Source organism: Lynx canadensis, chromosome B4, assembly GCF_007474595.2.
Source record: "Lynx canadensis isolate LIC74 chromosome B4, mLynCan4.pri.v2, whole genome shotgun sequence".
Taxonomy (NCBI): domain Eukaryota; kingdom Metazoa; phylum Chordata; class Mammalia; order Carnivora; family Felidae; genus Lynx; species Lynx canadensis.
In genome coordinates this window covers 131864172-131933815 of record NC_044309.1, presented here as the reverse complement: position 1 = coordinate 131933815, position 69644 = coordinate 131864172, and the positions used below count along the sequence as shown (strand labels likewise).

Genomic DNA, 69644 nt, shown 5'->3' with positions numbered 1-69644 from the left:
GGCAGCCGAGCGGCTGCTATCACAGCGCCTTGGCTGCTGCTTTCAGACGCCGGCTCCGGGGCCCCGGGGCAGACCTGCTGCGGCCAAGCGCACAGGCAGGGAGGGAGGGCCCCACACGAGGTGCGTCTCCCCAGCACCCCTGGAGATGGCAGACAGCTGCCGCCCCGAGGAGGGCTGGCGGTGGAACAGCTGCTGGGACTCGCCGGTTTTGCTGAGCTTAGATGGAGAGACCGCCCCGGGTCACACAGCCCGCAGCGGGAAGGGGGCACGCTCCCGGCCCCCGCATTCTCTCTCCTGCCCACATGGCCTCTGCAGTGGGGGCTAGCTATAGAAAGTGGGATGGAATGAAATGAAAAGGTGGAATGAAAATGGCTTTGAAGCTGTTGCTGGAGTCTCTGTTGCGATGTCTCGCTTGTGTCCCGTGTGACTTTGTACACATCCTTGGGTTGTGTGTGTGTTTGTGCAGGTGGGTTGTGGGGAGGGCACCCAGCAGAGAACCTGGCATCCACCAGGGACTCCGAACAGGCGAGCTTTCCTCCGTTTCCCCAACCAAATGATACAGTGAGGGCCTGTCCTCTCCACCAGGTTCATGCAGATCCCAAATGGGGGGACATCTGGGCAGGGCTTTGCTTACAGAAGGACCGTGCCCGTGCTCATCAGCCCCCCTGGGACGTCTGAGGCAAATTTGATTGGCAGGTTTCTATACAACTCTCCTGAGGGTGGAAACTGTTTTGTTTTGGAGGGTGTTCCCAGTGGCGTGCAGAGCGGGGCTCTGGCGTGACCTTGGAGCCCGGTAAAGACACGCCTGCTTTTGGAGATGTCGCCCGCGTCCCTCCTCAGCATTAGGACCGGTGGCTGTGCCCTCCCCTTTTGTCAGAGGGGAAGACCGAGGCCCTGGGATATGAACATGGGACCCCACTGTTACGGTCTAACGAGGGCAATGGGGAGGAGTCCCTCCTCCGGGGTCGGGGGGTGGCCTGTGGTGGGTGCCCCCTTTCCCCATAGACAGTGGAGGGCTGAGCGGAGCGGATGCTTTCCTTTCCCTTAAATGTCACCAGTGTTTGCTTTTCTTCTGCCATCTGCTTTGCACCCCAGGGAGGAGAGAGACCGAGCGTCGGGGTATAGGAAGAGAGGTCCGAAACCCAAGCGGCTTCTGCTGCAGGTAACGCCACCAGCCTTGGTGCCCACCCACAGGCCCCCCCTTGCTCCTCCTACCAGCCTCCCCCACCCCATGCATTTGCACCAGCCAGTGGAGCCGAACCACTTAACCTCTTTGCTCTGCCCAGGGCACGGGGGGGTGGGGACTTAGTGGGTCCGTCTCCACGGGGGGAGGTGGGGAAGGAAAACAGCCTGGGCGGGAGGTGCTGTGGGTACGGGGGAAGATGGGTCTATGGCCGGTGGGAGCCTAGACTTTTGAAAGCTTAGAATCTTGTAAATTAGCCTTCATCACGCTCAAAGTCACCAGAACACAAGATTGTAACATTGGAGAACCTCAGACACATACACGTTAGAACTGAGGAAACGTGGGAGCCTGGGATTTTAGAATCCAAGAAAAGGACACTCAGAATTCTGAGACAGTAGTCTTGAAATGCCCTAGAAATGTGTCGTTTTTGAGTGAGAAGAAACCTATGGGGCCCCCTTTTCCAATCCTCTGCCACAGGCAGGGGGGTTGTGTCTAGACTCTGGGACACCCCAAGTTATCCAGGTCTTGGGGCCACTTTGCTGACATCACTGGTCTGCTTGGAACGCAGGTGAAGTTTGAAGTGATGTGGCTGTGTGATTTGAGGCAGGTCTCTCTGCCTCTCTGAGCTCGAGCGTTCTCTGTACAATTGGGGTGATCAGCGTACCTGCTCTCCTTAAGTGAATAAGGTTCACCCGGGTATTTGAAGCCAAAAATAAGGCTTCTTGGTCCCCACGCAGGGTGAGGAGACATGTCCAGTCTCCTGCCCACCCTTGATTAGAGATCACCTGGGACTTTTGCCAGATAAGGTGGGATTCCCTTCATGCGATGGGTATTTTCACAGGGTTTGGTGTGAATTGGGTCCCAGGAAGGAAAGTAGCAAACTAGCCCCGAACTTAGCAACTTAGAGCAATAAACACTTAGTACCTCACCCAGTCCCGGTGGGTCAGGAAGTCAGGGGTCCTGTGGCTGGTTCCTTAGTGATTTCTAGTTCAGGTTACGGTCACGATGTCAGCCAGGGCGCACTCATCTGGAGGTTTGACCGGGGCTGGACCGTCGGCCGGCTGCTCGCGTGCCAGCAGGTCAGCACGGGATGTTGACAAGAGGCCTGGTACTTTCCAAGGGCCCCCGGGTGGCCTTGCAGCGTGGCCACTAGCTTCCCCCAGAGTGGATGATGTGAGAGAGAGAGAGAGAGAGAGCACGAGGAAGGTGGGAGCACAGGGTCTTTACTGACTTAGCCTTGGAGGTCCCAACCCACAGTGCCCAGGGTTCCAGGGGACTGCCCATGGCTGTGAACTCCCCGAGGCGGGCATCGTTGGGGCGGTCTCAGAGGCTGGCCACTCTTTTCTTCGTCGTCTCACTGACGAAGAAACCGAGGCTCAGGGAGGCCGGTAGTTTACCCAGAGCTGGATTCAAACCCAGGTCTGGCCCTGGGTGCTCCTGGACGGCTGTGCGCAGCCGCAGGTTCTCGCTCTGTGGGCAGCAGGAGGGAGGAGCTTACTGGGCTCGTGATGGTCTGTGAGCCGGGCCGAAGGAGCAGGTTTTGGTAAAGCTGCCATCGGATAAGCCCTCCCGGCATGGCAGTGTTGTCCCGATCTCCGCCTGGTCGGCCCTCCTCCTGTCCCATAACCACCCATGCCCCATGTTGTGTGACGGGCATTAGTGGGCAGCACTGGCGAATGGAGCCTGCGCATGTGGGCTTTGCTCCCAACTGGGAGATGTTTGACCGGCAGGCCCCATCTGAGGGCCTCGCTCTCCGTGGAGACTCTTGGCCCCTGGTGACAGGTAGCAGCAGAAGGTACCTTCCCAGCGTGATCCACGCCTTCCCGACGCCTCAGCACCAGGGATCTCTCGTGGATTTGTCTAAATTTCTGCCAAAGTCAATTAGTCAAATCCCCGGAGTACAAAAATCCAGCCCTTGCGTGGCGGGAGAACGTGCCCTCCGGCCCCATTTTCACGAGAGTGAGACGGGGCATCGGCAGGAGGCTGGGCCCGCGCCGCTCAGGGGGAGGAGCACCTGGAGCGCCTGTAGGCTGCTGGCAGAGCACTGTCCCCGTGGCCGCGTGACCGTGCGCCCAGTGCCGCGTGCGCCCCTGGTTACTTGCCCCGGGAGCCTTAGGGCCTCCATCTCACACCGTCTCCTCAAAGGCCTGGCTGTTTCGGCTTTGGGGGTCCTTTAGTAAGCAGAAGTGCCTTTCCTGTGATGAAGAAGAACTCCTTCATTTGTCTCCTTCACGAACCGAGATTTGGTTTTTCTTGGTCGATGTTCAGTCTGTACCTCTTGTACGCTCCTCTGCTGCGCACCAGAGTAATCTTCCCTGCAGCCCCCATCCCGGCGCCACCTACAACCCCCTGGGGAGATGAGGCTGCCCCGTGGGGCCAGGATGAGTGGCTGTACCCGGCCAGGGCTGGGGCTGGGCTGCTCGGGGCTGGCTTTCTGGGCCGGGGTGGGGGTCGGGGTGATGGCCGGCTCCGGGCCACGGAACGCAGGGAAGGGCACTCCAGGCGGGGGGGGGGGGGGGGGAACGGCATGAGCAAAGGCGCGGCAGTGGCGGGGAGGGCAGGGCTGACCCGCCGTGCCCTGGCTTGCCCCCGCAGCGGCTGTACAGCATGGACCTGCGGAGCTCCCACAAGGCCAAGGGCAAGGAGAAGCTGTGCTTCTCCCTGACGCGCCCACTCGGCAGCGGGAGCCCTGAGGGGGTGGTCAAGGCAGGGGCGCCCGAGCTGGTGGACAAGGGCCCCTTGGTGCCCACCCTGCCCTTCCCGCTCCGCAAGCCGCGCAAGGCCCACAAGTACCTGCGGCTCTCACGCAAGAAGTTCCCGCCCCGCGGGCCCGACCTGGAGAGTCACAGCCATCCACGGGAGCTCTTCCTGCAGGAGCCAGCAGCCCCGGACGTCCTGCAGGCGGCCAGCGAGTGGGAGCCTGCTGAGCAGCCCCCCGAGGAGGAGGGTAAGGTGGCCAGGCCCCGAGGCCCAGTCCCAGAGCCCCTTAGAGCTGGAAAGTCCCCGCGAGTCATCAGGTTCAGCTGCCGTAAGGCCCGGAGAGGGCCCGGCTCAGCCTGGTCCCCCTCCTCCCGTGGTCCCACTGTGGGTGAACTGGTCCAGGCAGGGAAGATAAATGTAGTGGCATCCTCCCGTGTGTCCAGCCTTGAGCTAGGCCCCGACCTGGCCGCGGACGTGGAGGGGGACCCGGTGCTGGGCTGGTGGGGGTCTGCATGCCTCCTCCCGCTCCCACCTTTCCTACGCTGTCGTCAACGCTGTCCCCCATCTCTCTGCCTTTCTCTCCCGTGGCTGCCGCAGATGCAGACCTGGCCGAGGGGCCCCCTCCTTGGACTCCCGTGCTCCCCCCGAGCGAAGTGACAGTGACCGATATCACCGCCAATTCCGTCACCGTCACCTTCCGCGAGGCCCAGGCGGCTGAAGGTTTCTTCCGGGACCGCGGCGGGAAGTTCTGAGTCACCGTTTTTACTCTTCGTAAACTGTTTGCTTTTGGGCTTGGGGTGGGGACTTCCAGAGATGGGGAGGGGTTGGGGGCGGGGTAATTATTTTATTTAAAAATATATGGAACAGGAGAAGGGGGGGAAGATCCTGACACTTTCCCGCCACCTCGCCCCTTTCTCTGCGTGTGATGTTTACAGAAAGGCTCGGTGGTCTGTCTGGGGGGCTGGGGAGGCCCGGCATCGCTCTGTCGGTCAGGGTGCCATCTCTGGGCCCCCCACCCCCGGATGCCTCCACCACCAGTGTTCTCTAGAGACGCAGCAGCTGGTCCCAGGAACCAAAGGAGAACGGGAAGGCCCAAACCCTCTCCCTTGAGCCACCCCCTCCCGCCTTTTTGGTTGGTTTCCCTTTTCCGTTTTGGGGGCAGCGGGTGGGGGTGGGTCGCTGTGTGTCACTTTCCACCCCAGCTTTGTGGTGGGATACGGAGGCTGGCTTTGGCCAAAAAGGACTGGGTCAGAATGAGGGGGCAGGAGGAAGGCTTTGAGGTTGCTGGGGTGCGTTCCAGACCCTTCAGAGAGGTCTTCCCCTGGGGGTGGCTGCCCGCCGAGCCCCTTCTCCAGGGAGCTCCCCCACCCGCATCGCCTGACCCGTGAGGTGGGCGCACCCGGCCCTGTGCCCTCGCGACCGCGCGCGCTGCCTGTAGGCGTGGGCCGTGGGCCTTGCAAATCTCCTGTTCAGAAACCCTGACCTGGGGAATGCGGGGCGATTCGCAGCACCTGAGAACTTGTCGGGGGCACCCCACCCTTAACTACCCTTGTACAGCACATCGTGTGACGGGCTCTGTCCCAACTCCGTTTGCTCACAGCTGTCAGCAGAGGGCAGGATGGCCTCCGATGCTCCCAGCACGCAGTGGGGTTTTGTGGCTTCACCTGGCCGGCCACAGGTGTGCACGTGTCTGTGCAGGTGCGCCGTGGGTCAGCACTGGCTCTGAGGCACTTGGGCCCTGTCCTTCTTCCCCGAGGGGCTCTTGTTTTCTCTGACTCAGGTGACTTTTCAACCCTACCCACTCCTCTCTTTTTCTGCCCTCCCAGAGAGGGAGGGAGCGTCCCGTCACCTTCTCAGGGCAGCCTTCTACTCCCGAAACTCTCCCTCCTCCCATTCCGTGTCCCCTTCCCATTCGTCTGAAATGCCACAGCCGGGAGCGACCTAGTTTTCCTTTTGGGGGGACCTCTGCCATGTCTCTCTGCCGTCTGGCTGCGGTGGACGGTGGGTCAGGCTGTGAGTAAGCCCCGGGCCCACCCGGCAAGGGGCTGTGGCTGCCAGGAGGAGGGGCCCTCGGTTCCTGGTTTGTGCAAATGTGCCCCGAGGGCAAGTGGCTTCCCAGGCAGGGCAAGTGGCTTCCCAGGCGATGAGGAGCGTCCTCTCCCCCTCTCCCCTGCCCCAGCCCTGTAAGGGAGAAAAAGCCAGATGGCAGGGGCGGGGGGGGGGGCGCCAGGGGAACAAAAGTAAAAGGCTGGCTCCCTCTCCCTTTCCCCCATCATCAGAGTGGGGGCGCTTGGGGGGGGCCTGCCCGCCCTCTCCCAGGGCTCTCTCCCCACTCTGCTTTGTCCTGAGGAAGTCAGCAGAACCCTGCTGAGGCAAGGATAGGGCGGTTCTTCCCCCAGACCCCTTCTCCCCAAGTTCCCAAACCAAAGACAGCCTGTACCCCATTTTTGTTTGGGGTGCCCTGCTGGCAAGATTCCTAAATCCCTGAGTCTCTCTCTCCCCTCCCTCCTTAATCCTTCGTTGTCCAGGGTCAATTCAGTGCTTCCATTGGGGGGTGGTCCCCTCTGGTGGTTCCTCCCAGCCTGGGAAGTTGACTCTAGAGGAGTATGTGGGGGTGGACCAGGGAAGGAGGGGCAGCTGGACACCTCCACCCTGCCCAGCTGGGAGACCCTGGGTCGGGGAAGGGCAGTTTGGAATTGGGGGGGGGTGTCTCCCAGGACAGGGGCTCCCAACAGATGTGAGGGTGGCGGGGAGGGTGGCCGGGGGTGGGGGTCCATCTGATTGAATGCCGTCGCCCGTGGCTTCGGGACCCGGCTGGCGGCTTGCAATAGAAGGAACCCCCCCTCCCCCAGGGGACATGGGACCTCCTCCTGCCTCATGGGCACTTTGAAAGAGCTGTTTGTGCAATTAGCAGGCCTGGAGATTTGGGGGGCTCTTTGTGGAGTGAGACGGCTGATGTTCTGTCTGCTGCAGCAAAATGCTTCTTGCCCCTTCCTCAGCATCCCGCGTCTCAGGGAGGGCAGAACCCTGGGAGCCGGGCCTCCCCGCGGCTCCCTGGGATGGAGACCTCTATGAGGGGCTGGGTGCGGCCTGGCAGGCCTCTTCCCAGCCCTGAGCGTCCCAGTGGGGCCTGGGACACTGAGCTCCCACCCCACCCCTCCCCAGAAGGCCAGTACTTGCAGGGGTGGGGGTTCCTAGAAAGAGACGGACCCCCTGTCTTCCCCCCCTCCAGCCCCCACCCATTTTGAATGTAGAGAGCCCGGTCGGTACTTTCCTCTTGCTGTGGGATGGGGCGAGGAGAGGATTCCTCCACCCCCACACGGCCACTTGTGATGCCCAGCCGAGCCCTGTCATCCCTCCGGGGTGATGATCCCCTTGCTGACTCCCCTCCTGCGGGGGCCGCTATGCCCGTGTAAGGTGGCTTAGCTTTGCTTTGTAAGTGGCCAGCCCGGCCTCCACGTCTCAGCACAGGAACGCTGCCTTTGCGCGGAATGAGCGTCGAGCTTTGTTCAGACAACGTGAATGTATTTGGGAGGGTTGGGGGTGTGAGTTGATTCCAAGCACATGCCTTTTCCGAGTGAGTGTGTGCTGGGAGGGCTAGAGCGGACGCAGAGCGCGGTTTATTTTTGTACTGATATTGGTAAGAGACTGTATAGCATCTATTTATTTAGATGATTTATCTGGTAAATGAGGCAAAAAAAATTATTAAAAATACATTAAAGATGATTTTGAAAAAAAAAAAAAAAAAAGCTCTTGCATTCGAGCCTTCGTTTTCGGCGGAGTCACAGCTGGGCCGAGGAAGGAGCTCCAGCCCCCAGGGATTTAGGTCCCAGGTCTGCCGTTTGCTGACCGTGATCTTGGACATTTTCTGAGCCCTCCAGATGCACAGCAGGATTACTTTGGGTGGGGGTGGGAAAGTGGTTGGGGACTGGAGGCTGGAGCATAGATGGGCAGGCGCCCACCATTAGGGTCCCTCCAGGGTGTCATCAGAGGCTGGGATCCCTTCACCTTTTCTCTGCTTCCTGCCAAGAGTGTTCTTTTCTAGAACCCAGGGGTGGTTCTGGAACCCTGGACTCTCATGGGCTGATGCTCACCTACCGTTCAGCTAAGCTCGGCACACCTGTCTGGGCCCACAAAGTGGCGGTCAGAGCAAACATGAGTGGGGGCTGGGAGGGTCCGCTACCCTCCTCTGCATTTAGGCTCATGCTGGGCTCAGGGTAGAGACCGAACAGGAGCGTGCCGGACTGGTAACAGAGAACAGGTAAGAGTCAACTTGTGTCCCAACCCTCCCAGTGGCCGCCCAGGTGGGGAGTGGTGGTGCCCACAGCCACGGATGAGTCAGGGAAAGAGGGAGAACGGATCGGCTGGCGATAGACTTAGGTGGTAGAATTACCAAGACTTGGGAAACGATTTGGCGTGAGGGCGAGGGAGGCGTCACGATGATGCCCCGGTTTCTGGTTTGGACAACTGGGTAGATGGTGGTTCTTCGTGTGGGTGGAGGCTAGAGGAGGAGAAGCAGGTTTGGAGGTGCCTTGGTCACCCCCAGAAGCAGAGCCCAAGACAGGGGTTTTATTTGGGAAGTGATCCAAGGAGTAGGGGTGAGGGGGGTAGAGTGGGTCAGGGAAGGAGGAGAAGCCGCAATGAGGTGGGCTATTGAGGTCACCATTATGGCAACTACCATGTCATTCCACCTGAGGTCACCCCAGAAGGACACATGTGTCGCCCAGAGTCGCCCATTCCCGAAAGATGAGGGCCGGGAACATTATTCCCTGAGCGCTGGCCAAGGGTTGCCCCAGGGTTTGTGAACCCAGCCCCCAATTTCCAAGATTTGCACATGTCGGCGGCCACCGTCCATTACCCCATCTGTCTTACTGGAAGAGCCTGGGGCAGAAAGTGGAGACGCGCTGCCAGTCTAATTGCACACGGAACCGTCCCCTTCCACAGCTGACCCAGAGCTGAGGCCAAGTGTGCCCGGGGGGCCACTAAAGGCGTCTGACACGGCCCACGCCTCACACCGCTCCTCTGTGCGTTCGCCACACAAATTCACTCTCGTGGAGTCTTCCAGGCGATGGCCAGTTACACTCTCTAAACAAAGACTTAGCAGCGAGAGTCCTCGGTGCCATAGCCAACCCCAAGCCTGTGTCTGACCCTCACCATCTCCCTCACTCAGCCCGAGTTCCCATTGGTCCAGGCTGTCTGCCCGGTGGGGTGACCCAGCCTCTTGTCCATGAAGAGTCTGAGTCCTTGTCGACTCGTCTTTGTCAGATCAGCTGAGTTTGCCGCGAGTGCCCGTTTAAAGTCGCCACCGGGCACCGAGAGATGCCTCAGTGACCTCTCTACCCGCAGCATGTGGCGGTGACCCTGGCATCTCGGGTAAGCAAGGTCAGTTCGCCACATCAGTTAAGTAACCACGCTTTTCGCCAAAGTGACCGGCTGGTGCTTGTAGCTTCCGAGGGATTCCTTACCCTGTGCCGGAAACCAGGTCGACCTCTGATTGACCAGGGTCTACACTGCTGCGGTGGGGAGGACCAGTGTAGCGTCTGCCCCTCGGCTCTCCCTGGACACAGCACTGTTGGTGTCTACACTAGGTCCTGGCGGGCAATGGCCCAGCTCTGCAGGGCGATGGTGGCGGTGATGGGATGGATGGGTGGTGTGGGCAGAGAAGGCAAACCCTCATCGCGCGTTGGTGTCCGATCTGCTAAGCGCGAACTGCCGACTTCTCCAGGAGGGAAGGAAGCCAGTGTAATCGAAGGGTCATCGACCCTTGCCACGAAGGGTCCGGCCGATCTCCTTGAAGGATGATGCCATATCGAGGGCGAACCCTCGGCACCTGCCTCTGACAGGTTGGCCATTCATCAGCGATGGGAACTAACCTCGGGACAACTTTGTGAAAGGAAGCCCGGGCGGCCAGGCCACGCACACCCTCCGTGTCACACCCACTATGGTCATTCCACTGGCGGGTTTACTGTGCAGGCACCGGCTGTCAAGGGCAGAGGCTGGCTGTCGTCCCCTGTCAGATGGATAGATGGCTCACCCTGTCCTCCTTGTGAGATCCTCTCTGGTGAGTGCTCTCCAATGGGCACAAATCCAGCGGCGCACGAGAGAAGAACGAGGCACGAACAAGTCAGGGGCAAGAGAAAGGGAGCAGGGGTCGACAGTTGGAAGGACAGTCGCCCCGCACGGCTCCTCATTCCCATATTTATCGGGAAAGTGCGAACCATCAACAAAAAGACTTCAAGATTCACTAGAGCGTTCAAAGAGCCTTCTCGGGAGAAGGACGGAACTCGCTTAAGCGCGTGGCGGGAATCATCTAGGGTCGAGCGAGCACAAAGACCCCGATCGGATCCGTGGCAGGTGGTCGTGGTCTCTGAGGAAGCGGAGAAGTACAGACCAAAGAGGCAGGCGGCGGGTCCACCTTGAGCGGGTCTCCCAGCTGCTCGGCTTCGCGACGTACATCAGCTGCCTCTCCAGAGAGACCTTCCAATATACATTTTCTCAAGGCTCTATTATTTCTGGCATAGCTCTGCGTGGTGTTTTTCTCCAACCATCGCGTTGTGGTGACGGGCCGTCACCGTGTGCCCCCTTCAGGGGAGAGCAGGGTCAGATGTCAGAAATCCATCCCCAAATTTCCACCAACCTGAGCCTTCCGACCCCTCCCTGGCAACTATGCCCAGGCGGGTTTTAGCACCTGTTGCGGTCACCTGTAGAGGCAAATGAGCCCCACCCACCCCCCCCTCCCAAATTTGGTTCAGATGTTGAGATTCATGCCACACACACACACACCAGAAGGGTGTGGTACCGATTACATGCATAATTGAGATCTCTGGGGAGAGTGGGGGCGGGGTGTCTCTCAGGCGGGCCCAGAATGACCTGAGAGGAGAGTGGCCCGGGTTTTCTCGCTGTTGGGACGGCGGGCCGGGGCCAAGCTCCCCGGTGCCGGCCGGGTTTGAATCTTTTGCCCAGATGTAGGCTTAAAAGCTGGCAGCAGTTGAACACCAAGATGGGGATTCAGGTCCCTCCCGACAGCATCTCCATCCCACAGTAGGCCGTCAGGGCCAGGCTTCGCGGGGCCACCTTGGCCGTGCCCCGGCGCTGTCACCAGGTGTCCTTGTTGGCTGGGGAGATCCTGCGGCCTGGGAACACTCTCACGCCGACATCTTCTGTACGGTTTATTCGCGCCACTAAGTCTCAAACCCTCCAGTCCAGCCCCGCGTTGCGCACTGCGCATTCCTGCTCCGCTGTGTCTGCGGCTGCCCCGGCTCCTGGGAGCGAGTTGACAATTTCCTCCTGGGGAGGGAGCGTGTTTCCCTGGTTGGTCCACGCTGGGATAAGGAAAGGAGGCGGAGGGGAACCTTGAGAAGGAAGAGTGTAATCTGGAGGGGTATCTGCCTCAGGTGAGGCCTTCACGCGGTCACCAAGCGAGGGGTCTGCCCTTCCCCAGTCAGGGTGACGGGCTTCCGATGCCAGCCCGAGGGGTCAGGAGACTCTGGCGGTCAAGTTTCTCAGACACCTTATCCCAAATGTTTCCATCCCGGGGCTTAGGGTTCTGTTCCTTCCCTGTCAGGGTCCCCAGTAAGAGGCCTGCCGAGGCAATGTGCCAGCCTTGTCTGCATCTCCTGTAGCTAAATATCGGGCCTGATGGTCAGCAAGACGTACCCCAGGGCTTTGGGAGATCAGGGGTCTTTAAACGCTGTCATAAATATGAATATATGTCATAAAACATGAAAAAATATGATATATATATAGACATATATATAGACACATATATATAGACATATATATAGACACATATATATATAGACATATATATATAGACATATATATAGACATATATATATAGACATATATATAGACATATAGACCGTTTATATATATATATGCTATATATATATGTCTATATATATATGTCTATATATATATCATATTTTTATATGACATATATATATATATATAAATGAAAAATAACTATTTTCCCAAACAAAAAACTTACAAGAGCTTTCACAGCATAACCAGAGTTGACGGTGGCTGGTCTGAGGCCGCCATTTTCTTTCTCCAACGCCACCCTTCAAAGACTAGAGCCCTCGCTATCCCAGCACCCTCACCTGTTACGGGTTCACTTGTGTCCCCGCCTCCCCCTGCCTCCCTAAATTCACGTATTAGAGCCCTAACCTCAGGTACTTCAGGATACGACTTAATTTGGAGACAGGTTCTTTACAGAGATAGTTAAGTGAAAATGAGGCCACAGGATGGGCCCTAGTCTGATGTGACTGATGCCCTTAGGCAAAGGGGGAATGTGGGGCCCAGAGACAGAGATAGAGGGAAGACGATGTGAAGGACACGCTGAGGGGAAGGCTGTCTACAAGCCGATGACAGAGACCTGGCACAGACCCTTCCCTCACAGCCTCAGGGAACCAACCTTGCCAAACACGTTGGCCTCAGACTTCAGCCTCCAGAACGTTGAGCAAATAAATTTCTGGTGTTTGAGCCGCCTGGTCTCCCTTTGTTACGGAGGCCCCAGGGAACCACTACCGCGTCCGTGAGAACGGAGTCTGAGACGAGGCTAGTGTGCAGGCACCGTATTTGGGAGGTGGTCCTAGGAAGCAAGAGTGAGGACGGGGGGTCATTGAGGTTGATGCTGTAGGAAACGAGGGCTTGATTCCGCCTGAACTTTCTGAGAAGCCTCCAGATGTCCCTCCAGTTCTCCTCCAGAAGGACCCACACAGGCCTGCTCACTCACAGGCCTCTATCCCTCAATGTCAAGGGGCGTCGACTCCTTTGTACTTCCGAGCTGTGCAGAGGGCAAGGGAGTTCCCACCCAGGGTCAGAGGAGCCCCCCAGTCAGGGGGTGAAGGTGGGGGGCGTCGACCCAGCCGGAGTTAAAATCAGAAATGCGGGCGAGAGGACCGAGTTGAGCCCAGAAACGTGTGCAGTAGAAGAGAGAGGCATGTTTTTCATTCTGAGTTGAAGGTGTCTGTGTGTAGAGAGGTCCCCAAAGCAGTCCACATGCCACGCTGAAGCTTGGGGAGAGAAACATGTTTGAAGGAGCCTCTTAGTTTTAAAACTTTTAAAAAAAATGATTACGTATTTATTGAGAGAGAGAGAAAGATAGAGCGAATCCCAAGCAGGCTCCTTGCTGTCGGCACAGAGCCCGATGCGGGGCTCGAACTCACAAACTCAGGTGAGATCATGACCTGAGCCGAAATCAAGAGTCAGACGCTTAACTGACTGAGCCACCCAGGCGCCCCACGTTTAAAACTTTTAAGGTGAAAAAGCTCCAACCTATCCCAAAGCAGAGGCCACAGTGTAAAAAGCGCCCACGGGCCGCCTCAGCCAGACTTGATCTCAAGCAATATTAGGAAAACCTCTGCACCTTGCAGATCCCTGAGAGGGTCCCTGGGCCACACTTGAGAGCCGCCGCTTTTCTCCTTGTGACTCTGGGACGGAGGCTGGCGGGGCTCTGGGTCTGATGCCCTCCGCCCTCCTAGAAGGCCCTTGCCAGCTTCTCCCGGGTGTGGCCTTGAGAGAGCTCCCTGCCATCTGTCAAGTCCCCGCCACCGCCACCTGCTTCGCTGAAGGCTGAGGAAGAAGTTTGAAGGGAGGGAGGAGGGAGAAAGAGGTGGGAGAGAAAAGCGAGGCAAGAGAGGGAGGATTTAAGGCCAGTGGGAGGAAAGGGGGGGGCAGTGGAGCTGGGGGGTAGAAGGGGGCGGAGGCTGGACCCTGGTCTGGAGGAAGGGAGGGTCCGGCCCAGGGGAGGCTTCAGGGAGGGCCAGCTACGGTCAAGGAGAGGCAGGCTGATGGTGGGGGAAAGGAGAGGGAGGCCGCCCTGGCTTTGCAAAGGCTCCCAACTTTGGAAAGGGGAAGAGACAGCCAGGTCCCTGGGCTGGGGGCTGCAAGCCCCACCTCCCCGCCCCCTCCCCACACCGCACGCCAGGGCCTTCCGTCTTCTCCTGGGCCCCCCTGCTTAGGTGGCATCGGAGGGTGTCTGAGCCTGGTGTGATCCTAACAGCCCTGAGCTCTGAAGCACTTTCCTGGAAGTCTGATCTCTCCTGCCCTCTCCTTCCTTCTGTGCGTGTCTGTGCCCTAATCTCCTCCTCTTATAAGGACACCAGTCATACTGGATTAGGGTTCACCCATATGACATCACTGAATCTCTTTATTTTATTTTTTTAAAGTTTATTTATTTATTTTGAGAGAGAGAGAGAGAGAGAGGAAGAGGGTGCGGGCGGGGGAGGGGCAGGGAAAGAGGGAGAGAGAGAGAGAGAGAGAGAGAGAGAGAGTTCCAAACAGACGCCTCGCTGTCAACGTGGAGCCTGACGTGGGTTCGATCGCACGAACCGTGAGATCACGACCTGAGCCCAAATCAAGAGGCAGAAGCTTAACCGACTGGTTACCACCCAGGTGCCCCTAACCTAATCTCTTTAAAGGCTCTGTCTCCAAATGCAGTCACGTCCTGAGGTCCGGGCGGTTCAGACTTGAGCACAGGAATTTTGCAGGGGACACATTCCAGCCCATCGCACCTGCCCACCAACACCCTACTCATCTTGCTGCTGACAGAAGCTTCATTCAATTGGGAGGAGTGGAAGCCACGACTTACCCAACCTCCCTCCCCAGCTCCCCACCGCTAGGGGTGCTATACGACCGACCGATGATAACAGGTGAGCTCTCTCTAGAGTCTGCGGCCGGACTGGGGCTCATCCGATGCGTCCTCGTGATTAGGTTCCGGTCCTCATGCATCTTCCACAGGGACATGACCAAAGTGATGCTGTGTTCTTCTCAGGGTACCCTGGCACAGAGCACCTGGTGTCCGTTTGTCCCACCGCTCCCGGCATCCGCTTGGATCATTCGGTTAAGATCCCTCCCCACATTTGCAAAGTAGTTATGTATTTATGAGTATGGATTCATGGCTTCCTATTTCATTCAACGGGCTATCGTTCGCTGTACCGTTATTTACCTGAATGCTCAAAATTTCTCAGATTTGGCTGGTGGGAGCCCTTGTAACTCGTTTAGCTACTCTAGCTTTAGGGTATGTTTAATCTTCAATATTTTTAAGGTTTTAAAAATACTTTGCAGGGCAATTCCTCTCCTTCCCCCGCCCCCCCCCCCATTGTTATTCTTTTCCAGAATTCTCTTGGCTATTCTTGAAGATTTTCTCTTCTCATACTGAGATGAAAACTGATATGGCCAATTATGGGGGAAAAAATTCAAAGGGAAACTTTGGTTAAGATTCCTGTGACTTTATAGAAGAAAAAGAAAAAAAAAGTAAAATATTTTCTGTAAGGACATTGCATTTTTCCTCCCTTCGCGTAGCTTCTATTTTTATGCCCTTTATTCAAGTTTTTAAATTATGTTCATAAAGCGTACCTATTTCTTCTTAGGGCTTTTCCTCTGCATGTCACAATTTTCGTGACAGTTGTGAATAGTATCCCCCCACTAACCACACATGAATATTTTTAAGCTGGAGATTGTTAGCTCATAGGACCCCTATTCATGTATACATTGCACTCATTTCCAGGGCGCCGTGACAAATGATCACAAACTGGGCGGCTTTAAGCAGCGGAAATCAATTCTCTCACGGTCTGGAGGCTGGAATTCTGTCATCAAGGCAGGCTGTGCTTTCTCTGAAGGCTCTAGGGGAGGATCTTTCTCGCATCTTCTATACATGGGGCCTTTGCCCTTCTGATGGCCTTCTCCCTGAAAGTCTGTCTGCGTCTCTTCTCTTTTTTTGTTTTTGTTTTGTTTTTTAGAGATAGAGGGTGCAAGTGAGTGAGGGGCAGAGGGGAGAGGGGAGAGAGAGAGAAAGAGGGAGGGAGAGAGAGAGAGAGAACCGGGGCTCACCCGGAAGTGGAGCTCGAGCTTACCTGACATGGGACTTGAACTCACAAGTGGTGAGATCATGACCTGAACCGAGGTCAGAAACTTAAGGACTGAGTCACCCAGGTGCCCCTGAGTCTCTCCAATTCTTCTCCTCCTCCTTCTTCTTCTCCTTCTTCTTCTTCTTCTTCTTCTTCTTCTTCTTCTTCTTTTTTATGTTTATTTACTTTTGAGAGAGAGAGAGAGAAAAAGCACGAGTGGGGGAGGGACAGAGAGAGGGGGGGACAGAGGATCCAAAATGAGCTCTCTGCTCTCAGCGAGGAGCTTGAACTCATGGGGAGCTTGAACTCATGGGGGAGCTTGAACTCATGAACTTAACCATGAGATCATGACCTGAGCTGAAGTTGGGCGCTTAACCAAGAGAGCCACCCAGGAGGCCCCTCTCCAATTCTTATAAGGACACCGGTCGTATTAAAGGCCCATGCTGCTTCAGTGTGACCTTATCTTAAATGCTTACGTCTGCAAAGACCCCGTTTCCAAATAAGGTCCCATTCGGAGGTTCTGGAAAGGATATGCATTTTGGAGGGAATACGATCCAACTCAACACATACACATTTCACATTTATTAGATACTTTCTCATGTATGTGGCACAGATTAATTGTTCCACTCTATTTATTCTCCTTTTTGTCACTGTATAACCCCTGAGTTTTTGCAAGTTACATGGCCCTCCATACATAATAAAGGCTACATTTCCCAGACTCCCTTGCTGCCGGATGTAGCCGAATGACTAAGTCTTGGTCAATGGGATGTGACAATAAAGGCCAAATGGCAGCTTCTGGGACCCTTCCTAAGAGACAGCCAGCTTGGTCCTTTGCCCCTTTCTCCTCCGCTTCCCCAGCCGGGCTGACAGATCATCCTACCTCTGCAGCTTATATCTGGACTTTTCTGTTTGAGATAAACCTCCGCCCAGGGCGTCCCATACTGCATATACTGTCCCATACTGCACAAACCTAAGGGGTGTGTTCACACGGTAGAAGACAGAAAGGAGACCTTGGAGCTTTGAGGTGAACAGACCATCCTCAGAGGCCCCTGCTCCCGGCTGGTTTCAGCCTCTAGTTGGGGGCTTTCAGTTACTTTCAGGCAGTCTTGATTTCACGAGTACATTTTTGACAGTTCTTTAATATCCAGTAGGTTTTTGTGCCCGGAGGGGAGCACTCAATTGTATTGATACTTAGTGTATTGGACAATTTATGAAAGTAATAGAACTCTGGAAATCAATTTTCCTTGAACATTTAAACATTATTATTAATGTGATTAATTACACGTCCTTAAAACTTAAATGGCAATTATAAATCTAGTGTGATTGATTTTTTTAGACCCTTTAGACATTTGAAAAAGATTTTGATGTTTATTTATTTTTGAGAGACACAGCACAAGCAGGGGAGGGGCAGAGAGAGGCAGAGACACAGAACTGGAAGCTGGCCGCGGGCTCGGAGCTGTCACCACAGAGCCCGACACGGGGCTCAAACTCATGAACCGTGAGATCATGACCTGAGCCAAAGTCAGACACTTAGCCAACCGAGCCACCCACACGCCCAACCCTTTGGTGTCTTAAATAACAGGTCAAACATTATTTCAGGCTGATTGAGATTTCAGGACTGAGGAATCTAGACTGATTCTTTACTGAGATGCACACACGAAGGAAATTTAGACTGAAATCTTCGATTGTTAGGCTTGGTCTTTTTAACAATGAATTTGTGATATTTATTTGTGGCATCATCAGGGACTGTTACGTTTCCCTTTGTCATCGAGACTTTATTTTTGAAACTTGGCGTCTTTCTTAGAATTTCTGCATTTTCTAAGTTTGCATGGCAATTTGGGGTCTCTTAAGATTTCACTGGAATTTTAGGATACTTTTTCCTGTTCCAGCAAAAAATGAGCTTAAGATTTTGATAGTTACTGCACTGAATTTGTCAGTCGCCTTGGGTAGTTTCGACATTTTAACATATTAAGTTTTCTAATCCATGAACATGAGGCATCTTTGAATGTATTTGTGTCTTTTTAAATCTCTTTCAGCAGTGTTTTAAAACTGGCCATGTCCAGGCCTTATGCCTGCTTATAATCTCTTAGTAACACTGAAATTATATATTCTTTAGATGTATGATAAAAAGATGAAACGTACTCTTAAGTATTTTAGTCTTTTTCCTTAAACGGGATTGTTTTCTTAATTTCCTTCTCAGATTGTTCGTTAGTGGATAGATGTACAATCGATTTTTGTATGAATTGGATTTAATACTTTTTATTGCTATTCTAAGTATAATACTTTCCCCTTTTCCATTTTTAGATGATTGTTGTTGATATAGAGAAAAGGTTTTATATATTTATGTTGTGTTCAGCTGTCTTATTTACTCTTTCTTTTTTCCCCACGAACTGGAGTCTCTTGGGTTTGGAGGGTGTCAAATTGTCAACAACAGAAGACAGTTAATATCTTTTTTCCAGTGTTTACACTAATTATGGAGTTTCTTTGTCGTATTTCATGCATTAGAACTCCAAGAAAACGTGGAATAAATGGTGATAGGTGCCCTCCCTGTCATATTCCCGATTTAATTGAAATGATTTTAATGTTTTACCTTTTATAATATTCATTGCTGCATTTTCCATGAAAATCTTTTCCTACACTTCAGCATTTTTTATTTTTCTTTTTGCTTAATCTTTTAACGCTGGCCACGTCTTATGAAATTCTGTTCAGCATTTATTGACGTGACACCACATGGTTTTTCTTCTTTAATCAGTCATATAATGGATCACGTTGATCTATTTCCTGTGTGTAACTATACTTGCATTTTTGGAGTAAATCTTACTTGGTCATAATATATTGTTCTCCTCATACGTTGTTGATTCTATTTGTAAATATTTTATTTATAATTTTTGCATCTATATTCATAAGTGATATTGACTTATAGAACTTAATGTTCTCTGTTTTGGGTGCTATCTTTATCAATTTATGTATTAAGGCTATTTCTTTACAACAGGAGTTGGGAGAAATTTTCCATATTTTTCTATAACTTTTAATCTCTTAGTAACACTGAAATTATATATTCTTTAGATGTATGATACAAAGATTTCTGGGGCGCCTGGGTGGCTCAGTCAGTTGAGCGTTTGACTTCAGCTCAGGTCATGATCTCACACTCCATGAGTTCAAGCCCCGCGTCAGGGTCTGTGCTGACAGCTCAGAGCCTGGAGCTTGCTTCTGATTCTGTGTCTCCCTCTCTCTCTACCCCTCCCCTGCTCATGCTCTGTCTCTCTCTGTCTCAAAAATAAATAACAACATTAAAAAAATTTAAAAAAGATTTGTGAATACAATAGGTGCTGGTGGGTTTTTTTTGTTCTTTCTTTTTCTTTCTTCTTTCTTCTTTCTTTCTTTCTTTCTTTCTTTCTTTCTTTGTGGTAGACCTTTAATTATGTTTCCAATTTCCTCCATGAGAATAGGTTTATCCAAGTCTTCGATTTCTTCTTGGGTCAGTTTTGTTAATTTATGTTTTGCCAGGAAATTATTCATTTCCTCAAGGTTTTCAAATTCATTTCTATCAATTCACATGAAATATTCTTTTGTAATTCTTCTAGTCTTTTCGGTATCAAGGTTATATTTTCTTTCTCATACTTTATTTTTGTATATTTTGCTGTCTTTTTTCTTCCATCAGGTTCTTGCTGGATTTATTTACTTCACTAATCTTTTCAAGGAATAGATTTTTTAATTTATTTGTTTTTCCTACCATCTAAAATTTTCTAATTAATTTCAACTTTGATCTTTATTAATTTCCAATTTTTGGTTCCTTTCATTTTTCTAATTTCTTTTTGAAAATTTTTTCTTAATTAAAAAAATTTTTTTAATGTTTATTTTTGAGAGGGCGAGAGAGACAGAGCATGAGCAAAGAAGGGGCAGAGAGAGAGCGCAGAATCTGAAGGAGGCTCCAGGCTCTGAGCTGCCAGCACAGAGCCCAATGCAGGGCTTGAACCCACAAGCTGCAAGATCATGACCTGAGCCAAAGTCGGATGCTCAACCAACTGAGCCTACAGGTGCCCCTAACTTTTTTTTAAGCCATGTTTTATAAACAGCCCCTAAGCCAAGCCCCTAAATCATTTTTTTTTTTTTTTTAGGTAAACTCTATCCCCCAATGTGGGTCTCAAACTCATGACCCTAAGATCAAAACTCATGCTCTACCTACGGACTGAGCCAGCCAGGTGCCCTTCTGAGTATAACTTTTGCTGTGTTCTCTAGATTTGGGTTTGAAGTTACATCAGTTAGGGCACATTCAGCTACAAGTAACAAAATATCTGACTCACAATCACTTGAATAATGCAGACATTTATTATCTTACTTAAAGGGAGATTGGAGGTAGATGTTTCTACCTCCAGTGGCTTAACAATGTTATAAAAAACTCATATTTTTTCTAGCTTTTTGCTTCACCATCCTCAATATGTTGGCTCTGTTTCCTCATGGGCATCATCATCTTATGGTTGCGAAATAATCGCCACAGTTCCAGTCATCACGTGTTCTCTCCCACTCATAGGCAGGAAAAACAAGGGAGGGACAGTGCAGTGAAACCCTACTTGCCTGAAATGTCTTTCCAAAGCAAAAACAAAACCAAAAAGCTCTCCTAGTAGACATTTTCTTATGTTTGGTCATAAGTGGGACACAAGGCACTCCTAGCTTCAAGAGAGGCTAACATGTGGCAAAGGGCAATAGGGTTACATGACAGATACAGGCCAGTCATGATGCAAACACTTAGGAGGCACAGGACAGAAACTAAAGGAGTTTATGACCACAAAACCAAACCTGCAGGAGATCCTAAGGGGGACTCTGTAAGTGGAAGGCAGCAAAGACTACAAAGGACCAGAGACATCACAACAAACACAAAGTCTACAGATAACACAATGGCGCTAAATTCATATCTTTCAGTAATCACTCTGAATGTAAATGGACTAAAAGCCCCAGTCAAAAGACATAGGGCATCAGAATGGATTAAAAAAAAAAAAAACAAAACAAGATTCATCTATATGCTGCCTGTAAGAGACTCATTTTAAAACCACAGGATACTTGCACAGGAAAAAACCTCTTTGATCTTAGCCGCAGCCACTTCTTACTCAACACATCTCCGGAGGCAACGGAAACAAAATCAAAAATGAACTACTGGTACCTCATCGAAATAAAAAGCTTCTGCACAGTGAAGGAAACAATCAGCAAAACTAAAAGGCAACCAACGGAATGGGAGAAAATATTTGCAAATGACATATCAGATAAAGGATTAGTATCCAAAATCTATAAAGAACTTATCAAACCCAACACCCAAAAAACAAATAATCCATTGAAGAAATGGGCAAAACACATGAATAGACACTTCTCCAAAGAAGACATCCAGATGGCCAACCGACACATGAAAAAATGCTCCACATCACCCATCATCGGGGAAATACAAATCAAAACCACAATGATATCACCTTACACCTCTCAGAATGGCTAACATTAACAACTCAGGCAACAAAAGATGTTGGTGAGGATGTGGAGAAAGAGGATCTCTTTTGCATTGTTGGTGGGAATGCAAACTGGTGCAGCCCCTCTGGGAAACAGTATGGAGGTTCCTCAAAAAACTAAAAATAGAACTACCTTACGGCCCAGAAATTTCACTACTAGGCATTTATCCAAGGGATATAGGTGTGCTGTTTCGAAGGGACACATGCACCCCCATGTTTATAGCAGCACTATCAACAATAGCCAAAGTATGGAAAGAGCCCAAATGTCCATCGATGGTTGAATGGATAAAGACAATGTGGTGTATGTATATATACAATGGAGTATTACTTGGCAATCAAAATGAAATCTTGCCATTTGCAACTACATGGATGGAACTGGAGGGTATTATGCTAAGTGAAATTAGTCAGAGAAAGACAAAAATCATATGACTTCACTCCTATGAGGACTTTAAGAGACAAAACAGATGCACATAAGGGAAGGGAAGCAAAAATAATACAAAAACAGGGAGGGGGACAAAACAGAAGAGATTCATAAATATGGAGAACAAACTCAGGGTTACTGGAGGGGTTGTGGGAGGGGGGATGGGCTAAATGGGTAAGGGGCACTAAGGAATCTACTCCTGAAATCATTGTTGCACTAGATGCTAACTAATTTGGATGCAAATTTAAAAATATAAAAAATAAAACAAGTTAATAATAAAAATAAGTAAATAAAAATTAAAAAATTAAAAAAAAATAGACCACAGGATTCCTGCAGATGGAAAGTGAGGGGTTGGAGAACCATCTATTATGCTAATAGACATCAAAAGAAAGCCGGAGTAGCCATACTTATATCAGACAAACTAGACTTTAAAACAAAGACTGTAACAAGAGATGAACAAGGGCATTATATCATAATTAAGGGGTCTATCCACCAAGAAGAGCTAACAATTGTAAATATTTATGCCCCCAACATGAAAGAACCCAAATATATAAATCAATTAATACTTTTGGATAATAATGCCATAATTGTAGGGGACAGATCATCTAGGCAGAAAACCAATAAGGAAACAATGCCTCTGAATGACACATTGGATGAGGTGGACTTACCAGATATATTTAAAACATTCCATCCTAAAGCAGCAGAATACACATTCTTCTTGAGTGCACATGGGACATTCTCCAAAATAGATCACATACTGGGCCACAAAACAGCCCTCAACAAATATAAAGGGATTGAGATCATACCGTGCATATTTTCGGATCACAACGCTATGAAACTTGAAATCAACCACAAGAAAAAATTTGGAAAGCCCCCAAATACATGGAGGTTAAAGAACATCCTACTAAAGAATGAATGGGTCGACCAGAAAATTAAATAAGAAATTAGCAAATACATGAAAGCAAATGAAAATGAAAACACGACAGTCCGAACCCTTTGGGATGCAGCAAAGGCAGTCCCAAGGGGAAAATACATTTTAATTCAGGCCTATCTCAAGAAGCAAGAAAAGTCCCAAGTACACAACTGAACCTTACTCTTAAAGGAGCTAGGTTAGGGCAGCAAATAAAGCCCAACGCCAGTAGAAGAAGGGAAATAATAAAGATTAGAGCAGAAATAAATGATACAGAATCAAAAAAGCCCAGTAGAACAAATCAATGAAAGTACTGTGTTTTTTTGAAAGAATAAACAAAATTGACAACCCCTAACCAGACTTCTCAAAAAGAAAAGAGAGAGGGCCCAAATAGATAAAATCATGAATGAAAGAAGAGAGACCACAACCAACATCACAGAAATACAAACAATTGTAAGACAATATTAAGAAAAACTATATACCAACAAACTGGACAATCTGGAAGAGATGGACAAATTCCTGGACACTCACACACTCCCAAAACTCAAATGGGAAGAAATAGAAAATTTAAGCAGATTCATAACCAGCAAAGAAGTTGAATCGGTTATCAAAAATCTCCCCAAAAATGAGTTCTGGGCCAGATGGCTTCCTAGCAGGAATTCTATCAGACATTTAAAGCAGAGTTAATACCTATTCTTCTCAAACTGTTACAAAAAGTAGAAACGGAAGGAAAGCTTCCAAACTCATTCAGTGAAGCCAGCATTACCTTGATTCCAAAACCAGACAAAGACCCCACTAAAAGAATTACAGGCCAATATTCCTGATGAACATGGATGCAAAAATTCTCAAAAAGATACGAGCATATCGAATTCAACAGTACATTAAAAGAATTATTCACAATAATCAAGTGGGATTCGTTCCTGGAATGCAAGGCTGGTTCACTATTCACAAATCAATCAACGTGATACACCACATTAATAGAAGAAAAGATACGAACCATATGATCCTGTCAATAGGTGTAGAAACAGCATTGGACAAAATACAGCATCCTTTCTTGTTAAAAACCCTCAAGAAAGATGGGATAGAAAGAACATACCTTAACATCATAAAAGCCATATATGAAAGGCCCACAGATGATATCATCCTCAATGGGGAAAAACGGAGAGCTTTCCCCCTGAAGACCAAACAGAGAATCAAAAAACTATAAGACTAAATCCAGAGAAAGAGAAAGGAAAATAAAGAAGAAGAAGAAATAGAAAAGGTGTAAAAAGAATAGAATAAAAATGCCTGATCAAACAAGCAAACAATTACGTGTGTGTATGTGTGTGTCATATATATATAATAAGAATTGACTAAAAACAAATCAGAAACTATAGCTTGATTGCAAAAGGAGAAAAGAAGAGGGTAGAAAGAAAAAGAAAAGAACAGAACAGAAAAGAAACAAGCAAAAACAGTTGTCTGGTGGTGCCTGGGGACCAGTAGCTGTGCTGGTCTGGAGTGTGGTCAGTGTAGATAAGCAGTTACCAGGCACAGAGGGGCGGGGTTTGGTATAGACGGGTCCTGCCTCCACTGGGGGCTGCTGATTTACTCCTGGAAGACGCATCGTGTTGGTGATGGGGAGAAAAATGGAAACACCCCAATCTCCCCTCCCCAGGATGGGTGTCTCCAACCATGCTGTTCCAGTGGCCCTCAGAGAGTAGCGGGTGGGGCCATTTGTCCTGCTGTAAGGTGTCCCGTGCCTCCTAGGTGCTCAGCTGGGATCTAAAACCCGCTGTCTTAAAGGATCCTGCACTGTGTGGACCCAGTTCTGGGGTAGCGCCACTCTGCCCAGCCGACAAAGGTCTTTGGCTGGTGTCTGCAGAGTCTTTTGCTCTTGTGGGGCGGGGGGGGGGGGGGGACAATAGACCCTCATCCCACAGTGCTCGAGGGAGGGGACTGTTATCTCCCAGTGCGCCCCCAGATTGCTACCGGCTGGAGGTCGGCTCCCCCACAGTGGGTGCACACGGTGGCGGCATCACTTTGAAGAAAGTCCCACACTTTGGAACCTCCAAGTTTCAGCTCCTAAGGCTGTTTGCAAAATAGAAACCAGTTCTCTCTGTATTTCTCTTTCCCCGTCCATGGTCCGGAGAGGTTTTCCTCTTCTGCTAACTCAGTACCTCAATTTCACAGTTCCTCTCTGCCTTTCTCTTCCTTTTGTCATCCACGGAACGGGTTCCCTCCCCTCTGTGCCTACTCCGTTTTATCTCCCCCAATTCACATACATGCACCGCACCTTGATCCCGCCAAGCTGTCTCCTTCCAACCGTGGAGATCCTTCTGCCACTGCAGATTGTTTTCCTGGGTGTTCCAAGTGATCTGACCTCAATACAGCTCTGTTTGAAGGAGGAGGGAAGTCCCGGTCCCCCTACTTCTCTGCCATCTTAACTCCGCCTCTTGATTATTATTTTATTCTTTCATTGTTCCTTTATATCATTATGTTAATTAAGTCCTTTAACCTGTTTGATCCATTAATGTATACCTTGTGTGATATTGCCAATATTGCTTTTTTTTTTATTTGTCTGCTCTCTTTGTTCATTCCTTTTATTTTCAATCTCTGTTTCCTTTTTCTTTTTTTTTTTTTTTAAAGAGTGCCTCTTGGGAGCAGCATAGAAGAATTTATTCTGTTCGTATTTAGTGTTACACACTCGATTTTACTTTTTTCATCTTCTGCTGTGTTCATTATTTATTGTCACTTGTTTCTTCTTTCCTTCTCTCCATCCTGGGCGGGGCTGTCCCTAGTGGAGGCAGCTAAGGCAGGCCATTCTGTGTCAGCATCCGGCTTCCAGGCACGGCTGGGGTGAGCGGAGCACGCAGCCATTGGCAACGCCACCTTCATTAGACCAGCTCTGCAGCAGTGTGGGGGCTCCTTCCTGGCTTGGGAGCCTCCAAATCTAGCTCTCCCTCTTTCCTAGAGTTTCAAGGAATCACCCAACATCTTTTTAACAAATCTTTCTTTTCTGCTTTAATCAGCCAGAGTCGGTGCCTATTTCTTCAGCTAAGAACACCAAATAACACTGTTCCAAGTGGTTTTCTTCCCCCCTCCCCAATCAAGTCTATGAGCAACTGTGTGCGTTCAACAGTTTTACCCTATTTGTTTAGATACGCAGTAGATACTGAGAAAGAAAAGAGCATATTCGGGCGATGAAATGATCCAGCTATTCTAGACTACAAGAGCAAATTCCCAAACACATTTTTTTTCTTGGTGCCGTAAAATGAAAGTCCTTTAAGCTCATTTTTTACGAAGGAAAGCCCTGATTTCCCTTTCAGAAAGTAACCCAAGTTTTACAGACTTGAAAATCATCTTTATTTTTTCAATTACAAAAATATATACCCACTTATAAAAGAAAACAGAAGAATGAAGGGGAAAAGAAATGTTTCCTGGACTCGGGGAGGAGGGTCCGGTGTGCACGTGGAGCTCACAACTTGCTCCTAAGAGTCAGCAGTTTATGAAGCATTGAGATGCTGCAGGAACAGGGTGGGCGGCGGGGGGAGGGTTGATGGTCATTCAAGTTTCAAATTTCTGAAGTCATTCCTTAAATCATTCAGGGGCTGTTGAGAGAGAAAGAGAACAGTTTAAAGCGTCACTGGTAACAAGCAGTGCAGGGGACAAGAGAGGGAGGGGGACCAGAGGAGCCTGGTCAAAGAGGCCAGGGAGGCCTTGAGGGAAACGGAAAGCTGATGAGATCCTTTTTTTTTTTTTTTTAATTTTTAATGTTTCTTTATATTGGGGGCGGGTGGGAGGAAGGGGCAGAGAGAGAGAATCTCAAGCAGGATCCTTGCTGCCAGTGCAGAGCCGGACGCGGGACTGGAACTCACAAACAGTGAGATCGTGACCTGAGCCCCAATCAAAAGTCGGACGTTTAACCGACTGAGCCACCCAGGTGCCCCAAGATCCTAAGAAAAGGGAGCTAAGGAAGGAAGTGGGAGCCTGGGAGCCCCTACTGGGGGGACGGGTGTCTCAAGAAAAGAGAAAGGTATGGAGGGGCACTGAGGACAGAGAGCAAGGACAGAGAGAAGGGGGCGGTGAGCTGGGAAGGGGAGTCCCGGGGGAGGGAGGCCAGGCGCCTGCAGCAGGGACAGCTTCTCACCGTCAGGATCTTCCCAAGCCTACGTTTTATGCTTTGACTGTATTGGCCCAGTTTGTGCCAGGGCTGGAACGACCTGTCCTGGTGGTCCACAAAATTCCTCCAGCAGTCCTCAAACTCTGAGACGGAGGAGGAGAAGGCAGTGAGGTCCCAGGACAGGGGAGCAGCCTTCCTTTTCCCTTCCGGGCGGCATCACATCTTGGGCCTCAGCTGGGGCACCCCGCTTCGGTCCAGCCTCCCCACCCACCCCCCGCAGTGGCTTTTCCCTCTTGGAACCGCACACCCTCCCATCCCCTGACAGCTGTGCCCTCTCCCCACCTGGGAGGCTCATGACAGCCACTGGGATCCCGGATGCGTGCAGGTGTCTCAGCCCCTGCTGATACTTCCAGCGCCAGTGGACGTACAGGCGGGAGGCAAAGATCCGCAGGCTGAGGTGGGGGTTGTCTTTGACAAACGCAACCAGTTCCTCGGCACAGAAGGGGCAGGGGCTCCATGTGATATAGCAGATGATTTCGAATCTCTGGGATGTGTCCCGCGTCAGTGACTTGATCTTGTCAATAAAGCACATTTCTGCATGGCGCTTTTTCTAGGGAGTGTCCCAGACAGAGAGAAGGGTTGGTTACAAGGCAGAGGCCAGAGGTCACGCGCTGTGGGTGCCATTGGGGATGACAGGCTCTGCTCTGTGAACTCACCTGGGACAGGGAAAGAACCTTCCTTCCCTCCTTCCTTCTCTTACTCACCCATTAATTGAGTACCCCCAAAGCACCGGCGGCTTGATCTGAATCAGACCCAGCAGCACCCCCCCTCGGCCACAGACACCCCTACAACACGGTCTCAAATGCTCTGCAGACCTCGCCTTTTGGACATCTGGAGATGTTTGAATGCGGGGGGGGGGGGTCCCGAGGAGCGAGGAGCGGGTCAGAATGGGAGGGAGGCGGGACAGGGCAGGCGGGAAGGCGGGCAGCAAAGCAGAGGGCAGGGATAGGAGGGGGTTCTCGCAGGTGGGGTCGAGCGCTCCGTCCTTGGAGGACCTCTTGGCTTCTCAGAAACGGCGACTGAGCTGAGATCCAGAAGACAAGTAAATATTAAATCCTCAAAGAGGGGCAGGGAGAGCATTCTGCTGGAGGGAACAGCTTCTGCAGAGGCCCGGGGACAGGAAAACTGTGGGGAGTTCCTGGGGAGCGGGGCTAACGGAGACCCGGCTAAGCCTGCCCTGTGTCCAGACAGCCCGCTCGGCACCTTGTTTCGAAGGCAGTCTTTGTCAATTAGGGTGCCTTCGGGCAGCTTCAGCTGGTAGCACAAGTAGGTTTTCCTCCGGTAGTAGGGCTTTGGGACCCGGTGCTGGTTGCCAAACTGACGGTAGAATATGTCTTCCTGTAGTGGATTCATTGTGGGTCTGGGCAAGAGGAAGGAAACCAAAAGGTGCAGAGAGTGTCTTCTGGTGTTTATCCCAGGCTCTGTCACCTCCTGAACCCAACTCCTTGGGTCTACTTGGGCCCCTGGGCGGGGAGGGAAGGGCCAGTCTCTTTTTCTTTGTTGGCCGGGACTGGGGAGAGAAAAGGAAGAGGGTGAAGTGAGTGCCCGCCACCCTCCCCCCACATCCCGCCCCTGCGGCGACACACGGCCCCACCTCCAGTCTGGTGGAGCGCCCATCGTCACCACCCTGGAGGCCTTAGCAGGCAGGACGCCTTGAGCTGGGTGGGGGACCCCGCCCCGAGAACCAGCGTCACGTGTGCTTCTTTGGCTCACCCATCTTGGGAGGGGTGCACTGGCACTTCTAACTCCGTGCTCTTTGCCTAGGCGTGGGTATCACAGCTTTGTCAGTACAAAGCCCAGAGAGGCTGGTGAACAGGAAAACCTGCTGCCACCGAGGGAGACCTGTGATGGCGACTTTGGCCACAGGACTCACACAGCTTTTCCTCCCCCCCAGCGGTGATTACACTCTACAGACGTTTCCGTCCCGTATCTTGCTTTTTGTGTTTTCATTTAATGTTACATCGCAAAGTGACGTGGCTCATGTGGGCGTACGTGCACGGATTCTTTTTGATAAATGCTGTTGGCTCTGCACAGATAGAGGCAGGTGGACAGACCTGGGAGCCTGCCTGCCTGCCTGCCTGGGACAGGTGCGCGAATCTCCGTCTGGCGGAGCCCCACTGCGTGTGGACGTTACTGACCAAGCAGACACCGAACGGTCTGAAGAAACTGGGGGAGCTTGATGGAGCCCCAGCCGCTTTCCTTCCGGACACTCCAGCCAAAGGCAACGCGACCTGGGTGACCACGGAGTCTGGCTCAGGTGACCACAGACACTTGGAACTGGACACAGGAATCAAGCCGCGGGTGTCTTTGCTCAGGGCACAGACTATGGGGTCCGTTCCGTGTTCCTTGCAAGGCCAGAAATGCCTTCCCCAGATTTCCGGCCAACTCGTTGAAAGACAACCGATTCCACCAACCAAGCCATTTCTGTCCTCTGATCTGCCGATGAACAGAGCCACCAATTTCATCAATGGAAACCCATCCCTGATGTCTCTTATGGGCATTAGTAAAGCTTCAGGTGGATTTGGATGACTGTCATTGAAGAAGCCATGTCTGCCTCGTGGCTTTGGATCACCCCTCAGCGACCTCACCGGAAGCTTGGTACTCTCAGGTAGAGACCCCAGCTGCCCTCACCATGAGGATTGGGTTGAAAACCCCCATTCATAGCACACTTAGGAAGCTGACTGGCCCGGGGCTCCGCTTCCTGATTTTAGCACTGAAGTTCCCACGTTCTGGGAAACTCCCCCAGTCCCTGGCAAACCCAGACGCTCAAGGCAGAAACACTTCAAGTTTTGGACAAGTGCACTATGGTAACAGCACAAATGTGGAAGCTTGACCTTGAACGGCTAAAATTCAGGGATGATAGAAACAACTTGTAAGAAACATTTCAAGACTAATTTAGTTTTTCACAGCTGGTAGCGAGTTCATGGGAAACAGTTTATCTTCTTGTCTTGCAAATGAGTGTTGCGTCCACAGAACAGAAACGAAACCATCCACAGAATGAAGTCTGCAGAAAGGCGCGACGCCCACGGTTAGAGATACGGGACAAAAACCGAGAGGAAACTTAAGACTGTGCTTTGCTTAAGATGATGAATGCTACCCAGGGAACAACAGTGAAATAGCCTGCAAGGTCGTCACGGTCAGGAGGTGTTGGGCTGCTTCTGCCAACAAAGACAGCATCGCTGACGCACGTTGCCGAGATGGTCCTCAGACCTGGACCGCAATCTGGATGAAACCAGACCGGTGGATGCCAGAAAGCCAAGCTAATCGGTCTTGACGTTTACCTAACCCCCGATCAATCAGAAGAACCCACGGCCCTGGACCCCTGACCCTTAATTTTTGCCCCGTAAGCACTTGCAGACCCTAGGGGAGTTCAGGACTCTGGAACACGCGCCCCCTGTCGTCCTGGGTGGCGCCACACTCTTAGCGAGCCTCTCTTCCCTGCAGAAGCCCAGTGTCAGTGTCTCATTGGTTTCCTGAGCATCCGGCAGATGAACTCTTGCTCAGGGTGGTTACAGACACGAGAGGATTCTTGGCCAAATCGTGCAAGTCTTTAGAATAAAATGTGTGAATAAGCTTTTATAGCTGACTCCAACAATTGTCTCAATCATCCTTGAATGGAAAGTCTGTAACGAAGCCTAAACAAAGCACTTTAGAAAGACCCATGGCCACCCCCATGGGATGGGAGGCAGAGGGGCCGCTGGAGGCGGGGAGGGGGGTGGTAGTGGTGGCACATCGGCCCTGGCGGTGCCCACAGACCAGAGGCAGGAGCGGACCCTGCGGATGAGGTGTCAGAGAAGGAGAGGACCGAGGGCTGGGGCAGGACGAGGGCAGAGAGGAAAGCCAGCAGTGGGACCTGCTTCCTGCAGCCGAGTGCCAGACTCGGGGGCAGGCTTGTCCCATCCTGCCTTGGGCTTTGTGCTCTCCAGCACCAGTTCTCTCTCACAAGGCTGCCCTTGGCCTTGGGAAAGCCCCTTATCTGTGAGGGTCCTCCCAGATTAGTCTGAGGGTGGACCCAGCCCCTTCCTGCCTGACACAGCAGGGATGGAAGGCCCCAGGTTGGTGTTGCTTCTCTGGGCTCCCACCCCCCTTCTTTGCTCCTGACTTACCTGCCCCTGACAGGCCCTGTGCAGCTGTCCCTCCTCAGCTGATTTGTCGCAGCCCTGCCTTTATCCGGGGCACCAGGGCTCCATTCCTCTCACCGGCTTTGCTTTAGGAGAGCCCCAGTGTGACAGTGACCTCCCAGGCTGCCTCCTCAGAAGCCCCACCTCCTTCCTGCTTTGGCCCCAGGGGTGGGAGGGCCCTCAAAAGGTTGCACTTCCTCAGGCTCAGAGCACCCATCCCCAGGGCTACGCCCCCCGCCCTGGGCACAGCCTCCCTCAGAGGGAGATGGGCCCCATTGGGCAGCAGGACCCAGGTTATGGAAAAGGGAAAGAGAAAGTACTTTGCCAGAGGGGGTTGGGACACACACTGGCTGGAGAGAGCAGGACAGAAGCCGGTGGCTGGGGAGGGGCGGGCTCTCTGAGTGGCATGAGCCCTCTCCTGTCCACCACTGTGTGACCCTTAGGAGCCATTCAGTCCCCCAGCAGGACGCTGGGTGTCTGGAAAGGGAGGGCCAGGGCTCAGCCCTGCAGATCTTCATCCCCATTCCAGGAGAAGGCAGGTGTGTTGAGCACATCCTCTCCCACAGCCCCCAAGAGCTTTGGGAGGGGCCGATCACTGCCCTCCCATCTTAGATGAGGTCCCAGCACAGAGAGGCTAAGGTACTCTCTGGAGCCACTCAGCAAAGCAATGGCCGAGCTGGAATGCCTTCCAGGGGGCCTGGCCTGGCTCCTCCTGCTTCCTCATTATTCCATGGATAGGAGTGGGTGGGGGGCACAAGGGGAGGGCCCTTGCTGCCCCTAAAGGCCTCCCAGGTCAGGGATCAGGGATCTGGGCTTGAAGCGTGCATCCGGTGAGCTGTGTGCTTGCCTCGTCACGTGTCCACCAGGACCCCAGATGGAGAAACAAAGAGCAACCGGGAAAGGTGACTCCTAGACAGGAAGAGGAGGCCTTGGAGCAGACACCTGTCACCCCAGGCCAGACCGCACGCGCATGCGAGTCCCCAAAGAGCTTCTTCCGGCTGGTGCCCCCACACCACCTCATTCTGCCCACCGGCCCTGGGATGGCCCCAAGGGGGGAGGGTAACAAGAGCGTGGGCAAGAGTTGGAGGATTCCCGGGAATAGCGTCCCCTCCACTTCCATCTCTTTCAGTGTCCAGAGTTTCTAGCCAATGAATGATTCCAGAATGAGCCGGGCCCTTCCAAGAGAGTGATCAGATCTGCACACTCAGGTGTGGCTCAAGTTGACAGCTACGCGGCCTCTGGCCCGAGAAGCACTAAGGGTGGGCAGCAAGGCTCAAAGCCCTTCTCGCCTTTCCCTCGTGACAGCACTCCTGCAGCTCTGGCCTGGAGAACTCCCGCTAGCCCTCGGAGATGGGCAGAGAAGGGGGGTGTGCCAGAGTGCGACAGTGACTCTTGGACGAGACCTCCCGGAGGCCCCTGTGGATCTCTAAGATGGGCCTCCTGCCTTGTTCTTTTCTCCAGAAGGAGCAGATATTGTGAGCTGGCCACGGGGGCCCGTTTGCATGACCGGGACAGTGGAGAGGCGTGTGGTCCACGGGTGTGGCCCTCGGTGCCTCCCAGCTTGGAGGATGCGTGGACAGGGAGAGCAGCGGGACAGACTGACTGAACAGCCAGAACTCTTCTGCACCGTGCCTTCTGCCCCAGGCAGCAGGGCAGACAGGGAGGGGAGTGAAGAGACAAGTGTCGGGGGTCACCGCTATGCACACCTAATGGGCCAAGGTCACAGGAAGAAACAACGGGTCCGTGTGGGACCCAAGAGGATCTCCACAGTGATTTTCTGGATGTGACCAACCGCACACCTGCCCTGCTGCTTTTCCTTCCTGGCTTTTGTCTGCCCAGAATCCCAGCATCTCAGGCTGATCTCCTCTCCTTTTCACCGTGCCCTGGTCCAGGCCACCCCGTGGGGCACCGCCACTGACTTTCCAAAGTTCACGCGGTAGTCAGCTCGGCGGTCGAAGGACCAGGTGTTCCCTCTGTTTCTGTTTTTGTTTCTGTTTCTGCTTTATTGCCTCTAATGCTTCTGCTTGTTTCCCTGTGTCCCCAACTTGACTCTCAGCCACCTACCACTTTTTATTCTGCTTTATGGAAACGTCCTCCCATTCCCAACCCTATGTTTTAAAAAAATAAAACACACTTATTTAAATGTTTACTTAATAACTAATTTCTTGCTCACTCTCTGTCCTCATCCCCAGGCTGCAACCTGTCCAGAACTTTCCCTCTGGCAGCCATGTGGGAAAGGGGAGAAGGGACAAGGGAGCCAGGATGAGTGTGGCGGTGACCCGGTGACAGGTGGTGGGGGGTCCAGGGCGGCAAGGGCTGAAATGGAAGCAGGTGAGACGGGGCGGGGTGGGTGGCAGGTCAGGCAGAACCCAGGAGACAGGTACGCAGAACAAGGATCCTGCTCTTTCCCACCCTCTTAGCTCCAAGAGGCTGAACCGTGTGTCCCCCAAATCCAACTGCTAAAGTCCCAACCCCTGGAGCCTCAGATGTGACTCCATTTGAGGCACAGGCTTTAAAGAGATGGTTGTTAAAAGGAGGCCCTTAGGATGGGCCTGATCCAATCTGCCTGATGTTGTTATGAGAAGGGGAAACTGGGACACACAGAGGGGCACCAGGGGCTCCCCACAGTGAGCACAGACAGACCATGCCAGGGCGGAGCAAGAAGGTGGCCCTCTGCTGGTCAAGGAGAGAGGCCCTAGGCGGAGCCTGACCCAGGGACACCTTGATCTCCAGTGAGATCAAGCTTCCAGTGTCCACGCTGTGAGGAAACAAACACCTGCCGTGACGTCCCTCAGTCTGTGGGGTTTTGTTCTGGAAGCCCTAGCAGAGGAATGCGGTCACTGTCCTCAAGGACCCTGGTTCTCTGATAAGTCACATCCCCGGTAAGGATGTTACTCACATCTTCCAATTCTCACAGCTAGACATACTGAAGCCCATTTACATTCAGTTTATTAACAACAAGGTGAATGTGGTGAGATGGGAGGAACCAGGCTGGGGGCTCCCTCATGGGGGAGAAGGAGGCCTTGAGGGAGGAGGGAGGATGCCCAGGAGGAAGTGGGGGTGGGGTGGGGCGGGGACCGGAGGCTCTGGGGAGGGAGGTGCGGTGGTGGGAGACGCAAGGAACAGCAGCTGCAGGGGGGCTGAGGACGCCCTCACCTAAGGATTTCTTGAAGCTCTGCAGCCAGGAAATCATAATCTTTTAACAGATTCCGTCTCTGGAAGCGCATTCCCTTGTTGTACACAAAGTTGTCCCAACAGTGTTTAAAATCTGAGATAAAGAGGGAAGAGAGCAGTCATGTGGGCCCTGGGAGGCCTTCTCCTCCTGACACTTCTGTGCCCCCCTCCTCAGGGCCTAGTCTCTTCCCTGCCAAATGCCACCAGTCTTGCCTCAGTTTCCTCCCACTCACTCGCCCTGGGGACATTCTAGATCCTCCCCCACCCCTGGCTCGGTACTACTCTCTCCCACAGTCTGGGTCCCCAGCTCCCCTCTGCTCTCACCATCATAGGACATGATGTCCAGCTGGACCCCTGCATCCCATAGCTTGCAAAGCCCCTCCTGGTAATTTGGGTGCCAGAAGTAGTAGAGGCGGGAGGTGAAGATGCTCAGTGTCAAGTTCCTGTACTCCTCCAGGAACTCAACCACCTCCTCTGCACAGGTGGGGCAGGGGCTCCAGGATAAGAACCAGGTGACATTGTAATATTCATCACGGTATGGATACTGGTCACGGAACCAAGAGAGGAAGCACTGTTCTGCATGACATCGAGCCCAGGGATGGACCTGGGAGAAGTAGAGAAGAGAAAGGGACACTCGTGGCTGGCAGAGCAGAGAGAGTGGCAGGACTGGGTGCCGTGGGAGGAGGAGTAAAGGGGCAGGAGCCTCAGGGGTATGTCGTTCATTGATTTATCACTGCTTTCCATCTCTCCCTGCCCTGTCTTTTTTTTTGAGCCATCCCTTCCCATAGTTATCCACCATGCATCAATTCTAACATCTATTCTCCTTCCATCCATGTATCCATCCATCCAACCATCCATCCAACCATCCAGCCATGCAACCATCCATGTATCCATCCAACCATCCAGCCATCCAACCATCCATCTATCCATCCAACCATCCAACCATCCATCCATCCAACCATCCATGCATCCATCCATCCAACCATCCAACCATCCATCCAACCATCCATCCAACCATCCATCCATCCAACCATCCATCCATCCATCTATCCATCCATCCATCCATCCAACCATCCATCCATCCAACCATCCAACATCCATCCATCCATCCATCCAACCATCCAACCATCCATCATCCATCCATCCATCCATCCATCCAACATCCATCCATCCATCCAACCATCCATCCATCCATCCATCCAACCATGCAACCATCCATCCATCCAACCATCCATCCATCCATCCAACCATCCATCCATCCATCCATCCATCCAGCCATCCAGCCATCCAACCATCCATCCATCCAACCATCCATCCATCCATCCATCCAGCCATCCATCCATCCAACCATCCATCCCTCCAACCATCCATCCATCTATCCATCCAACCATTCATCCATCCAAGCATCCATCCATCCATCCATCCATCCATCCATTCTGCCCTCAGCCAGGCCCTTTTGGGTCTAGGCTGGTTCCCTGGGTGATGGCACCTGGGGAGGGTCACACAGCCATGCTGCCCCACAGGGGAACCGCTAGCTGCACACATCTTCAGACCACTTGACCTGTGGCTCGTGTGAACTGAGATGGGGGGCAAGTGTAAATACACATCTCATTTCAACAACGTAGTAAAAAAGAAGAATGTAAACGACCTCACGAAGAACTTTTATATTCATTACAATTTGAAAGAATATCTTAGATATATTGCCTGATACATTATCAATACTAATTTCATTAATTGCCTTCAGCTGTTTGAACACCGGGTACTAGGACAGGTGAAACGACCTTCCACCTGTTAGTACTGCTGAAGCATACCCCTGACCCAGCCCATCATGGTTCTCTCCTGGAAACAGGCTCTGCAAAGTCTGCAGTATCAGGGGAGGGGAGAGGGCAGGGGTATGGTGGGACCTGTCTCAGGAGTGGCAGTGGTTAGGGGACAGGGCTGCAGGGTGGTGGCTTGGCTGTAGCAACTGCTGATGCTGGTCACTGGTGCCGTGACCTCCTTCCAGGGACATCGAGGCTGTGGCAGGGGGAAGACCAGGGGTAGGCAGGACGAGGGGTGTGGGCTGTCCTCTGAGAGATCAGGGGCCTGGGAACGGAGGAGTCAGCCGTGTGGCCAGGGGACGGCTCTACCAACGGAGCCATTACCAGGGCAGAGAAGGCAATGGTGTCCAACAGGCCCTGACTTTCGAAAGATGCTCTGTCATCCAAGACTGCCAGAGGCCAAGGTCCAGGACAAGATTTGAAGATGGCCGGAATGCCAGCAGACTCTCTGAAGGAGCCTCATCGGATGGGTCAAATGCCATCCCGTATCAGGTTCCCAGAGGGTCAAGCAGGGAGCTCATTGGGTCCATGACTTAGGACAACGTCGTGGGAAGGAGCATCCACCACTAAGAGCCCCCATCTGGCATCTTACATATAACATTCTTCTCCTCACTGCCCCCTGACTCTGCTCCTGCCTGATAGGGCCCGAGGAGGAGGGCAGGGGGTGCGTACCTTGTTCCGAAAAACTCCCCGGTCGCTGTCATTATACGAGAAGTCGTCTTCTCTCTCCACTTGGAAGCAGAGATAACAGAGTTTCCGCCCATTAGCATAGAGCAAGTTTGGAAAGTGGAAATGGAAGGTGTAAGGATCTATCCTGTCCATTGGGTTTCTGGGGGTAAAGGAGAGAAAACAGAAAATGCAGAAAGTGCCCTCTGGAGTTGTCCCTGGTGGGTGGCCTGCCCTGGGCACGGTGGCTCCCTCCAGCCCTCCTGGGCCCTACGCAGTGCTGCTGCTTTTCCAGGCTGGAAGGGGGACGTGCCTCCAGGGACAGTAGGGACAGGGACCCCACCTCTAGGGCCCCCTGGGCCCTGCTCCTTCCAGTAGCACACACACTCGTGTTTTCCTGCCCGCCCTACCCCCAACCCATTAGAAAAATAGCAAAGAGAAAGAGAAACTTCTCTATCCCAAAAGAACAGCTTTTTGAAGACCTCAGTTCGATTCATTCCTGATTTTTCACCTGTTTGTTTTTTCTTTTTAAGTATCAGGTTAATGCTTAAATTCGGAGGCTCAGGCTACTGTTCCAAGTGCCTCAAATATCTGAACTCACCGACTCCTTCCCAGATCCTGGGGGAGTCACACCCACACTTTAGAGGGACAGGAGCAGGGGCTCTGGCAGGTGAAGCAGCCTAGCCAAGTCCACGGCTAGTAAGTGATGGAGCTGAGGCACCTGTCCAGACAGGTTATTTCCAGCAGGGACCTTACATGGCTGCCGCAGCAGCATATGCAGTCTTAAATGTGTCTTTTTTTCTACTTCCTTTTAAATAGGCACATTCCTTCCAGCCAAGGCATCTTCCGGTGGTAGTTACAAACGTGAAGCATGAAGCTCTCTCCCCTAGGTTGTGGGTAAGGTTGAGAACAGTCTGCATTTACACTAAAACCTTGGATGGCGAGTAACCTGTCCTGCAAGTGTTCTGCAAGACGAGCAAACATTTTTCATAAAGTTTAACTTGATAAAGGAGTGATGTCTTTCAATATGAGTAGTTCGCGATGCCAAAGGTCACATGATCACAACTGAGCCAATGGTTCTTCTCTCTGTCTCTCTGTCTCTCTGTCTCTCTCTCTCTCTGGCTGCAGGATGGTGGGTGATCATCTCCCATGCTCGGATGCTCGGTCTCAGGCAGGGGTGTTTGGCAGAAATGGGTGATTTTTCAGAACGTTGGAAGGTGCCCACAACCGACACTAACGTGTTTTTTGTCTCTTCAAAGTTCCTATGGACAGTCCTTTGCTTTTCCAGACAAGAGTAAGCTTAGGAATGCTTTGCTTCATTCCAGGTGAGGCTGCCTGCGGATATAGACCCTTTCCTCTGCTGCCTTATCGCCAGTTGCATTAAATACAGTCTATGACAAGAGTTTATTAATACTGTACTATAGTCAACATCCATTAGTAATAGTGAAAGTTGTCCTACCAATAACCCTCCTCTTTCTTGTCTCCCTCGCTCCAGCCACGAAGGTTTTCAAAGGTAAATGCAGGTTAATTTGTTTCTTTTTCTTTCTCTTTTGTGTTCTCCTTATTATTTTGTATTCTATTACAGCTTTGTAATCATTTTTATATGAATATTTGGGGTTGTGGAATGAATCATCTGAGTTTCCATCATTTCTTTTTTAAACAAAATTTTTAAAATGTTGTATTTATTTTTGAGACAGAGAGAGACAGAGCGTGAGCGGGGGGGGGGTGGGGCAGAGAGAGAGTGAGATGCAGAATCCGAAGCAGGCTCCAGGCTCTGAGCCATCAGCACAGAGCCCGACGCCGGGCCCGAACCCACAAACTGCGAGATCGTGACCTGAGCCAAAGTTGGACGCTCAACCGACTGAGCCACCTAGGCGCCCTGAGTTTCCATCATTTCTTATGGGGAAATTCGTTTTGACATACAAGTGCTTTGGATTACAAGCACGTTCCCGGAACAAATTATGCTCACAAACCAAGGTTTTACTGTACTCGTCTGTGGCGGAGAGAGCTTTGCAATAGATGACTTCTCTTCTTGCCTCTGAGAGCTATCCTCACACTGTGCTTATTGTATTGTAAATGCTGTGGGAAACAAAGGCAGAAGAAAACATTTCAATTTCCTACTGCCGATGGCCCATTTAGAAGTCCTTGGCACAGGCAGAGTGACCTTCCTCTAGGAGCTTAGCTGCCTCAGTGATGACACTTTGCTAAAGGCCAAAGGGAATCTTAGCTAAACATTATCCCAACCCCTAGGACCTGCTAAGTCTACTTTAACATATACAAATTCCTTGGGGAACCTCCTTTATCTCTACCCCCCAAGACGTATGTTGGCAATCATCCTCCAGACATATGGCCGACCGATATACATGTGAAGGGTCTCATGACTGAGTTTTACTGAACAGTAATAAATGACCTTGTCCTAACAGCAGCTAGACCCTCAAAGTCCTGGAAACCTTGTTTCCAAAATAACTTAGAGACTTATGCTGTCCCTAACCCCCTCCCAACCTGTATGTATATAATCATTCACTCTTCAGAACCCCAGTGTGTCTCTTCCTGCCCATGAGCCCTGTCCCCATGCTTTAATAAAACCACCTTTTGGGGGGCACCTGGATCGCTCACTCAGTCAAGCATCTGACTTCGGCTCAGGTCATGATCTCGCAGTTCATGGGTTCGAGCCCTGCGTAAGGCTCTGTGTTAACAGCTCAGAGCCTGGAGCCTGCTTCAGATTCTGTGGCTCACTCTCTGCTCCTCCCCCATTCACATTCTGTCTCTGTCTCTCAAAAAATAAATAAACATTAAAAAAATTTTTTTTTACTGAAAACAAATTTAAAAAATAATGAAACCACTGTTTTTGCACCCAAGACGTCTCAAGAGTTTTCTCGGCCATCGACTCCGAACCCCTACACTTCAAACCACATCATAAATATGAGAGAAAATCGATTCAAGTGCTTGAAAGGAAATCCAGCAACTGCTTCGACCACCCTGTGGTTAGATTCGAAGCGTTTAACAGAGCACAGGAACTTCCGGAAGCCTCTGAAAGTGGGCATCACCCGGCACAGGCAGGGCCAGACATGCCCAACAGACTTTCAGACCCAGAGGCTGGCCTGGGGGGGAGGCACAGGGGTGGGTGGGGGGGGGCGGGAGGGGTGCGTTCAGAACCAATCCCGGGAGCATCCCGGGACCAGGGTGAGGATCCAGTTGGGAGTGGGTCCTGCGGAGAAGGAGCCCAGAGAGGGAGAGAAGGGAAGGGGGACCGCGGGGAGGAGGAGGCCAAGGACAGAGACACAGGCTACAGGGCCGCCAGAAGGAGGGGCTGCAGAAGGGGGCCCGGCAGGACAGAGCAGCAGAGAGCAGGGGTACCTTGGGTTGGGGCGCCAGGGCTCCATTCCTCTCTCCAGCCTTGGTTTGGGAAAGCCCCAGTGTGACAGTGACCTCCCAGGCTGCCTCCTCAGAAGCCCCACCTCCTTCCTGCTTTGGCCCCAAGGGTGGGAGGGCCCTCAGATGGTTGCACTTCCTCAGGCTCAGAGCCACCTCTCCCGAGGCCTTCCCCCCCCCCCGCCCTGGGCACAGCCTCCCTCAGAAGGAGATGGGCCCCATTGGGCAGCAGGACCCAGGTTATGGAAAAGGGAAAGAGAAAGTACTTTGCCAGAGGGGGTTGGGACACACACTGGCTGGAGAGAGCAGGACAGAAGCCGGTGGCTGGGGAGGGGCGGGCTCTCTGAGTGGCATGAGCCCTCTCCTGTCCACCACTGTGTGACCCTTAGGAGCCATTCAGTCCCCCAGCAGGACGCTGGGTGTCTGGAAAGGGAGGGCCAGGGCTCAGCCCTGCAGATCTTCATCCCCATTCCAGGAGAAGGCAGGTGTGTTGAGCACATCCTCTCCCACAGCCCCCAAGAGCTTTGGGAGGGGCCGATCACTGCCCTCCCATCTTAGATGAGGTCCCAGCACAGAGAGGCTAAGGTACTCTCTGGAGCCACTCAGCAAAGCAATGGCCGAGCTGGAATGCCTTCCAGGGGGCCTGGCCTGGCTCCTCCTGCTTCCTCATTATTCCATGGATAGGAGTGGGTGGGGGGCACAAGGGGAGGGCCCTTGCTGCCCCTAAAGGCCTCCCAGGTCAGGGATCAGGGATCTGGGCTTGAAGCGTGCATCCGGTGAGCTGTGTGCTTGCCTCGTCACGTGTCCACCAGGACCCCAGATGGACAAACAAAGAGCAACCGGGAAAGGTGACTCCTAGACAGGAAGAGGAGGCCTTGGAGCAGACACCTGTCACCCCAGGCCAGACCGCACGTGCGTGCGAGTCCCCAAAGAGCTTCTTCCGGCTGGTGCCCCCACACCACCTCATTCTGCCCACCGGCCCTGGGATGGCCCCAAGGGGGGAGGGTAACAGGAGCGTGGGCAAGAGTTGGAGGATTCCCGGGAATGGCGTCCCCTCCACTCCCATCTCTTTCAGTGTCCAGAGTTTCCAGACAATGGAAGATTCCAGAATGCGCCGGGCCCTTCCTAGAGAGTGATCAGATCTGCACACTCAGGTGTGGCTCAAGTTGACAGCTACGCGGCCTCTGGCCCGAGAAGCACTAAGGGTGGGCAGCAAGGCTCAAAGCCCTTCTCGCCTTTCCCTCGTGACAGCACTCCTGCAGCTCTGGCCTGGAGAACTCCCGCTAGCCCTCGGAGATGGGCAGAGAAGGGGGGTGTGCCAGAGCGCGACAGTGACTCTTGGACGAGACCTCCCGGAGGCCCCTGTGGATCTCTAAGATGAGCCTCCTGCCTTGTTCTTTTCTCCAGAAGGAGCAGATATTGTGAGCTGGCCACGGGGGCCCGTTTGCATGACCGGGACAGTGGAGAGGCGTGTGGTCCACGGGTGTGGCCCTCGGTGCCTCCCAGCTTGGAGGACGCGTGGACAGGGAGAGCAGCGGGACAGACTGAACAGCCAGAACTCTTCTGCACCGTGCCTTCTGCCCCAGGCAGCAGGGCAGACAGGGAGGGGAGTGAAGAGACAAGTGTCGGGGGTCACCGCTATGCACACCTAATGGGCCAAGGTCACAGGAAGAAACAACGGGTCCGTGTGGGACCCAAGGGGATCTCCACAGTGATTTTCTGGATGTGACCAACCGCACACCTGCCCTGCTGCTTTTCCTTCCTGGCTTTTGTCTGCCCAGAATCCCAGCATCTCAGGCTGATCTCCTCTCCTTTTCACCGTGCCCTGGTCCAGGCCACCCCGTGGGGCACCGCCACTGACTTTCCAAAGTTCACGCGGTAGTCAGCTCGGCGGTCGAAGGACCAGGTGTTCCCTCTGTTTCTGTTTCTGTTTCTGTTTCTGCTTTATTGCCTCTAATGCTTCTGCTTGTTTCCCTGTGTCCCCAACTTGACTCTCAGCCACCTACCACTTTTTATTCTGCTTTATGGAAAAGTCCTCCCATTCCCAACCCTATGTTTTAAAAAAATAAAACACACTTATTTAAATGTTTACTTAATAACTAATTTCTTGCTCACTCTCTGTCCTCATCCCCAGGCTGCAACCTGTCCAGAACTTTCCCTCTGGCAGCCATGTGGGAAAGGGGAGAAGGGACAAGGGAGCCAGGATGAGTGCGGCGGTGACCCGGTGACAGGCGGTGGGGGGTCCAGGGTGGCAAGGGCTGAAATGGAAGCAGGTGAGACGGGGCGGGGAGGTGGCAGGTCAGGCAGAACCCAGGAGACAGGTACGCAGAACAAGGATCCTGCTCTTTCCCACCCTCTTAGCTCCAAGAGGCTGAACCGTGTGTCCCCCAAATCCAACTGCTAAAGTCCCAACCCCTGGAGCCTCAGATGTGACTCCATTTGAGGCACAGGCTTTAAAGAGATGGTTGTTAAAAGGAGGCCCTTAGGATGGGCCTGATCCAATCTGCCTGATGTTGTTATGAGAAGGGGAAACTGGGACACACAGAGGGGCACCAGGGGCTCCCCACAGTGAGCACAGAGGACAGACCATGCCAGGGCGGAGCAAGAAGGTGGCCCTCTGCTGGTCAAGGAGAGAGGCCCTAGGAGGAGCCTGACCCAGGGACACCTTGATCTCCAGTGAGATCAAGCTTCCAGTGTCCACGCTGTGAGGAGACAAACACCTGCCGTGACGTCCCTCAGTCTGTGGGGTTTTGTTCTGGAAGCCCTAGCAGAGGAATGCGGTCACTGTCCTCAAGACCCTGGTTCTCTGATAAGTCACATCCCCGGTAAGGATGTTACTCACATCTTCCAATTCTCACAGCTAGACATACTCAAGCCCATTTACATTCAGTTTATTAACAACAAGGGGAATGTGGTGAGATGGGAGGAACCAGGCTGGGGGCTCCCTCATGGGGGAGAAGGAGGCCTTGAGGGAGGAGGGAGGATGCGCAGGAGGAAGCGGGGGTGGGGTGGGGCGGGGACCGGAGGCGCTGGGGAGGGAGGTGCGGTGGTGGGAGACGCAAGGAACAGCAGCTGCAGGGGGGCTGAGGACGCCCTCACCTAAGGATTTCTTGAAGCTCTGCAGCCAGGAAATCATAATCTTTTAACAGATTCCATCTCTGGAAGCGCATTCCCTTGTTGTACACAAAGTTGTCCCAACAGTGTTTAAAATCTGAGATAAAGAGGGAAGAGAGCAGTCATGTGGGCCCTGGGAGGCCTTCTCCTCCTGACCCTTCTGTGCCCCCCTCCTCAGGGCCTAGTCTCTTCCCTGCCAAATGCCACCAGTCTTGCCTCAGTTTCCTTTCACTCACTCGCCCTGGGGACATTCTAGATCCTCCCCCACCCCTGGCTCGGTACTACTCTCTCCCACAGTCTGGGTCCCCAGCTCCCCTCTGCTCTCACCATCATAGGACGTGATGTCCAGCTGGACCCCTGCATCCCATAGCTTGCAAAGCCCCTCCTGGTAATTTGGGTGCCAGAAGTAGTAGAGGCGGGAGGTGAAGATGCTCAGCGTCAAGTTCCTGTACTCCTCCAGGAACTCAACCACCTCCTCTGCACAGGTGGGGCAGGGGCTCCAGGATACGAACCAGGTGACATTGTAATACTCATCACGGTATGGATACTGGTCACGGAACCAAGAGAGGAAGCACTGTTCTGCATGGCATCGAGCCAAGGGATGGACCTGGGAGAAGTAGAGAAGAGAAAGGGACACTCGTGGCTGGCAGAGCAGACAGAGTGGCAGGACTGGGTGCCGTGGGAGGAGGAGTAAAGGGGCAGGAGCCTCAGGGGTATGTCGTTCATTGATTATCACTGCTTTCCATCTCTCCCTGCCCTGTCTTTTTTTTTTGAGCCATCCCTTCCCATAGTTATCCACCATGCATCAATTCTAACATCTATTCTCCTTCCATCCATTTATCCATCCATGCAACCATCCAACCATCCATCCATCCAACCGTCCATCCATCCATCCAGCCATCCATCCAACCATCCATCCATCCATCCATCCATCCATCCATCCATCCTCCATCCATCCATCCAACCATGCATCCATCCATCCATCCAACATCCATCCATCCACCATCCATCCATCCATCCATCCATCTATCCATCCCTCCATCTATCCATCCAACCATGCAACCATCCATCCATCCAACCATCCAACATCCATCCATCCATCCATCCAACCATCCAACATCCATCCATCCATCCATCCATCCAACCATCCATCCATCCAACCATCCATCCATCCATCCATCCAACCATCCATCCATCCATCCATCCATCCATCCAACCATCCATCCATCCATCCATCCATCCAACCATCCATCCAACCATCCATCCATCCATCCATCCATTCTGCCCTCAGCCAGGCCCTTTTGGGTCTAGGCTGGTTCCCTGGGTGATGGCACCTGGGGAGGGTCACACAGCCATGCTGCCCCACAGGGGAACCGCTAGCTGCACACATCTTCAGACCACTTGACCTGTGGCTTGTGTGAACTGAGATGGGGGGCAAGTGTAAATACACATCTCATTTCAACAACGTAGTAAAAAAGAAGAATGTAAACGACCTCACGAAGAATTTTATATTCATTACAATTTGAAAGAATCTCTTAGATATATTGCCTTATACATTATCAATACTAATTTTGTAAATTGCCTTCAGCTCTTTGAACACCGGGTACTAGGACAGGTGAAACGACCTTTCACCTGTTAGTACTGCTGAAGCATACCCCTGACCCAGCCCATCATGGTTCTTTCCTGGAAACAGGCTCTGCAAAGTCTGCAGTATCAGGGGGGGGGAGAGGGCAGGGGTATGGTGGGACCTGTCTCAGGAGTGGCAGTGGTTAGGGGACAGGGCTGCAGGGTGGTGGCTTGGCTGTAGCAACTGCTGATGCTGGTCACTGGTGCCGTGACCTCCTTCCAGGGACATCGAGGCTGTGGCTGGGAGCAGGCCAGGGGTAGGCAGGACGAGGGGTGTGGGCTGTCCTCTGAGAGATCAGGGGCCTGGGAACGGAGGAGTCAGCCGTGTGGCCAGGGGACGGCTCTACCAACGGAGCCATTACCAGGGCAGAGAAGGCAATGGTGTCCAACAGGCCCTGACTTTCGAAAGATGCTCTGTCATCCAAGACTGCCAGAGGCCAAGGTCCAGGACAAGATTTGAAGATGGCCGGAATGCCAGCAGACTCTCTGAAGGAGCCTCATGGGATGGGTCAAATGCCATCCCGTATCAGGTTCCCAGAGGGTCAAGCAGGGAGCTCATTGGGTCCATGACTTAGGACAACGTCGTGGGAAGGAGCATCCACCACTAAGAGCCCCCATCTGGCATCTTACATATAACATTCTTCTCCTCACTGCCCCCTGACTCTGCTCCTGCCTGATAGGGCCCGGGGAGGAGGGCAGGGGATGCGTACCTTGTTCCGAAAAACTCCCCGGTCGCTGTCATTATACGAGAAGTCGTCTTCTCTCTCCACTTGGAAGCAGAGATAACAGAGTTTCCGCCCATTAGCATAGAGCAGGTTTCGAAAGTTGAAACAGAAGGTTTTAGGATATATCCTGTCCATTGGGTTTCTGGGGGTAAAGGAGAGAAAACAGAAAATGCAGAAAGTGCCCTCTGGAGTTGTCCCTGGTGGGTGGCCTGCCCCGGGCACGGTGGCTCCCTCCAGCCCTCCTGGGCCCTACGCAGTGCTGCTGCTTTTCCAGGCTGGAAGGGGGACGTGCCTCCAGGGACAGTAGGGACAGGGACCCCACCTCTAGGGCCCCCTGGGCCCTGCTCCTTCCAGTAGCACACACACTCGTGTTTTCCTGCCCGCCCTACCCCCAACCCATTAGAAAAATAGCAAAGAGAAAGAGAAACTTCTCTATCCCAAAAGAACAGCTTTTTGAAGACCTCAGTTCGATTCATTCCTGATTTTTCACCTGTTTGTTTTTTCTTTTTAAGTATCAGGTTAATGCTTAAATTCGGAGGCTCAGGCTACTGTTCCAAGTGCCTCAAATATCTGAACTCACCGACTCCTTCCCAGATCCTGGGGGAGTCACACCCACACTTTAGAGGGACAGGAGCAGGGGCTCTGGCAGGTGAAGCAGCCTAGCCAAGTCCACGGCTAGTAAGTGATGGAGCTGGGGCACCTGTCCAGACAGGTTATTTCCAGCAGGGACCTTACATGGCTGCTGCAGCAGCATATGCAGTCTTAAATGTGTCTTTTTTTCTACTTCCTTTTAAATAGGCACATTCCTTCCAGCCAAGGCATCTTCCTTCCCGATGCATGCCGGTGGTAGTTACAAACGTGAAGCATGAAGCTCTCTCCCCTAGGTTGTGGGTAAGGTTGAGAACAGTCTGCATTTACACTAAAACCTTGGATGGCGAGTAACCTGTCCTGCAAGTGTTCTGCAAGACGAGCAAACATTTTTCATAAAGTTTAACTTGATAAAGGAGTGATGTCTTTCAATATGAGTAGTTCGCGATGCCAAAGGACACATGATCACAACTGAGCCAATGGTTCTTCTCTCTGTCTCTCTGTCTCTCTGTCTCTCTCTCTCTCTCTGGCTGCAGGATGGTGGGTGATCATCTCCCATGCTCGGATGCTCGGTCTCAGGCAGGGGTGTTTGGCAGAAATGGGTGATTTTTCAGAACGTTGGAAGGTGCCCACAACCGACACTAACGTGTTTTTTGTCTCTTCAAAGTTCCTATGGACAGTCCTTTGCTTTTCCAGACAAGAGTAAGCTTAGGAATGCTTTGCTTCATTCCAGGTGAGGCTGCCTGCGGATATAGACCCTTTCCTCTGCTGCCTTATCGCCAGTTGCATTAAATACAGTCTATGACAAGAGTTTATTAATACTGTACTATAGTCAACATCCATTAGTAATAGTGAAAGTTGTCCTACCAATAACCCTCCTCTTTCTTGTCTCCCTCGCTCCAGCCACGAAGGTTTTCAAAGGTAAGTGCGGGTTAATTTGTTTCTTTTTCTTTCTCTTTTGTGTTCTCCTTATTATTTTGTATTCTATTACAGCTTTGTAATCATTTTTACATGAATATTTGGGGTTGTGGAATGAATCATCTGAGTTTCCATCATTTCTTTTTTAAACAAAATTTTTAAAATGTTGTATTTATTTTTGAGACAGAGAGAGACCGAGCGTGAGCGGGGGGGGGGGCAGAGAGAGAGTGAGACACAGAATCCGAAGCAGGCTCCAGGCTCTGAGCCATCAGCACAGAGCCCGACGCCGGGCCCGAACCCACAAACTGCGAGATCGTGACCTGAGCCAAAGTTGGACGCTCAACCGACTGAGCCACCTAGGCGCCCTGAGTTTCCATCATTTCTTATGGGGAAATTCGCTTTGACATACAAGTGCTTTGGATTACAAGCACGTTCCCGGAACAAATTATGCTCACAAACCAAGGTTTTACTGTACTCGTCTGTGGCGGAGAGAGCTTTGCAATAGATGACTTCTCTTCTTGCCTCTGAGAGCTATCCTCACACTGTGCTTATTGTATTGTAAATGATGTGGGAAACAAAGGCAGAAGAAAAAATTTCAATTTCCTACTGCCGATGGCCCATTTAGAAGTCCTTGGCACAGGCAGAGTGACCTTCCTCTAGGAGCTCAGCTGCCTCAGTGATGACACTTTGCTAAGGGCCAAAGGGAATCTTAGCTAAACATTATCCCAACCCCTAGGACCTGCTAAGTCTACTTTAACATATACAAATTCCTTGGGGAACCTCCTTTATCTCTACCCCCCAAGACGTATGTTGGCAATCATGCTCCAGACATATGGCCGACCGATATACATGTGAAGGGTCTCATGACTGAGTTTTACTGAACAGTAATAAATGACCTTGTCCTAACAGCAGCTAGACCCTCAAAGTCCTGGAAACCTTGTTTCCAAAATAACTTAGAGACTTATGCTGTCCCTAACCCCCTCCCAACCTGTATGTATATAATCATTCACTCTTCAGAACCCCAGTGTGTCTCTTCCTGCCCATGAGTCCTGTCCCCATGCTTTAATAAAACCACCTTTTGGGGGGCACCTGGATCGCTCACTCAGTCAAGCATCTGACTTCGGCTCAGGTCATGATCTCGCAGTTCATGGGTTCGAGCCCTGCGTAAGGCTCTGTGTTAACAGCTCAGAGCCTGGAGCCTGCTTCAGATTCTGTGGCTCACTCTCTGCTCCTCCCCCATTCACATTCTGTCTCTGTCTCTCAAAAAATAAATAAACATTAAAAAAATTTTTTTTTACTGAAAACAAATTTAAAAAATAATGAAACCACTGTTTTTGCACCCAAGACGTCTCAAGAGTTTTCTCGGCCATCGACTCCGAACCCCTACACTTCAAACCACATCATAAATATGAGAGAAAATCGATTCAAGTGCTTGAAAGGAAATCCAGCAACTGCTTCGACCACCCTGTGGTTAGATTCGAAGCGTTTAACAGAGCACAGGAACTTCCGGAAGCCTCTGAAAGTGGGCATCACCCGGCACAGGCAGGGCCAGACATGCCCAACAGACTTTCAGACCCAGAGGCTGGCCTGGGGGGGAGGCACAGGGGTGGGTGGGGGGGGGGCGGGAGGGGTGCGTTCAGAACCAATCCCGGGAGCATCCCGGGACCAGGGTGAGGATCCAGTTGGGAGTGGGTCCTGCGGAGAAGGAGCCCAGAGAGGGAGAGAAGGGAAGGGGGACCGCGGGGAGGAGGAGGCCAAGGACAGAGACACAGGCTACAGGGCCGCCAGAAGGAGGGGCTGCAGAAGGGGGCCCGGCAGGACAGAGCAGCAGAGAGCAGGGGTACCTTGGGTTGGGGCGCCAGGGCTCCATTCCTCTCTCCAGCCTTGGTTTGGGAAAGCCCCAGTGTGACAGTGACCTCCCAGGCTGCCTCCTCAGAAGCCCCACCTCCTTCCTGCTTTGGCCCCAAGGGTGGGAGGGCCCTCAGATGGTTGCACTTCCTCAGGCTCAGAGCCAGCTCTCCCGAGGCCTTCCCCCCGCCCTGGGCACAGCCTCCCTCAGAAGGAGATGGGCCCCATTGGGCAGCAGGACCCAGGTTATGGAAAAGGGAAAGAGAAAGTACTTTGCCAGAGGGGGCTGGGACACACACTGGCTGGAGAGAGCAGGACAGAAGCCGGTGGCTGGGGAGGGGCGGGCTCTCTGAGTGGCATGAGCCCTCTCCTGTCCACCACTGTGTGACCCTTAGGAGCCATTCAGTCCCCCAGCAGGACGCTGGGTGTCTGGAAAGGGAGGGCCAGGGCTCAGCCCTGCAGATCTTCATCCCCATTCCAGGAGAAGGCAGGTGTGTTGAGCACATCCTCTCCCACAGCCCCCAAGAGCTTTGGGAGGGGCCGATCACTGCCCTCCCATCTTAGATGAGGTCCCAGCACAGAGAGGCTAAGGTACTCTCTGGAGCCACTCAGCAAAGCAATGGCCGAGCTGGAATGCCTTCCAGGGGGCCTGGCCTGGCTCCTCCTGCTTCCTCATTATTCCATGGATAGGAGTGGGTGGGGGGCACAAGGGGAGGGCCCTTGCTGCCCCTAAAGGCCTCCCAGGTCAGGGATCAGGGATCTGGGCTTGAAGCGTGCATCCGGTGAGCTGTGTGCTTGCCTCGTCACGTGTCCACCAGGACCCCAGATGGACAAACAAAGAGCAACCGGGAAAGGTGACTCCTAGACAGGAAGAGGAGGCCTTGGAGCAGACACCTGTCACCCCAGGCCAGACCGCACGTGCATGCGAGTCCCCAAAGAGCTTCTTCCGGCTGGTGCCCCCACACCACCTCATTCTGCCCACCGGCCCTGGGATGGCCCCAAGGGGGGAGGGTAACAGGAGCGTGGGCAAGAGTTGGAGGATTCCCGGGAATGGCGTCCCCTCCACTCCCATCTCTTTCAGTGTCCAGAGTTTCCAGACAATGGAAGATTCCAGAATGCGCCGGGCCCTTCCTAGAGAGTGATCAGATCTGCACACTCAGGTGTGGCTCAAGTTGACAGCTACGCGGCCTCTGGCCCGAGAAGCACTAAGGGTGGGCAGCAAGGCTCAAAGTCCTTCTCGCCTTTCCCTCGTGACAGCACTCCTGCAGCTCTGGCCTGGAGAACTCCCGCTAGCCCTCGGAGATGGGCAGAGAAGGGGGGTGTGCCAGAGCGCGACAGTGACTCTTGGACGAGACCTCCCGGAGGCCCCTGTGGATCTCTAAGATGGGCCTCCTGCCTTGTTCTTTTCTCCAGAAGGAGCAGATATTGTGAGCTGGCCACGGGGGCCCGTTTGCATGACCAGGACAGTGGAGAGGCGTGTGGTCCACGGGTGTGGCCCTCGGTGCCTCCCAGCTTGGAGGACGCGTGGACAGGGAGAGCAGTGGGACAGACTGAACAGCCAGAACTCTTCTGCACCGTGCCTTCTGCCCCAGGCAGCAGGGCAGACAGGGAGGGGAGTGAAGAGACAAGTGTCGGGGGTCACCGCTATGCACACCTAATGGGCCAAGGTCACAGGAAGAAACAACGGGTCCGTGTGGGACCCAAGAGGATCTCCACAGTGATTTTCTGGATGTGACCAACCGCACACCTGCCCTGCTGCTTTTCCTTCCTGGCTTTTGTCTGCCCAGAATCCCAGCATCTTAGGCTGATCTCCTCTCCTTTTCACCGTGCCCTGGTCCAGGCCACCCCGTGGGGCACCGCCACTGACTTTCCAAAGTTCACGCGGTAGTCAGCTCGGCGGTCGAAGGACCAGGTGTTCCCTCTGTTTCTGTTTCTGTTTCTGTTTCTGTTTCTGCTTTATTGCCTCTAATGCTTCTGCTTGTTTCCCTGTGTCCCCAACTTGACTCTCAGCCACCTACCACTTTTTATTCTGCTTTATGGAAAAGTCCTCCCATTCCCAACCCTATGTTTAAAAAAATAAAACACACTTATTTAAATGTTTACTTAATAACTAATTTCTTGCTCACTCTCTGTCCTGATCCCCAGGCTGCAACCTGTCCAGAACTTTCCCTCTGGCAGCCATGTGGGAAAGGGGAGAAGGGACAAGGGAGCCAGGATGAGTGTGGCGGTGACCCGGTGACAGGCGGTGGGGGGTCCAGGGTGGCAAGGGCTGAAATGGAAGCAGGTGAGACGGGGCGGGGAGGTGGCAGGTCAGGCAGAACCCAGGAGACAGGTACACAGAACAAGGATCCTGCTCTTTCCCACCCTCTTAGCTCCAAGAGGCTGAACCGTGTGTCCCCCAAATCCAACTGCTAAAGTCCCAACCCCTGGAGCCTCAGATGTGGCTCCATTTGAGGCACAGGCTTTAAAGAGATGGTTGTTAAAAGGAGGCCCTTAGGATGGGCCTGATCCAATCTGCCTGATGTTGTTATGAGAAGGGGAAACTGGGACACACAGAGGGGCACCAGGGGCTCCCCACAGTGAGCACAGAGGACAGACCATGCCAGGGCGGAGCAAGAAGGTGGCCCTCTGCTGGTCAAGGAGAGAGGCCCTAGGAGGAGCCTGACCCAGGGACACCTTGATCTCCAGTGAGATCAAGCTTCCAGTGTCCACGCTGTGAGGAGACAAACACCTGCCGTGACGTCCCTCAGTCTGTGGGGTTTTGTTCTGGAAGCCCTAGCAGAGGAATGCGGTCACTGTCCTCAAGGACCCTGGTTCTCTGATAAGTCACATCCCCGGTAAGGATGTTACTCACATCTTCCAATTCTCACAGCTAGACATACTCAAGCCCATTTACATTCAGTTTATTAACAACAAGGGGAATGTGGTGAGATGGGAGGAACCAGGCTGGGGGCTCCCTCATGGGGGAGAAGGAGGCCTTGAGGGAGGAGGGAGGATGCGCAGGAGGAAGTGGGGGTGGGGTGGGGCGGGGACCGGAGGCGCTGGGGAGGGAGGTGCGGTGGTGGGAGACGCAAGGAACAGCAGCTGCAGGGGGGCTGAGGACGCCCTCACCTAAGGGTTTCTTGAAGCTCTGCAGCCAGGAAATCATAATCTTTTAACAGATTCCGTCTCTGGAAGCGCATTCCCTTGTTGTACACAAAGTTGTCCCAACAGTGTTTAAAATCTGAGATAAAGAGGGAAGAGAGCAGTCATGTGGGCCCTGGGAGGCCTTCTCCTCCTGACCCTTCTGTGCCCCCCTCCTCAGGGCCTTGTCTCTTCCCTGCCAAGTGCCACCAGTCTTGCCTCAGTTTCCTCCCACTCACTCGCCCTGGGGACATTCTAGATCCTCCCCCACCCCTGGCTCGGTACTACTCTCTCCCACAGTCTGGGTCCCCAGCTCCCCTCTGCTCTCACCATCATAGGACATGATGTCCAGCTGGACCCCTGCATCCCGTAGTGTGCAAAGCCCCTCCTGGTAATTCGGGTCGCCGAAGTAGTAGAGGCGGGAGGTGAAGATGCTCAGCGTCAAGTTCCTGTACTCCTCCAGGAACTCAACCACCTCCTCTGCACAGGTGGGGCAGGGGCTCCAGGATACGAACCAGGTGACATTGTAATACTCATCACGGTATGGATACTGGTCACGGAACCAAGAGAGGAAGCACTGTTCTGCATGACATCGAGCCCAGGGATGGACCTGGGAGAAGTAGAGAAGAGAAAGGGACACTCGTGGCTGGCAGAGCAGACAAAGTGGCAGGACTGGGTGCCGTGGGAGGAGGAGTAAAGGGGCAGGAGCCTCAGGGGTATGTCGTTCATTGATTTATCACTGCTTTCCATCTCTCCCTGCCCTGTCTTTTTTTTTTGAGCCATCCCTTCCCATAGTTATCCACCATGCATCAATTCTAACATCTATTCTCCTTCCATCCATTTATCCATCCATGCAACCATCCAACCATCCATCCATCCAACCGTCCATCCATCCAACCATGCATCCAACCATCCATCCATCCATCTATCCATCCATCCATCCATCCATCCAACCATGCATCCATCCATCCATCCAACATCCATCCATCCAACCATCCATCCATCCATCCATCCATCTATCCATCCCTCCATCTATCCATCCAACCATGCAACCATCCATCCATCCAACCATCCAACATCCATCCATCCATCCATCCAACCATCCAACATCCATCCATCCATCCATCCATCCAACCATCCATCCATCCAACCATCCATCCATCCATCCATCCAACCATCCATCCATCCAACCATCAATCCATCCAACCATCCATCCATCTATCCATCCATCCAACCATCCATTCAACCATCCATCCATCCATCCATCCATTCTGCCCTCAGCCAGGCCCTTTTGGGTCTAGGCTGGTTCCCTGGGTGATGGCACCTGGGGAGGGTCACACAGCCATGCTGCCCCACAGGGGAACCGCTAGCTGCACACATCTTCAGACCACTTGACCTGTGGCTTGTGTGAACTGAGATGGGGGGCAAGTGTAAATACACATCTCATTTCAACAACGTAGTAAAAAAGAAGAATGTAAACGACCTCACGAAGAATTTTTATATTCATTACAATTTGAAAGAATCTCTTAGATATATTGCCTAATACATTATCAATACTAATTTCATTAATTGCCTTCAGCTCTTTGAACACCGGGTACTAGGACAGGTGAAACGACCTTTCACCTGTTAGTACTGCTGAAGCATACCCCTGACCCAGCCCATCATGGTTCTTTCCTGGAAACAGGCTCTGCAAAGTCTGCAGTATCGGGGGGGGGGAGAGGGCAGGGGTATGGTGGGACCTGTCTCAGGAGTGGCAGTGGTTAGGGGACAGGGCTGCAGGGTGGTGGCTTGGCTGTAGCAACTGCTGATGCTGGTCACTGGTGCCGTGACCTCCTTCCAGGGACATCGAGGCTGTGGCTGGGAGCAGGCCAGGGGTAGGCAGGACGAGGGGTGTGGGCTGTCCTCTGAGAGATCAGGGGCCTGGGAACGGAGGAGTCAGCCGTGTGGCCAGGGGACGGCTCTACCAACGGAGCCATTACCAGGGCAGAGAAGGCAATGGTGTCCAACAGGCCCTGACTTTCGAAAGATGCTCTGTCATCCAAGACTGCCAGAGGCCAAGGTCCAGGACAAGATTTGAAGATGGCCGGAATGCCAGCAGACTCTCTGAAGGAGCCTCATGGGATGGGTCAAATGCCATCCCGTATCAGGTTCCCAGAGGGTCAAGCAGGGAGCTCATTGGGTCCATGACTTAGGACAACGTCGTGGGAAGGAGCATCCACCACTAAGAGCCCCCATCTGGCATCTTACATATAACATTCTTCTCCTCACTGCCCCCTGACTCTGCTCCTGCCTGATAGGGCCCGGGGAGGAGGGCAGGGGATGCGTACCTTGTTCCGAAAAACTCCCCGGTCGCTGTCATTATACGAGAAGTCGTCTTCTCTCTCCACTTGGAAGCAGAGATAACAGAGTTTCCGCCCATTAGCATAGAGCAGGTTTCGAAAGTTGAAACAGAAGGTTTTAGGATATATCCTGTCCATTGGGTTTCTGGGGGTAAAGGAGAGAAAACAGAAAATGCAGAAAGTGCCCTCTGGAGTTGTCCCTGGTGGGTGGCCTGCCCTGGGCACGGTGGCTCCCTCCAGCCCTCCTGGGCCCTACGCAGTGCTGCTGCTTTTCCAGGCTGGAAGGGGGACGTGCCTCCAGGGACAGTAGGGACAGGGACCCCACCTCTAGGGCCCCCTGGGCCCTGCTCCTTCCAGTAGCACACACACTCGTGTTTTCCTGCCCGCCCTACCCCCAACCCATTAGAAAAATAGCAAAGAGAAAGAGAAACTTCTCTATCCCAAAAGAACAGCTTTTTGAAGACCTCAGTTCGATTCATTCCTGATTTTTCACCTGTTTGTTTTTTCTTTTTAAGTATCAGGTTAATGCTTAAATTCGGAGGCTCAGGCTACTGTTCCAAGTGCCTCAAATATCTGAACTCACCGACTCCTTCCCAGATCCTGGGGGAGTCACACCCACACTTTAGAGGGACAGGAGCAGGGGCTCTGGCAGGTGAAGCAGCCTAGCCAAGTCCACGGCTAGTAAGTGATGGAGCTGGGGCACCTGTCCAGACAGGTTATTTCCAGCAGGGACCTTACATGGCTGCTGCAGCAGCATATGCAGTCTTAAATGTGTCTTTTTTTCTTTTTTTTTTTTTTTTTTTTTTTTTTTTTTTTTTTTTTTTTTTTTTTTTTTTTTTTTTTTTTTTTTCAACGTTTATTTATTTTTGGGACAGAGAGAGACAGAGCATGAGCGGGCGAGGGGCAGAGAGAGAGGGAGACACAGAATCGGAAACAGGCTCCAGGCTCTAAGCCATCAGCCCAGAGCCCGACGCGGGGCTCGAACTCACGGACCGCGAGATCGTGACCTGGCTGAAGTCGGACGCTTAACCGACTGCGCCACCCAGGCGCCCCAAATGTGTCTTTTTTTCTACTTCCTTTTAAATAGGCACATTCCTTCCAGCCAAGGCATCTTCCTTCCCGATGCATGCCGGTGGTAGTTACAAACGTGAAGCATGAAGCTCTCTCCCCTAGGTTGTGGGTAAGGTTGAGAACAGTCTGCATTTACACTAAAACCTTGGATGGCGAGTAACCTGTCCTGCAAGTGTTCTGCAAGACGAGCAAACATTTTTCATAAAGTTTAACTTGATAAAGGAGTGATGTCTTTCAATATGAGTAGTTCGCGATGCCAAAGGACACATGATCACAACTGAGCCAATGGTTCTTCTCTCTGTCTCTCTGTCTCTCTGTCTCTCTCTCTCTCTCTGGCTGCAGGATGGTGGGTGATCATCTCCCATGCTCAGATGCTCGGTCTCAGGCAGGGGTGTTTGGCAGAAATGGGTGATTTTTCAGAACGTTGGAAGGTGCCCACAACCGACACTAATGTGTTTTTTGTCTCTTCAAAGTTCCTATGGACAGTCCTTTGCTTTTCCAGACAAGAGTAAGCTTAGGAATGCTTTGCTTCATTCCAGGTGAGGCTGCCTGCGGATATAGACCCTTTCCTCTGCTGCCTTATCGCCAGTTGCATTAAATACAGTCTATGACAAGAGTTTATTAATACTGTACTATAGTCAACATCCATTAGTAATAGTGAAAGTTGTCCTACCAATAACCCTCCTCTTTCTTGTCTCCCTCGCTCCAGCCACGAAGGTTTTCAAAGGTAAGTGCAGGTTAATTTGTTTCTTTTTCTTTCTCTTTTGTGTTCTCCTTATTATTTTGTATTCTATTACAGCTTTGTAATCATTTTTACATGAATATTTGGGGTTGTGGAATGAATCATCTGAGTTTCCATCATTTCTTTTTTAAACAAAATTTTTAAAATGTTGTATTTATTTTTGAGACAGAGAGAGACCGAGCGTGAGCGGGGGGGGGGGGCAGAGAGAGAGTGAGACACAGAATCCGAAGCAGGCTCCAGGCTCTGAGCCATCAGCACAGAGCCCGACGCCGGGCCCGAACCCACAAACTGCGAGATCGTGACCTGAGCCAAAGTTGGACGCTCAACCGACTGAGCCACCTAGGCGCCCTGAGTTTCCATCATTTCTTATGGGGAAATTCGCTTTGACATACAAGTGCTTTGGATTACAAGCACGTTCCCGGAACAAATTATGCTCACAAACCAAGGTTTTACTGTACTCGTCTGTGGCGGAGAGAGCTTTGCAATAGATGACTTCTCTTCTTGCCTCTGAGAGCTATCCTCACACTGTGCTTATTGTATTGTAAATGATGTGGGAAACAAAGGCAGAAGAAAAAATTTCAATTTCCTACTGCCGATGGCCCATTTAGAAGTCCTTGGCACAGGCAGAGTGACCTTCCTCTAGGAGCTCAGCTGCCTCAGTGATGACACTTTGCTAAGGGCCAAAGGGAATCTTAGCTAAACATTATCCCAACCCCTAGGACCTGCTAAGTCTACTTTAACATATACAAATTCCTTGGGGAACCTCCTTTATCTCTACCCCCCAAGACGTATGTTGGCAATCATGCTCCAGACATATGGCCGACCGATATACATGTGAAGGGTCTCATGACTGAGTTTTACTGAACAGTAATAAATGACCTTGTCCTAACAGCAGCTAGACCCTCAAAGTCCTGGAAACCTTGTTTCCAAAATAACTTAGAGACTTATGCTGTCCCTAACCCCCTCCCAACCTGTATGTATATAATCATTCACTCTTCAGAACCCCAGTGTGTCTCTTCCTGCCCATGAGTCCTGTCCCCATGCTTTAATAAAACCACCTTTTGGGGGGCACCTGGATCGCTCACTCAGTCAAGCATCTGACTTCGGCTCAGGTCATGATCTCGCAGTTCATGGGTTCGAGCCCTGCGTAAGGCTCTGTGTTAACAGCTCAGAGCCTGGAGCCTGCTTCAGATTCTGTGGCTCACTCTCTGCTCCTCCCCCATTCACATTCTGTCTCTGTCTCTCAAAAAATAAATAAACATTAAAAAATTTTTTTTTTACTGAAAACAAATTTAAAAAATAATGAAACCACTGTTTTTGCACCCAAGACGTCTCAAGAGTTTTCTCGGCCATCGACTCCGAACCCCTACACTTCAAACCACATCATAAATATGAGAGAAAATCGATTCAAGTGCTTGAAAGGAAATCCAGCAACTGCTTCGACCACCCTGTGGTTAGATTCGAAGCGTTTAACAGAGCACAGGAACTTCCGGAAGCCTCTGAAAGTGGGCATCACCCGGCACAGGCAGGGCCAGACATGCCCAACAGACTTTCAGACCCAGAGGCTGGCCTGGGGGGGAGGCACAGGGGTGGGTGGGGGGGGAGGCGGGAGGGGTGCGTTCAGAACCAATCCCGGGAGCATCCCGGGACCAGGGTGAGGATCCAGTTGGGAGTGGGTCCTGCGGAGAAGGAGCCCAGAGAGGGAGAGAAGGGAAGGGGGACCGCGGGGAGGAGGAGGCCAAGGACAGAGACACAGGCTACAGGGCTGCCAGAAGGAGGGGCTGCAGAAGGGGGCTCAGCAGGACAGAGCGAGCAGAGAGCAGGGGTACCTTGGGTTGGGGCGCCAGGGCTCCATTCCTCTCTCCAGCCTTGGTTTGGGAAAGCCCCAGTGTGACATTCACCTCCCAGGCTGCCTCCTCAGAAGCCCCACCTCCTTCCTGCTTTGTTCTCAGGGGAGCCCTCAGGTGGTTGCACTGCCTCGGGTTCAGACTCACCTCTCCTTCTCTGAAGCCTCTCCCCTGGGCACAGCTGCCCTCAGAAGGAGACCGGCCCCAATGGGCAGAGTTATTGCAAAGGGAAAGAGAAAGGAGGATACCAGAGGGGGTTGGAACAGATTGGGTGGAGTGAGCAAGACAGAAGCTGGCTCCTGGGGAGGGGCGGGCTCTCTGAGGACTCGGGGTGAGCCCTCTCCGTGTCACCCCTGCGTCCCCATGTCCCCACATCTGGGCCCAGGTGTTGCTCTCCACAAGCCTGTTGAAAGAATGAAGATAAGGATGCAGTGTGTACTTTATGTCAGAACTCCTGTGTTTTCTCCTGACTCCACAGTAGTAAAGGCACAGATGGGCTTTGGGTTCCTAATTCTGTGGTTGGTCCTCTGCATAAATCCCCTCAGCCTTCATGTGGCAGATTGAGGGCAGAGACAGGTGGAGACGGAGAGAGGGAGGAAGGGAGAGGGAGAAGGAGGGACAGCTTAGGTTTCTCTTCTCTTCTTAGAAGGACACCTGGGGCGCCTGGGTGGCTCTGTCAGTTAAGCATCGGACTTTGGCTCAGGTCATGATCTCATTGTTGTGAGTTCGAGCCCCGCGTCAGACTCTGTGCTGACAGCTCGGAGCCTGGAGCCTGCCTGGGATTCTGTGTCTCCCTCTCTCTCTGCCCCTCCCCTGCTCACGCTCTGTCTCTGTCTCTGTCTCTCTCTCAAATAAATAAACATTTTAAAAAAAGAAAAGAAGAAGGACACTAATTCCCTCACGGGCCCCACCCTCATGATAACATCTAAACCGAATCACCCCAAAGATTCTACTTTTAACACCATCCCACAGGAGTTTAGAGCTTCAACATATGAATCTGGAGTATACAATCTTTCAACCCATGACAGTTGTGACTGACAGGATTCCTTTCGATGACTCAGGGACAGGATGGCTGATGTGTCATCACACTGCTACATGAGGGGTGAGTTCTGCCTTACACTCAGAGCTGAGTCTCTAGGCCCTGGTGCTGCCTTTCTGGAGGTTGGAGGATCGAGTTCGTGCTCACCACTTCCTCACGGGAGGCCCAGAATGTTAGTGATGGTAGCTGGGCCATTGCTGCCCTTAGCAGGATGGAGATTTCCTGGTGGGAATAAAAGAAGCAAAGGTGTGTTGGCTGGGAAGTAGGTTCATAGTGGATGCACATTAGAGGAGCTAACTGAAGCCGGTGTCTCTGGTGGGGGCTGTGGGGAGTCCTCACACTGTGCCCTGGGTGCAATCGTGACAAAGGAGTGATAGGCAGTGGGTCCCTGCTTCTACTTCACCCACCTGAGCTCTTTGGCTGGGCAAGTTCCCTTGGGTGCTTCTTTACCCTTTATCACAAGGCCCAGTCTTGACAGGTGGCATTTCCATGCCATCATGGAGGTAGTTCCCCTTGGGCGCTGTCTCACCTTTGCTCTGCCCAAGTGAACGGAGGTGAAATCAACATGCAGCTCTCTGAGGACCCCATGAAGAATTTGGCCGCTCATGGCCCTCTCCCCACACTCACCCTGAGTGTCTCCCTGCATTTCCAACCAATCTCTGGTTCCCAGCGTCTCAAGTGCTCCCTCAGAGAGCCCCAGGCCCTTCTCAGGAACACTGGTGCCTGCGTGAGTCAGGGAAAGTGGAACTGAAAGGCAGGTCTCTGGAAGGACGGGCAAGAGGGGCAGGGATGGTATAGCGGGCTCCTGGTTTCAAGAAACAAGGTAGGGCCAGAGTGTCTGTTTTGATCTACCGCCGGTGAACCCCTCGATCCCTGTCCCTTGTCACTGGTTGCGTGACCCAGGCTCCAGGTCAGGTTCAGCTCTGAGGGCTGGCTCAGTTAAGGGCTCCTGTGGTGGGCAGGGTCCCGCTGAACAGCCAGAGTCCACAGAGCAAAGAAACAGGAAATCCAGTGACAAGTTCAGTGTTGTGCCCACCTGTCCAGCCTCTTTTTGTGTTATGTGAATTTCACCTCAGTAAATTAAAAAAGAAATGGAACACATGAACAAACCTCAAATTGTTCGAAATTGTACTGGCTCTTTATAGATCAACATGAATTTATGGACAGATTTTCAGGTTCCATGACAAATCCTGCTATCAACGTGCAGGTTAATTTTGGAAAGCATAGACATCTTTGTGGCACCGAAGGTCTCTATCCATGAACATGGTACATACTTCAATTTATATAGTTCTTCTTTTTATGTTTTCAATGAATCTTGTACTTTTTAAAATAAAGGCCTCACTGGGGCGCCTGGGTGGCGCAGTCGGTTAAGCGTCCGACTTCAGCCAGGTCACGATCTCGCGGTCCGTGAGTTCGAGCCCCGCGTCGGGCTCTGGGCTGATGGCTCAGAGCCTGGAGCCTGTTTCCGATTCTGTGTCTCCCTCTCTCTCTGCCCCTCCCCCGTTCATGCTCTGTTTCTCTCTGTCCCAAAAATAAATAAACGTTGAAAAAAAAAATTAAAAAAAAATAAATAAAGGCCTCACACATTTTGTTAGGTTCACTTCTAGTAAACTCTTTGGGAGATATTGTAACCTTTATCTACCTTTACCTTTATCTACACTTTTGTTTGTTGCTAGTGTCTGGGAACACTATTAATATTCCTAAACTGAAGTTGGATCTACCGACCTCACTGAGAATTTGCTTGCTGTTTCTCATAGTTTCTGTTTTTTGTGTTTTTTTTGCGATCCCCACAGCTCTTGTCCTTTATTGAAGCCTGTGGGGCACTGGCTTGGACAACAACACAGTGTTGAACAGTGACAATCATAAAGGGGACGTTTGTGTCATTCTATTTTTAGGGGAATATTTCTAAGAGGGAAATAGAAAACTGTCCCAAATTCTTCATTTATCTTTTTTAAAAAATAATTTTTTGAGTATAGTCGAAGTCCCGTATTCTTTAAATCTTTCTTGGCTTGAATATTTGTTTGCTAACCATTTAATTATGATTTTTGCGTTTATAATTATAAATATGGCTGTAATTTTTCTTACTCATGTTCTCCTTATTTAGCTTTTTTATAATTATTATTTTAAAATAATGTCTACACCCAAAACCGGGCTTGAGTCCACAACCCTGAGACCAAGAGTCACCCACTCCACTGACTGAGCCAGCCAGACATCCCTCTTCTTATTTAATTTTAAATCAAGATTATTGTAGCTGCCCAAAATCAATTGGGGAGTTTGGCTTTTTTTTTTTCCAATTTCCTAGGAAAGCTCAATTCTGATCCTTACATGGTTGATTGAACTCACCATAAAACCTCTGGGTCTGGTAATTTGATATGGTTGTTTATGTAGTCATTTTAAGTAATAATTGCATTTCTTTAATGGTTTAGGGTTAATCTGTGTGTTGTGTTTCTTTTGGTATCATTTTTATCATATTTTTTCTAGAAGGTTGTCCATTCAGTCTCATTTGTCAGATTGATTGTGTAAGTGTGTTCACAGTATTCTTTTCTGACTTTTTACACCTCTATAAAAGACAACCCCAGGGGTGCTTGGCTGGCTTAGTCAGTAGAGCATGTGACTCTTGATCTCAGGGTTGTGAGTTCGAGTCCCATGTTGAGTATAGAGATTACTTAAAAATAAAATCTTTTGGGGCACCTGGATGGCTCAGTCAGTTAAGTGTCTGACTCTTGATCTCAGCTCAGGTCTTGATCTCAGGGTTATGAGCTTTACTTATAAATACATACATACATACATACATAAATACATAAATAAATAAATCTATATTTTAAAAAAGATGACCCCATTTTTCACTAATAATATAGTTTTTGCTTTCTTTCTTCATTACTTTTTTTCAAAGTACCAGGTTTTGATTTTAATCAAAATCAAATTTTGTTATTCCCATTTCATATATATATATATATATATATATATATATATATCTCCCACATTTTCTTTACTCATCAGTCAGTTGGGCATGTATGTTGTTTCTATATCCTGGCTATCATGAATAATACTGCAATGAACACAGGGGTGCAAATATCTCTTCATAATATTGATTTCATTTCCTTTAGATATTGTCACAAGCACACTATGAAGATGCACACACAAGTTGTCTTTCCACAATGTCAGCGTTATTCAGTCACAAACAATGTTAATGTAATTGTAAAACTGGTTCAGGATTCCAAACTCAATGACATTTCATATGCATTTAACTTGGCTTCATACACACCGTGCCAAGCAAAGCACAAGACAAAGTCACACAACAAACAAGTTACAAGGGGTAAGAAGTTAATGAACTTAACACGAAGCCAGTCTGTGGGCGCATAGTTGAGACGAGGCCTCCATCTGATCTGCGTCAGCTCTTGGCACTTGCTGCCTATCATATTCAAGCAGTGGAGGATCTGTATTATGCTCAGAGATCAATCTGGCAGAGCCTTTGGCCACAGTTGCCTTTCTGATGCAGTCAGATAGATGCGAAAGGGTCAGCATCTGGAGAGTCTGACTGTTGGCTGCAGCTCCTTTTTAGGCTCGTTGGAGTTTTATCAGCCTTGGGCCTTAGCAGACCTCCTTTGGTTCTGCTGGTTATCAGTTCTGGGTGTTGTCAGCCTGTGCTGGTTTCGAGGATATCTGGTCTTACCTGCAACATCCCTGGCTGCTTAGATCTCTGCTTGACAGGAATGACTATCTTGCTCTCTATAGATATATACCCAGAGGTGGGATTGCTGAATCATATGGAACATAAAAGGACTTCTTATGGGACTCTGACTTTATGCCAGTGTAGGGGCAGGTTAAGGAGTGTCGGTAAGGTATTGTCTTCATGTCTGGTGTGCAACAGACATAAAGTCCATGGGATAAACACTTTGTGACAGGATGGTGGATGTAGGGTGTGGGAGAGCAAGAACAAACTGGAGAGTATAAGGATGAGCTGTAGAGCACGTGGGGAACAGCAGAAATCCATGTCCTTTTTCTTGTCCCTGATTTCAGTGGTCTGGGTGTCCTGTGGGGTCTTGTTAAAAACAAAATTCAACAGAGTAAATTTGAAGATCTAATTGGCTTCATTAAGCACTTCATGAATTGGGTGGCACCCCACCTAGCAAGTAGAGACGTTCTGAGGGGTTGTACAAATGAAGGTTTTCATAGAGACTGGAGTAAGGAAGTTGTTAGCAAACAAAAGAAAGGATTGTTTCAGGCCAGGACATCTTCTTTGGGGAGTGAAGGGACCAGCAGTGTTTTTATCATGCAGATGACCTCACTAGTGCTGATCATGAAATTTCAGATTGACTATTAAAAGGTCACATTCCTAGGATGTGATTGCATCTGTAATTAAGTCTTGGCTTGCTGTCATGGTGGGGGGGTGAATGACTCCATTTTGTATTTGTTTTTTCTTTCTTAACACTCCCTTCACCACAAAGCTAGAACACATGCCTTGCTCCAGGGTAGGAGAAGCTCAAGGAGGATGTGGGGGAGGTTCTCATAGTTGTGGCTTCACACAAAGGAGGTGAGTCAAGTCAGTACCTCAACACATTAGAAAAGGCTGCTTCTTTAGTTGGCCAAACTAGGCCCAATCTAAGACTACTGTAAGGGGAATTCGGGCAAATGTAGTTCAGCCTGGCCAAGTCCTTGCATCAGAACTATTGCAAGGTGGCAGAACCCCGAGAATGCATTTGGGATTACATGGAATCTACAGAATTAATATTTTAACAATATGGAGTCTTCTGATCCATGAACATTGTATATTTTCACATCTTCTTTGCTTTCTCTTAGTAATGTTTTGCATTTTTCAGTGCACGGGTCTTAGACAACTTTTTCAAGATGATGTTTAGAGCTGTTTTCAGAGACAGATTTCTAGTAATAGGTAACAGCAAAACCTTCCATCATGTTTACTATAGGTCAAGCACTCTTCAGAATATATGTAGATATAAATATAAACAAATTCATTTAAGCCTCACAACCACGTAGGTGAAAGTTCTATTATTATCTCCATTTTACATGCCTACAATTTGGCTGAACAACTTGCCAGATGTCATAATCCAGTAAGTGGTGGGGGCAGGATTGGAACTCAGGCAGCCGCTCCAGAGTCTCTCCTTCCACCACTACTCTATACTACTTGGTAATAGCTGTTGGTGTTCACACAATAGCACAGAAAATCAAGACTGATACTCAGTGAATGTAAGATTTTAATCTCGTATTCAGATTTATTGAGCTAGTTCTTTGAACTAATTCTATGACACAGCAAGATCTCTCTTCCTCAATTGCTGGGGTGTTGAGGAGGGACATTTTCAACTCTGTCTTACATTATTCAGTATTTATGAAGATTTGCAGATCTTTTTAAGTTTATTTATTTTGAGAGAGAGAGTGAGCATGAGCAGGGGAGGGACTGAGAGAAAGGGAGACTGTCAGTGTGGAGCCAGACTTGGGGCTCGATCCATGAGATCATGACCTGAGCTGGAACCAAGAATCAGACACTCAGCTGACTGAGCCACCCAGGCATTCCCCCCTGCCCCACCAAATTTTTAAATATATAAGAATGAGCTCCCAATAACTTTCCTTATTGTGGTAACTAATGTACCCCACCATTGTTTTAAGGAGTCCTCCTTTTATGGGACCCAGTTGAAAGCCAAGGACATAGCCTGTAACCAGAGTTGCTGAGCCAAGGACTGAATGAACAGTGGGGTGGACCAGGGTCTCTGTCCATTGTTGCAACAGGTACACAATCTTTCCAAGATGGACTGAGCTGGGCATCACAGGACAAGCGGACTGTGGCAGCCACTTTGTAGAAGCTGGACATCAACACGAGAGAACAAAGGATGCTGCTTCCTGCTCTAAAAGAGCAAGGATGAAACACCAGACTCCAAATTCTACTGAGGAGCCCAGAAAGACATCCAGACACAGAGACACAAGGGGGCGTCTGCTGTCTGTGGTGATCCAAGGACGTGGCTCAAGGTTCAAGGTAGCATCTCAAAGAAGGGCTTCTTCAGGCCGAGGTCATCTGAGATGACTCATGCCAGGTCATCTTGGAGAGGAAAGTTCCAGAGAGTGCAAGGAGAAGTTAAAGGTCTTAGTTCATGCTGGATCTAAGAGAGACAAAACTCTAGTAGTCAGAGGTGAAGCTCCAAGAGGAGGAAAGAGGCAGCCATGAGGGAGAAGAGGAGAAACATGGGGTGAGGAAAAAGAATCAGGATCAAAGAGGAAGATAAAACCCTTTGGGCAAATGGAGAGAAACAAAGGATCCATGAGAAGGAAACAGAAGGAGGCAGGGAGAGAGGGAAGTAGGTAGGGAGAACAGAAGAAGGGAGGGAGGGAGACCGCAAGCAGGGGTGGGATCTGGGGACAGCAGAGAGCTAAGCTGACGTGGGCACAGGCACTGGGAGGGCGCAGCAGGAGCCTGGGACAGAAGGAAGACCGATAGAAAGGAGGGTCCCCCAGACGGAGGAAGGGCCAGTGAGGAGTGAAACGGGAAGGAGAGGGGGCAGCGGGGCTGAGGGTGTGCCACACCAGGACACCTGCCAGCACCTCCCTGCCGGCTGTTCCAGGACTCACGGGCCTTCCCTGCCCCCGTCCCCCGAGTCTGCCCAGCATCCTCTGTGGTGGGAGGGGAGACAGCCAGCTTCCATGCAGGGAGCAGAGGCCGCCCCGCCACACACACCCCTGTCCAGCTCCTTGCCCTCACGGGGACTCTGAGAGATGGTCCCCGGTGTCACCTACAGTCCTAAGCCAGGACTCTGCCCCCACTCTCAGCGTGGGCCAGAATCCTCCCTCTGGGGGCTGACTGGGCCCTGCACACCGCCCCTGCTGGGCAGCTGACTCCCCGGGGCCCCCTCCCCGAGGAGACCCCAGCCCTGGGGCAGGTCCCAGCTCTTGCCCATCTGCTGGGACCACCTGGAGTGGAGTCCGGGCTACAAAGTCCGCAGGCTGAGGTCCCTGGGCTCAAGTCAGGAACGTGGGCAAGGTCTGGGCACATTCACAACCGGGGCTCCGGGAAATGCCCCGTGGGACTGGGCACCTGTGCACTTTCAGCTTCGCCAGGATGCCCTCCGAGAACGCGCACACGTGCACGTTTCCACGTGGCAGGATTCCCGCACATAGGGAGGGCAAGACTGGTTGGGTCCTACACTGGGTCCCTCAGCCATTCATTCCTAGGTACCCAGGAGCCCCTACTCAGGGTCCCACCCTGGCAGGAACCTGGGATGCAGGGAAGGGACAGGCACGTCCCGCCCTCGAGGAGATCGGGGTCTGGAGGAGACAGGGGAGGGTCCAGGTGACCCCCACCTCTCCATCCCACAGACTCCCATCTACCTGCCTGTGGACCCCAAAATCTGGTCTTGGCCCCTCAGCTGAGGGCACGGCCCAGGACCGCCTTCCACCTTGGTTGGCCCCACCCACATCCACTCTGCTACCATCTCTGTTCCTGCGTGATGGGGGATGGGTATGTGATTGTGAAAAGCCCACCGGAGAGCTTCGCCGTTCCCCCTGCACATCGGCCACGTCCGGGCTTGTCCCTGCCTGGCGCCCGGCTGTGAAGGACATCGATGTGAAGCAAGACGGGTGTCACTGGCCCGTTGTACCAGATGGCAGCGTAGGGGAGCTTTGTGCCACCTGTCCGTGAAAGCTAAAGACTTCAGGGACACCGAGCATCTGGAGCCAGAGAGGGGAGATAAAAAGAGCGGTGCAAAGGGCTTTCTGGGGTCCGGGCAGCTGCCTTATTGTCTCTGCGTCTCCAACCACTTGACACGAGCTTGGGAAGCTATCGTTGCCTTTGCTGGCAGCCTTCGGGCCAATGTGCCCTGAATTCAGCTGCTCCCTGTGGCCACAACTCATGCTTTTCTCTGTTGGAGTTGGGAACGTGGTCACCCCTGAAACCCAATGGCTGTCTGCTCCCTCTCTCAGGCCCCCCTCTGTGTGATGACTGTCCCCAGGCCTCCTGTCCCAGGCCACTGATCCCCGTGTCCACTGGGCTTCTCCCCTGCCCATGACCTCTGACCCCATGGGTCCCAACCTGAAACCCTACTCCTTTTAGCAAGCAGCCCTAGGTGGCCAACATGGGACCCTCTAACTGGGTAACTCCGCTAAGCCCAGCTGTGGAAGGCGGGGCCTACATCAGGAGTGATCTGAGCTCAGATCTGTTCCAGAATAGCGGCCAGGACTTGGTTTGGGGCTGATCTCCTCCCAAGCCGCAGGGCGGTCCTGTTGTTCCCCTGCCATGACACCTCAGATGTGGGGGACCGCAGGCAGGGGTCTCACCAGGCGCGTCTCTGGGCCAACGTGGGGAGAGGATCTCCAAGCAGGTTTTCACGGGGAAGTCTGTCAAAGTGCACCAAGCTTCAGTATCCAATTCTTCTGGGGTTTCCTACAACCGTGTGTCCAAATGCCAGAGCGTTTCTAAAACTCAGCGCCACAGCTTTCTTGAACGTACCGAACATTTGGAAAGGACCCAAGTGTGCTCCATTGGGGGACTGGCATACCCACTCCTGAATCGGGGCCCATCCGCACATAGGATATTCTGCATCCTTCTGAATATTGATGCCGTTGTCTCAATACTTGAAGAGTATGCATTCCTTTTAGGACACATATTAAAACTTGGGGGAGTGTGTGTGTCATGCTATGTGTGGGCGAAAGCAGGCCCCCAACTGTGCGCACAGTAGGGTTTCCAGGGAAGGGCAGCTGATGATTTGTGGTACAGAGGCTGCCCCTGAGGCCAGTGCTATACTTGTGTTCCTCCCTTTACTCTTTCAACTCTCCTGACTCCAGTGCTGAGGCACAGAGAGGGTTGGTCACTCAGCCGAGACCACACAGGTAGGAGGGGGAAGAGCTGGGTGTTGAACCCAGGACATCTGTGACCACACGCCTTTGAGGGCTACCCTCTATGGTCTTTGATGCAAAGATAATTAAGCAAAAACAAAATGAGGCAGAAGAAACACAAGAATATTCCTGGGCTTAGCTCTGTGCTGGAAGTCAGGGGGCACTGATTTTCTCAAACTTTCCAGCTGACAGGAGATGGGAGGCTCCGGGGTCCAAGTCGGCTTTCTTCATTTCTCAAGTCGGGGAGTGGACACTGGGCGTTCACATTTAAATCTTTACTTACGGAAACATTTAAGAAAGCATTTTAATGGTGGGTTTGTATTTTGACACGGGAGTGATTTAGATTGTTTGGAAAGTTCTGTCTGTTAAATTAAAGGACATGTGGACTTCCTTTCTGAGAAGTGATAGTTTCCGGTAGGAGACTGTATCACTTCCTCTCCACCTAGAAGGGAGCCCTTTTCTTTTTTCTTTTTGAACGTTGTATCTGAGATAAGGATATTGCTTGTAAAATCGCACACACTTCTCTACTCGCAAAGAAGGCTGGGTGCCCGATGTCAGGCTTTCCTCACCTTCCCGGGCTCAGAGTTGGGGCCCGTGGGCCGAGCACATGGGCACGTGGGTCAGCCCCCAGCTCTGCTTGTGACCTCTGAGCCCAGAGCCTCTGTTTCCTCCTGGGCGCAGGGCACCTGGGAAGGACCCGTCCTCACGGCTGGGCCGGCGGGCTGGGGGGTTTCAAAGAGCCGCTCCGCTCGCGTCCGTTCAGGCACGAGGCACAGAGCCTGGTGGACAGCCGGCGCTCAGCGAGTGCTGCTTGTTCTCCCTCGTTACTTCCTCGGACTGAGTCCGTCAAGTTTACCACGCGGGAGCCAGCTCGGGATCCCGTGTCGGCTCCCGGGTCCCGTGGTGGCGCACGCTCAGGGGCCTCCAGCACCAGAGGCAGAAAGAGCAAGGACGCGGAGGGGGGCCCCGGAGAGTCAAGGTGACCCCAGGCTCCAGCCCGGGGGGACTGCAGGCGACCAGCTGACCTGGGGTCATCGTACAGGAGGAGGGTGCACGGCTCAAGACCTGCACGTGTTCCTTTCTCTCTTTCTTTCCTTCCCTTTTTTAAAATTTAACTTCTACATTTTATTTTAATATTGTACATGAAATTCTACTTAATTACATGGAGGAAAACGGTCATTAAAAATCCCACCGCAGCCGTGGGTGTTAGGGGAGCCGGTGACATGGGAATACACAAGGGGGACAGCCCTGGTCCCAGCCCCCCCTGTCCCCCGCGCCCTGCTGAGTGAGGGGAGCACGGCTGGGGGGCCTGGGACCCCACCCGGAGTTCTGGGGCTCACAAACACTCAGGCACAGTAGAGAAGTCAAACGTCAACTTAAAACGTAGGGGAGAGCCGTCAAGATGGAAGAATGGAGACGTTCGAAGGGCATATGCGTCAGGCGCGTGCTGCGAATTCGTCCCCCACCAGAAAGAGAAGAGCGAATTCTTCAACAGGCAGCCAGCAGCCTGCGGCCAGTGGCACGGCTCCCGGCCACACGGCACTCACAGAGCCGGCCGGGCTGGCCGCCCGATCGCAGAAGAGCCCTCGGCCCCAGGTGACTGGCGGCTGAGTGGCCTGCCAGGGCGGCAGGTCCCCGACGCGACGCGTCCTGAGGTCCGGCGCGCATCCCCCGGGGAACCCAGGCGACCGCGCCGCACCGGGCCGGGAGTGTGCGCTTCGTATCCCGCTTCCCCCTCACCTTGCTGGGCACCTGCGCACGAGCTGAGTCCACAGACATGCTAACTGTGGCCCTGCGCCTCCTGCAGCCCAGATGCCAGCCAGCTGCCGGATTCTGGAAGCCAGGGCTCCTGGGGGCTTCTGCTCGCTGGTTTCACCCAGACCGCGGGGAGGGGCCCTCTTCCCTTTCACGCCACGTCCTGGCTCACGTCCCCTCCCTGGTGGCCCCGGGCTGCCTCCG

General features: G+C 51.9%; 3 protein-coding genes across 4 annotated transcripts in view; 1 reads left to right on the top strand and 2 right to left on the bottom strand.

Moving 5' to 3' along the window:
* CBX7 (chromobox 7) overlaps positions 1-7609 on the top strand; it is a 20136-nt gene extending 12527 nt beyond the window's left edge. The window contains exons 4-6 of one of the 2 annotated variants that reach the window (XM_030320659.1): positions 1096-1162; positions 3779-4130; positions 4481-7609. In XM_030320659.1, the coding sequence (XP_030176519.1) occupies positions 1096-1162; positions 3779-4130; positions 4481-4635 (574 nt within the window). In that variant the 3' untranslated portion in view covers positions 4636-7609. The remainder of the gene's footprint in view (positions 1-1095; positions 1163-3778; positions 4131-4480) is intronic. The other variant, XM_030320660.1, reaches the window with a different exon arrangement.
* Positions 7610-25887: 18278 nt separating this feature from the next.
* Positions 25888-39971, bottom strand: LOC115517738 (DNA dC->dU-editing enzyme APOBEC3-like). The gene is made up of 8 exons (XM_030320661.1): positions 39856-39971; positions 36505-36661; positions 34337-34616; positions 33995-34106; positions 27921-28227; positions 27000-27267; positions 26685-26800; positions 25888-26145 (listed from the first exon to the last, which is right to left on the bottom strand). The coding sequence occupies exons 1-8, from the start codon at positions 39879-39881 to the stop codon at positions 26098-26100; spliced, it is 1314 nt and encodes a 437-aa protein (XP_030176521.1). The 5' UTR covers positions 39882-39971; the 3' UTR covers positions 25888-26097.
* A 2774-nt stretch (positions 39972-42745) lies between these two features.
* Positions 42746-57902, bottom strand: LOC115517736 (DNA dC->dU-editing enzyme APOBEC-3F-like). The gene is made up of 7 exons (XM_030320658.1): positions 57794-57902; positions 54140-54296; positions 52143-52422; positions 51801-51912; positions 45321-45477; positions 43312-43591; positions 42746-43081 (listed from the first exon to the last, which is right to left on the bottom strand). Exons 1-7 carry the CDS (start codon positions 57859-57861, stop codon positions 42966-42968), a joined length of 1170 nt encoding a protein of 389 aa, XP_030176518.1. The 5' UTR covers positions 57862-57902; the 3' UTR covers positions 42746-42965.
* Between the last annotated feature and the right edge of the window lie 11742 nt (positions 57903-69644).

What these genes read in the sequence shown, in the direction of transcription:
- LOC115517738 (XM_030320661.1), bottom strand. Translation starts at nt 39,881, where the DNA reads ATGGAGCCCTGGCGCCCCAACCCAAG. An exon ending in GAGCTTCAAGAAATCCTTAG is followed by an intron (nt 28,228 to 33,994) that starts GTGAGGGCGTCC and finishes TTCTCTCCCCAG; the next exon opens with TCCCGGCCAACAAAGAAAAA. An exon ending in GGCTGTCATGAGCCTCCCAG is followed by an intron (nt 26,801 to 26,999) that starts GTGGGGAGAGGG and finishes CCTCCGTCTCAG; the next exon opens with AGTTTGAGGACTGCTGGAGG.
- LOC115517736 (XM_030320658.1), bottom strand. Translation starts at nt 57,861, where the DNA reads ATGTCACACTGGGGCTTTCCCAAACCAAGGCTGGAGAGAGGAATGGAG. An exon ending in GGGGAGTTTTTCGGAACAAG is followed by an intron (nt 52,423 to 54,139) that starts GTACGCATCCCC and finishes TACTTCTCCCAG; the next exon opens with GTCCATCCCTGGGCTCGATG. An exon ending in GAGCTTCAAGAAACCCTTAG is followed by an intron (nt 45,478 to 51,800) that starts GTGAGGGCGTCC and finishes CTTTACCCCCAG; the next exon opens with AAACCCAATGGACAGGATAT.